The sequence below is a fragment of the Helianthus annuus genome, chromosome 12 (genome assembly GCF_002127325.2).
Source record: "Helianthus annuus cultivar XRQ/B chromosome 12, HanXRQr2.0-SUNRISE, whole genome shotgun sequence".
Taxonomy (NCBI): Eukaryota; Viridiplantae; Streptophyta; class Magnoliopsida; order Asterales; family Asteraceae; genus Helianthus; species Helianthus annuus.
Window position 1 is genome coordinate 96836730 of NC_035444.2, and position 72089 is coordinate 96908818.

The 72089-nt window shown below is 38.9% G+C and overlaps 1 protein-coding gene and 2 pseudogenes across 1 annotated transcript in view; all 3 read left to right on the forward strand.

The window, feature by feature from the left end:
- The window catches only part of LOC110895559 (laccase-17), a 2278-nt gene extending 1272 nt beyond the window's left edge, over nt 1-1006 (forward strand). Inside the window, exons 5-6 of the mRNA XM_022142884.2 lie at nt 1-605; nt 696-1006. The exon at nt 1-605 is cut by the window's left edge and continues 346 nt beyond it. Of these exons, the coding sequence (XP_021998576.1) occupies nt 1-605; nt 696-826 (736 nt within the window). The 3' untranslated portion in view covers nt 827-1006. The remainder of the gene's footprint in view (nt 606-695) is intronic.
- Nucleotides 1007-19937: 18931 nt separating this feature from the next.
- On the forward strand, nt 19938-22034 carry LOC110893262 (annotated as a pseudogene).
- Nucleotides 22035-29590: 7556 nt separating this feature from the next.
- On the forward strand, nt 29591-45601 carry LOC110895560 (annotated as a pseudogene).
- Nucleotides 45602-72089: the final 26488 nt, after the last annotated feature.

Here is a 72089-nt window from a genome sequence, read left to right on the forward strand (position 1 = left end):
TTTACCATCTTTAAACGACACTTCATTCGTGACACGGTTCTCAAATAGACTTCGAAGCTTGGCAAGTCCTCAGTTTCCGGCTAATGTCCCACAGAAGATTGACAAGCAACTTTTTTTCACTGTAGGACTTGGTACCGGTCCTTGTGAAAAAAATAAAACTTGCCAAGGTCCAAATGGAACTAGGTTCGCTGCATCTATTAGCAATGTGTCCTTTGTACAGCCAAGTGTTGCGCTTCTCCAGTCCCATTATTCCGATCAATCAAATGGTGTTTATAGTCCTTATTTCCCGATCAGCCCCTTACATTGGTTTAACTATACTGGGACTCCTCCAAATAATACCTTTGTGAGCAATGGCACAAAACTTATGGTTCTTCCATTTAATACTAGTGTTGAGTTAGTGTTGCAAGATACCAGCATTCTTGGCGTTGAAAGCCACCCTCTTCATCTCCATGGCTTCAACTTCTTTGTTGTTGGTCAAGGGTTTGGAAACTATGACCCTAACAAGGACCCAAAGAACTTCAACCTTGTGGACCCTATTGAAAGAAACACGGTTGGGGTCCCTACCGGCGGGTGGGTTGCTATACGATTTCTTGCAGATAACCCAGGTTTGTTAATTAATGCACGCCTGTTTCTTAGGGTAGGTATACACAAGATATATTATGTGTTTTCATTGATATCTTTTACGTGTTGAGCAGGGGTATGGTTCATGCATTGCCATTTAGAAGTTCATACAAGTTGGGGCTTGAAGATGGCTTGGCTAGTCTTGGATGGAGAACTTCCAAACCAAAAGCTTTTACCTCCACCGGCTGATCTTCCAAAGTGCTAAACTTTCTTTTTGGCAGCTTCACTTCAATTTCTTTTTTTATTTTAGCATTCAATTTTATCGGATACGTATTGAAATTGCTTCCCTAACAGTTGACTAGCAACGAGAAGAAGGCTTTTGCTGTTGTTAAATTGTTATAAATATATCAGGAAACATCCTTAATAAATTTGACTCTTCCTTGCACGTCTTAGTCTTAATCCGTAGAACGTAACTAGCATTTAAAAGGCACACTCTAATATATATATTCATTATGTTATTACACCAAGATCCGTTAACAGCTAATTATATTGTATCCAACATTGTTTGATGATATTAAATTTTCTTGCTAAATAACTGAAATTGAAAAGCGGGTGCGATATGTATACAGATTTATAAGTTTTAAACGGACTCTCACACCATCCATAGTTAAACAGTTTCTTTTGTTTGACATATTCAAAAACCTACCATTGCCATCTAACACATTTGCCTATATTAATGAACGGTATTGGGTTGAAAAAATGTTAATGGCCGATGATGGGCTATATTAGCCTTAACTGAAAGATATTGGTTCTAATTAATCAAAACATACCAACATTGGCCGGCCCAACTAAATGTCAATACATACTTGCCAACATTGATCATAATCAACCTTCATGGTAAAATAAAGAACAAAACTATCTATTTATGATTTTTTTTTACATTATATACATGTCAATTATCCTATTAAACTCACATAACTTGTAAATGCTACACCTAAAGTAGTTAAAGCGACTTGTCTACGTTATTCCAACAACATCTTAGAAAGTAGTATTATATTGGGATCTGTCTTTGTTAGTACACTTTATGTGGACGCGACTCGGTTAGGTTCGGCTCAAGACCGGCGTCGCGACATTCCTCCGTGGTGCGCCCCAGAGATCGACACGCGAAGCACGAATAGCCGCGAACCGTTTCCCGCCGACACATCACCATGACATCACCATGATGATGCCATGATGATGTCATGTGATATCTTATCTTTCCATGCAACAATGAAATCAAATGAATCTGACATGCATGAAAAAGTAAATCGCATAATTGTTGTTGGGCTTGGGCTTGATATCCAGTGAATAACCAGATCAATACATAGTCTACGAAGAACCATTAAAACAACATCAGACGAAGAACCATGTGTGAAGTTGACGAAGAACCAGCCAAATGAAGTCTCACGAAGAACATTATTCGTGGACCTTCTGATTGACGAAGAACCTATTCAAGTGGATTATGTTTTTCGTGGCGTCTTGCTGATGTGCAGGATATATAAACAGAACAGAACATAGAAACAAAGGGGGAGCTTGAATGAGCTTAGAGAGAGAGAGAGAGAGAGTAGTGAGAGAAAGTTCCGGTGTGCTTTGTATTTTGTCGAATCTTGTACCAAAACCTTGTCTAAATCAATATACATCTTGTTAAACGTTGAATCCTTTATTGTGCTTGCTCTCTCGCTTGGTTTGTGTCGTAACGGGGATTCCGCACTCGTTTCGCACCCGAAACAAGAAATCATCGTAGTCCGACGATCCGTATCGGGACCTACAAGTGGTATCAGAGCGTAAGGCTCGATTTCTTGTTGAAAACTGAGTTTCCGGTGATATTTTCGAGTGGGATTTTAAAGTTTTTCTTAGTTAAAAATCAAAAACCCAGTTGTTTTTCATGAAGTTCTTATTTTAAAAGCTCTAAAATATGATGTTATTTGACGTTGTTTTGCTTAAAACTTATTAAAAGGGCTGGAATTCATTGAAGGAATAATTTGTATACAGTTTAATGCACAGCGGAAGTCTTGGATGAAAATAATATTACAAAACCAAAACTTAAAGTATAATTTAAATATTATACAAACGGTTGTAAATGGATCCACATGTGGATCTTAAAACAGAAATGTAAATATTGTTCAACAAACGTTAGACGTTTAGAAATTGCAAGGATATCCAGGACACGGTCGTTAACCCCCCAATGTTATTTGTTATCAAGCAACACTGATTAAAACGGGATTATACAATTTAAACATATTCGATTAAAAGGTTTCTACACCCGATCAAGCGGTAATAATTTACCGTATCCCAAGCCCGTATAAGGGAAAATAAGTTAAAAGTATTTACCTGAGCTAAAAGTAACTTATTCTTAGTCGTATATTCTAATCAGCTAAAAGTCTACTTTTGCGACTTTCAGTTGCGAACCGAGCCTAATACTCAAAACTGTCGGGTTGAACATGCTTAAACATGTTCTTATATTATTTACCAAGTTGTTTAAGTGTTAAAATGCAATTTATAGCTTCTACATTATCACTTGTGATTTATTTTGCAAAAACTGACTCATTTGACTTTTCTGCTAAGTAGTTTGACCCGACAATTGACCAAGTATATGTGATAATTAGGAGGTGCCCTTTTAAGGGTTTAACACGTACATAATTACCAACATAAAGCCACTTTCAATTCGAATAATGGCTGGATTGTAATACCTCGAAAATTTGTGTACTATAACGTATTGACACGTTTCATAAGCTTAAATGTGTTAAAGAATACTATAGAGGGACTAAAGTTGACAAACATAGAAAGTATGTGAATTCAAGGGTTCAAAATGTCAACAAGGGATAAATATACTTTACAGTAACCCTACATGATGTCGTACCTTCAAACGAATGAATCATGGGTCATACGGAACAAAATGTGGAAGAAAGTGAGAGATTACAAGCTACAGGGGTTAAATGTGTCAACATGTTTAAGTTATACCTCTGAGTGACCCTTTAACAAACCCGAGGCTTTGTAACGGTAAAATATGCTCACTAGAATGCACGATATAAATTCCATCAAGTTCCGTTATAAAAGGAGAAAGTTATGATCGAATTCGTATGTGAGGGGTTAAAAGCGTCAACATTGAAAGTTATGACTTTTCGGGTAGTAACAAACTAACCAAGGATTAATAAGATGGGTAAAAGTTACGAGGCCCTTATTCGTAAATAAGAAAGGCCCAAAGTGCAAAGTTACCCCTTCGAAACGCCAAGAGCCAACTGCAATAATGAAAAAGATTTGAAAAATCTTACAGCAGGTCTCAGGTGGGCTGCGTAAGAGTTACCTAGAGCTTACGCGGGCCGTGTGGACAGTAAAAAGATATGGGTTCTGTCAGAGAGATTCAGGCGGGCCGCGTAAGCCTTGTTAAAGTCTTACGCGGGCCGCGTGAGACGCCCAGATACAGAAAAGTTGCACAGCAGCACTGTTTGGTGTTTTAACCGACTCTCAGCCATTATTAAAAGCATGGGCGCCCCCTAAATGACCCCTAGGACTCAGGGACACTTGTTGGTGATTTGGGATCCATTGTAGACTTAGTTATAATGATCCTAAGCATCCAAGATCACTATAAAAGGCCCTCATGTACAACCATTGTATCCACACCTTCATTCTGCATTCTTGATCAATTCTGGAGCTCAAGAATCCTCTCTAAGCACCTCTGGTCGTGTACTAGACTTCTGTAAGTGTGCTTAACCCTTCTTAGTTAGTTTTTGCTTAGTTATAGCTTAGAAGTCAAACCGTCGTAATTAACGGTTGACTTAATTAATCACTATTGGTCCAGTGATTTGTCGAACCAAAGGTAGTTATATGTTGGTAATTATGTGGGCATTAAACCCTTAAAAGGACACCCTCTGATTCCCACTCTAACTAGTCCAAATGTCGGGTCAAAGTTGCTTAGAAAAAGTCAACAGAATGCTAATTTTCGATTTAACGCATAATTAACAATGTAGATGGCATGTAACCTGTTTTATCACTCATATAACTTGATAATAAGTATTATAACTATTCAAAGCTTGTTTGATCCGACCAACTACTGTTTTGACCCGGTTCGGAACCGAAAGCCGCAAAAATTTGACTTTTGCTTTGACTTCAGTTCTGACCCGTTTTGGTATGATTTAGATATGCCTTAGGACTCTCTTAGGACCAGGTTACATGATGATATAACCCTCTGTGGCTGGTTCGTAGGTTGTCCGAGTCGTTTGCACATTTTCCGTTATATGCTTAAAGTTGACCATAATGCCCTTTTGACCTTAAAACGAGAATTTTGGATATATGAAAGGACAATAACCTTAGTTACTGAATTCTAAACATGTCCCTAAAATTTCATATCAATCCGAGGTCCAGAATAGGAGTTATGCTAAAAAGCGCAATTAAGGAAACTTTGGTAATTAAATGGCGCATTTAGCATAAAGCCTATCTAAACCCAAATGTCAACACCAAACTTTTTACACACTGATGTAAAATAATATTTTGGGATTTTTAAAGATTTTTAATTATTTTTAACCTGCTCATAACCTGCGGTTATGCCGTTGATTCGGTAAATACCGAATATCCTTTTCGGACCTAAAATGAGTTCTACATGGTATTTTGACACGAATCCAATTGCTACTGATTTGTGATACATGATATTACAATAACATTCAGTTGAAATATATCTATCGTTTGCTTCCGCTGTGCATTTAAATATTGTGTTGTTTGACTGTATTGTTGCCAACTACGTCACGGTAATCCCCCACCGGGCCCACCAGTGAAACGTGTGGAAATCGGGGTGTGACATGGATCTTTAGTGATTAATCACAAAGTCAAAGAATCATTACGATATCTTTGACTTTCGGCCATTAAACTAATAAAACCTTAACTATAGAAGCTAAGAACGCTTACAAGGGTCCTTAGCACGAATATTGAACTTGAGAAAGCTTCCTAGATAACCAGGATGCTCCAGAGAAGTGATCCAAAGCTTTAGAGATTGAGAGTATAAGAAAATTGAACTTGCAAGTGAGAATGCAGCCCCAAACATCTATTTATAGCAATTGAGGGTACCTTCTGATCCTTCCAGGTGTTAGGGTTGTTCTCTGATGATTACAGGTGTCTACAATGGTTTTTAAAACCAGCAAATAGTCCCTTGTTTCGTGTTCATGTTAGTGCATGGCTGTTTTGGAGAAGAGAGGTGTAGAACCTGCACCTGTGCATGTTTTCTGTCTAGTTCATGTCGTCGCGTCGCACGACGGCAGAGGGGTGGAGGTATGGCGCGACGCCACCCCTATGGTAACCAGCCAATCAAGTTTCAAACATGGGAGTTTCAACCCCTGGACGTTTTAAAAAGTAATAACTTTCATTTCAAGCACTTTTAACCCATAAAATTTATATTTTGATGATCCTTAGAATATAACCAAACATCGTTAGGTCCGGTTTCGTTAAACGATAACCAAAAACACAAGTTTTGCCTCGTTGATGATTTTAACCCTTTATTTACGAAAGCTAACGTATTTAACATCAAACGATATCGAAACCTCGTGAATTTTTCGTCGCTTGTTCTTGGGAGTATAATTAATCGTTACAAAGCTCTGGGTTCGTTAAAAGGTCACTCAGAGGTATTAATTTAACATGTTGACACATTTCTGGTGCTAGGCCTCCAATAAAACGCGTTATGCGTTTAGCTTAAGAGGTGACTAAGTAGGGAACCAGGCGGGACATGGTGTTGAAACTCGTCACATAAGCCTGACAATCCAAATTCTTCATGACCAGAGTCAAGAAGTCCGTCTCAATTTTCTCTACCTCATGCTGAGGACAGAAGTTTTCCTTGATCAGTGTAACAAATTGATCCCAAGACAAGTTATAAAGCAGGATCTTCCCCGTGGCTTGGATCAACGATCTCCACCATGCCAACGCCTCTCCTTTGAATGACTGTGAAACAAACTTCACAATATCCTGATCCGTACAACCACTGATATCTACCACAGTATCCATCTCATCAAGCCATGTCATACAGTCAATGGCTCCTTTTTCTCCGTAAAGTCCCTTGGCTTGCAAGAGACGAAGTATTTGTAAGAACAAGTTTTGACACGTGGCTCCTGACTAAGCACAATTCGTTTGGATGGAACACTCCTCTGATTCGAAGAATGATGAGAATCATCCTTATGAGATGCATGTGTCTTGGAAGGTGGTTTCGTATGAGGTACAGATTGGGTCCTGTTGCGAGTACCACTCGATTCTTTGAACTGTCTATCAACAGCTCGAGTGACAGCATTATCTATCATTGCTTGTAAATATGCAGCCGCTACATTCATTCTTGTATTGCCATTCCTCATATTGGGATGACTGTTAACTTCGTCTGATTCAGGAATGCTGAAGCTTGTTTTCTATAAAACAATTGACAATAATTTTGTTTAGAAGTCTATTTTGGAATCATCATGTTCGATGATTCGGTAACCATGGTATTAATAGACCATATTTGGTTAATTTGATAATCAGATTTATTTTAAACTTTTCCTTAGATAATTTAGTTATAAATTATTTAGGATATTAAAATGGCACAAAAGGCCTTGTCACAAGGACGGTTTTAAATTTATAAGTGATGCGTGTTAGGTGTAATGTATATTAGGTGTATATTTTAAGCCCTTTTACACATTTTAGCAAAGTTTTAAATTTATAAAACACTATATTTACTAACACTAAACACACATATGGGTAAGTGCACCCATCGTTGACGTAGTATAGTGTTGGTAAGATACCGAGGTCGTCCAAGGACACAAGAGCTTTTAGTACCGGTTTATCCTCAACGTCTAATCAAATCAAAAGTAAGAAAAAAGGTTTTTAACTAGAAAAATAAAACTAACTAAAATGCTGAAAAATAAAATAAAAATAAAAAACAGATAGACAAGATGAATCACTTGACTCCGACTCGTGTATAGTGTAACCTTTGATTATTTTCGCACTTTTGCACTTTTTAAGAGATTATCTTAGTTATTGTAGTAGGCCCCTCTTTTGAAGGTGACGTTACCCTCAACGTAGTAGTTTGAGTCAGCAATGATACAATCCTAAAGGGTCGGATTATTGAAAGATAATTAATTAAGTTATTAATGAATAATGTGGTAGGCCCCTCTTTTGAAGGTGACGTTACCCTCGGCTAAGTAGTCTGAGTCAGCAGGGATACAGTCCTAAGTAGCCGGGTTAAAGTTTTAATAGTAGTTTAACTTATGAAATGATCAAAGAGTTTGGACCCCCGCCATCCAATACCGGTGGGTATTGAAGGAGGTCCTACTAAATTTGACCCCGGTCCTTTGCAGGATCTATACACTGAACAACGGCAAGACTCTTACCAAACCTTTCCCTTAACCCCCGATCAGGTAGCCAACATATCTCCATATAGACCGTGGAGATATGAATGGTGAAAATCTTTTATTTTATATAGACAGTAAAATAATGCCAAGACACCACGGACAAACGATAAGGAAGAATCACCTTCAACATAAGAAACTAGTTATTAAAGTCAATAATACATAACCAAATAAAAAGTGCGAAAAGATTAAAAATAAAAAGTATTACACTAAACACTTGTCTTCACCAAGTGATGTAAGAGACTTAGGCAAACATGGCCTTTGATTGTCAAGAACTCTTACGATCAATCTTGGATCCTGAGACGACTCACACACTCTATGATGGACAATGGATGATGGTGGTGGATGATGGTGTTGTGATGGTGGTGGGTGAAGTGTGAGAGAGGTGGTGTGCCAAGGGATGAGTTGCAAGTGATCCAAGTACCCCTATTTATAGGCTGAACAGAAGCTCGGGCACGGCCCCGTGTCGGTTGGGCACGACCCCGTGTCCATCCTTCTCTCTTTCTTCATTAATTGCAGTTTGTCTGCATTAGTTCTTCGTGGGCCAACACTTAGAAAAATTTTCATGTTGTTCATTGTAGTGCTCTTTCACAGTATGTATGTATATACATGTTTACTGTTCACAGTATACATGAACATGTATGGATATATGTACTTAGCAAGTATTATGTGCTTATGACTTACAGTGGATGTTTTTGGTATACAGAATGGCTCCGAAAGAAAAGAAACGCAAACTCGCAACTAAGAAAACAGACAAAACAGAAGATCAACTTATGTCTGAACCCCGTCACAACATGGTCGCATATCTTGATCCTGAAGGAAAGATTACTGAATTGTAGGAGATCACTCTGTGGCTAAGGGAATCTCGGATCAACAAAGCCATTACCTTTTCAACACCGGTGTACAAGTCTCTTATTAAGGAATTCTGGAATTCAGCGAACGTGATTGAAGTTGATGGAAATGAGCTTATTCAAGGGCAAGTTAATCAAATGAACGTGGATGTCTCTCCGGATATTCTAAACAACATATTGGAACTTCAAGATGATCCAAACGCACCATATTCTGTTCCAATTATGTGCACGCGCGGATGTTTGCTTCAGATGAAATGTACTGGAGACATCTTTAGTGGTCAGATCAACAAGGCCTGGTTGCCGATGTGCTACAAGTTTCTATTGCATGTTCTTATTTAGTGTCTGAGCAACAGACGTGCTGGTTACGACATGGCAGACAATGATCTAGTTGGATTTATGGTAGCCTTGGTACTAAACAAGCGGTTTAGTATTTCCAAGTATATTTATGCAAACATGAAAGAGAATCTGAAGAGAACGGGTGGTCGTACGACAGGGAACAAGTTCTGGATGTATCTTAGATTCTTGCAGATGATAATGAACGTCCAACATCCGAATCTTCTGAAAGCCAATAACGATATTCTGAAGATAGATGCTATGATAGAGCATTCTCTAAAGATATTCAGGGGTGTTGCAGAAAATAGGTACAAAGAAAGCAAACCGCCAAGGAAGATGACATGCATTCTTGATAAGACAGATTACGTCGCTCCAGAAAATGATAAATTGCGTCACAATGACAGGCAATCGGACGACGAAGAGCCGAAGTTGAAAAAGATGATAGAGGATAAGTTTGGTTGCAAGAAGATTAAAATTTTCGGTGATTCTACTGAAAGTGACAGTGATGATGATGGTGATAATGAAGGTGGTGATGGTGGAGATGCTGGTGCACATGGTGCTAGTTCTGCTGGAGGTGATGAAGAAGATTCTGATTCTGACGATAATCATCCAGAACCAGGATATGAATTCTATCTCGACGATCATGGTGTGAGAAAAGTAAGAAAGATTAGACAGGAGGAGGATGCTGATTATGTTCCTTCTGATATTGAAGCTGAACGGTTAAAGAAGAAACAAACTGCTGCTCGTAGAAAGAGAAAGAGCAGGAAGTACATTGGTGCTTCATCTGTGCAGCCAACCGTTTCACAACAAGAGTCTGTTCATGAAGCAGAAATGAATCCGAACTTTGGACTCACGGCCAATGAAGCTGCTGCTATAATATCGTCTCCTCCAAGATCATCTGAACCACTTCCTGCGGTTACTTCAGCTACGGAAACTCGAATAGTCACACCACAAGAACCTGCACGCACAATGGCATCCACTATTCGAGCAACTACTTCTCAGCACAGCACAGAATGCATGCAAAGGAAATTTTCTGAAATACAGCCAGACGAAAAGGTAGATTTCATGTTTTCTCAATTACAAGCTGCTGCAGGTCAGATTGATAGGCAATCGGCGTTCATGAATGTTACAAGAGGCGATGTGATCAAGCAACAGTTGGTGATGAATACGTTGAAGTCCACTGTTGAGCATCAACAAGCTGAGATTACACGCCAACAAGCTGAGATTGAATAACTTAAGGCTGAGAATACACGTTTAAAGGCTGCTAATGAGGTACGAGAGTGGCAGTTAGTGCAGATGCGTGCAGCTGATAATTCTCGTGGGATTGAAATGAACCGATTGAAATTAACCGATTAAAAGAAAGGAGTACTGAGGTTCAACGAATTGCTGATTCTCTTAAAGCGAAGCATGATGACATGAGGCAGTGGTATAATTCCAGAAATACCACGTTGACCGAAGGGTTCAAAAACATTAAAGATAACGTCGAGCTTTGCGCCAAGCGTATTAACTTTATGTGGTCTGAAAGGTGTAAACAGATGGAGATCTTGAGCAAGTGTGACCAAGACAAAGAAGACCCTGGTAATCCCGACACTTCAGCATCATCTCAACAACAAGGGGCTTCTGAGTCCAGTCAGATCATAGTGTACAAGCGTCAGCAGACTGCAATTACACAAGGAACCTCCGGTGGCGCTCAAGAAGAACTACCACAACTAGAGAGCAGCCATTATGTTGAAAGCTCCTTGGCTGGTAAGGATCCGGTTGTTGAATCTGCTGATCTTGCTCTGAAGAGAGTACATCAAGTGACTGGTGAAGAACTGGAAGAGGGAGAATTAATAACAAGTCTAAGAAAATCTTGAAGAGATTGTCTTTGAAGGTGATAATAACAAGTCTACTTACGTGCGAGAAGACGGAACAGAGTTCATTCCTTTCAATGAAGACTGGTTGAAAGAAAATGTAGACGACATCGACGAACATTTGAAAAATTGTGATGCTACTGATAATTCACCTGATGTGTTCACAATATGGAGGAAACAGTTCCTGTCCAAGGTTGCAAAGCCTACACCAGCTGAAGTTCAAGTCGATTACTTGAAATACGAGAAAGAAAACTTGCACGGGAAGATACTTTGCTGGATGTTTGTCAAAGAAATCCATTGCATGGCCGTCAAACACGAACACGACATTCAGTATTTCAAATCGTTGCTGAGCATTCTGTCCTTACCGTTTTATGACGTTGCAGCCCTAACAAAGCAAGAGTTGATTAGTCGTTCAAATTTTGAAGGAGCAACGTTGTTTGCTCGCAAGTTGAAGATGAATCGGAGTACAGGCTGGAAAGACGAGTTGTACAAGCCTCAATTCCCAATTTATCAGCAGATAAAGTTCACCTTGGATCCGTCAACCAACACGGCAAGATACAAGCTTGTTTATTAGCCGGCGATGGTTATGGACAAGATCCCTCTGATGCCGATGAAGCAGAATTTCTTGGAAAACATGGCGTTGTGGTGTTACGACTCTGATACGCACGAGGCCGTAATTGTCTTCAAGGACGATCAAGAAAACTTCCGCATGCTCGAACCAATGTGGATAGTCAACATGTCTGCTGCTGATATCAACAAACTGTTTTGTCATGACATATTTTACGAGGACAAGGACGCGCATCAAGCGTTACGGTTTCAGCGCGTCGCTTGCTTTTGTTTTTATCGCGGGATTCATGCCGGCAGTTCATGGTCGGAGAAACACTGAAGGTTGAAGACCGAAGATCGAAGACCAAGTAACAGACAAGGGGGAGTTTGTTGGTGCATATTTTTGTGTCTGTAACTTGTTCTTTTTATCGATGTGTTAGTACGATGTTTTGTTTATCGAGTCTGTAATGTTTCCGTCTAGTCGACCAAGTCGGATATCCTCCTACCTAACTTTGGTACGACATTTGTCTCTTTGTGTTGTAAGTTTGAACTAATGCATGTTGCATTTAGTTTATCTGTTATGTTTGTGTGTGTGTATTTATGTTTTACTGCAAACTGTCTAACAGTTTGCAGCTTTACTAATTTGCAGCCTCCCCACGAAGAACCTATTCTTCGTGGGATGTCATATGTCATGAAGAACGTTCTTCATCGTTAATGGTGTGTGACGAAGAACCCCTTCTTCGTCACATAGTGTTTCGTGGCAACAGCTGACGAAGAACCAGGTTGTTCGTGGGCTTAGGTTCTTCGTCGGCCCATTTACATTCTTCGTAGTGTAGTGGGTGGGTTGCAGTATAAATAACACACCTTGTCTTCTTTGTGAAGCATGAGAGCATAACCTACTGAGAGTATTATCAAACATTGTGTGTATGTGTTTGTAATCTGTTCTTATCCCGTTAATCAATAGACAGTGAATCTTTGGGTTACTTTGTGTTTGCTATACTTTGTTTGGTTTGCATCGTCACGGGGATTCCGCACTCGTGATTGTGTTTGTGATAAACAAGGATTAGGTTTCGTAATCGATCCTCTGAGAAAAACAGACCTACAGTCTTTATAATAAACATGACTTAGCGACAGGCGTAGTGCCAGGCACTCACTCGATACGAAAGTCGATAGAATGGAACATGAACATTGGCGTACGCGCGTGGAATATTTGGTAAGATTTCTTCAAGGAGAAGTTTCTTTTGTTGAGTTGTGTGGTTGGTGGGATTTGACGTCTGACGTCTGTCACTTTTGCTCTGCCGTCTGAGGTGGCTGTCACATCAAGGAGTGATACAGTTGCTTTTTGCAGGGACACGTCAAGTGCAGCATACACTTTTTTTCTGATATAAACGTTCAGCAAGGGGCAAAGACATGGAATTTAGTAATGTCACATCACTTGGTGCAAATAATGATATATAAAACATTATATTGGAAGTTATAAAATAAAACACAAATTTAAATTTATATACATGCACCCCTTGCGCTTCAGTTATTCACACTTGCAACCCCTTTACTTTAATTAATTTTTTTTCTTAAACAAATTTACGTTTCTACCTTGGAACTTTTTGTAGAGTTATCATATACCTCCTAAAGTATAATAATTCTTTTTCTTAAACCAATTTATGTTTATATCCCTTAATTTTAATAGAGTTATCATACGGTCATTGAAGTTAAATAATGTTATTTACTTCTTCTTCTTCTTTTTTTAGCTTATTATAATTAAAACTAACTTTTGACTTTAGACATGTTTACTTAACCTTGTGACTTGAATATTTTTATCAATGTTTCAACGATAAATTTTTTAAATGATAATGCACAAGTTGTTAAAACCAACCCTTAGATTCTTTCCGCTGTATCTACACCTACGACGTAATGCGTTACTGAATTCGTTTTCAAACTTTTATGGTTTCAGTTGACTTAAAATATGTGTCCAAATCCTTTGGAGTGACTTTATTTTTTGGGTTTTCATATTCAGTTGCTATACCGAGTGTTAGTACCGTATTGATACCAGATTAAACCAAACGGATCCCGACCGAATTCTGTTCATTAAATTTATCTTAACTATCGTGTATAGGTTTCCGTTTAAACTTTTTAAAACGCCGCAAAACGCGAATGTAACCCATTAGCTTTACTTACATTATGTTTATTTAGTAGTTAAATAAAAGGTAGCACACTTACTTTGATTTTAGGAAAAAGAAAAAACAAGATGATTGTTATTTGTTGTTGAATGTTCAAGGCTTTAATTGGACGTTTGCTGGTCTTCAAGAGATGCTCTGATTTAGGTGTTTAAGATTCACTATCTTTGGGAAGAATTGAATCTGGCTCAAATTTCTATTTGATTTCTCGATCACTTGATCATGTTTTGGCTTTTGAATATCATTTGTTCTATTATAGGTCCAACAAAATGTAATCCAAGATAGATCAAGACTTAAAATCCCAGATTTCTAGCTATGTCCAATAGGAGACTGTTAGTGTACTTTTGTATGTCCATAGTTATAAATCTAAAGGTACATAACGTGTAACTGTCTTAAGTCTGTATGTGTTCCAGACAGAGTTTCCACTAGGGTTTGGCCCAGAGGTTTCGGTAGGTTTCGTTAAGTTGTAGATGTATCACACATCATTTTGATTGATGTATGATATGATGATTTCATGTAGCTTTTCACAACCTACAAGGCATGGCAATGCTGACATTATATAGATGGATGCATGTATGGAGTAACGCCCATGGAAGTGGAAATGTAGAAGTCCTACGTAAAAGTAAAAAGCACATAACTCATGCGCATCGGACACTCCTACGTGGATTCTTAAACTCTATATATATGGTCATACGCTAAGAACTTCTTATAATTTCCGAAACCGAGCACAAGAGAGCTTATTAGAAAGGCGTTGTTTTGTGTCAAAACTCGATCCAGATCATGTTTGAATCGTAATAAAACTTCAACGGTTTATATTTGCTTATGTGTGCACGATTATGGTTCGGTTTAACAGATTCCGCACGTTAAACCGGATGAAACGCGAATCTTGTGTTCTTCGGTGAACTGCTCCTGAACTTACAATTTTTAGGGTTTAAAGTGTATGCAAGCATGTATATGATATCAATACTTATGATTCAACATTTCAAAGAAAATATAATCTCAATGTATGGCTTTGTTTTAAATTATATAAACGTGTATTCGTGATTGTTTACGTATCATGCAAGAATAATTAGGCAAAGTATTGAATGTAGAAAAAAAAATATGAGTTACATTACAATGAAGAAAAATTGAAAAATACGAAACGTTACATTAATCGCTAAAACAGATATTCAAACCATATGGTTGAATCATTTAATCTCAAAGTCTCAATCGCAAAAACAAACTTCCAAACTATTTAACTTGATCGTTTGGCCAACAACTTTAACGAAAAGGCTGATTCGCTAAAAGAATTCGAACGATCTAATATAATGGTTTACAAAATCGCTAAAAAACTACTCTAATCGTTAAGACCTGATTGTTAAATTCCCTTACTTAATCACTAAGACATACAAACGATAAGGCTCAATTTTTTCTAGAATCTTAAACCCTGACATTCAGTCACCCACTAAATTCGAACGTGATCTCTCTGTTGCTAAAGAAATGTAAACATGAAGGCTCAACCGCTAAAGATTTTGCGCTTAAGCTTGACTGGATAACAACAGTTCAAACGACTAGGATCCGAATTAAATGTAGAACACAGTCAACTGTTTCGACGAATAACATTGACCGAAAGTTGATTGGAAATACGCGAAACTAACCAACTATCAACCAAAATGGATAACAAATGAATCTATACACTTGAAATCACAAATCTAACAAACCTATACAATCAATTTCAATAAACAAACACATTTTTGGATACAACCAAAACCACAGATAAGGGCACTATAATTGTTAAAATGTTATATATTTTTAATATATAATTTATTATAAAAGAAAAGCCTACAAAATGAAAATTTGGTGCAATGGAAAGAGTCTTTGTCTATGAAATCAAAGATTTTAGGTGTCCTATCCCTAGGTGCGATTTTTTTTTTAAATTTCCTTTGATGTTCGATATGATCCGTTCTCATAACTTGCTTATTTAATTTTTTTAACAACAAAATAACTTTGAACATCACATCATGGGAACCAGCAGCTTGTTTATTATTAGACAAATTGGATTTTAGTAATCCAAATTTTACCTAATGGCCGAGATTAATCCTAACTAACTTTGAACATATTTTCTTTTAGCAATACCATACTAACTAAGTTAACCCAATTAGTTTTTACCGACGTTGACTATATTTATCTCTATGGTGTGCTAATGAGCTTAGATGCTTATGATGTGAAAGGAGTAATACGATAAGATTTCATTTTTTTTTTTTTTTGCCTAGCTTATCTATACCGAGAGAAACTAGCTAGTTGATTTCTAAATCCTCTCAATTATGACATGCTCAGCTTGGCTGGGGTGCATACTTGTTTGAGTCACCTATATGTTTGTTATTATGACCTGTCAAAATTATGGCATCTTTATTATAAATATGAACGATTTACACAAATGAATCTGATGGAAAGAAACTGAAACTCTCGACACAACACATAACTCACACATAGAACATCAACATGATGATCTACTCTCAAATAACGGTCGATCTAACAGGTAACGGATCCAATATGATTAAACCCTAGAACGATATGAGAGAGACTGCAAAATAACACATGAGAGAAACCGTATTGAAAGATCCATCTGCAACTTCTATCCACAACCCATGTACAGAGTTTGTCCATAAAGCCCATAAGCACCCCAACAGTAGCTCCTGGCCCATCTACAAGCTTAAGCCCAGCCAGCAACACCTCCATTTGATGAGCCAGATACCTCATTTATATCAAATAAAATATTAATGACATTTAACACAATGCTAAAGATATTAAAATCTAATACTAATAAAAAAGTATGATTAATGCCATATGGCATTCTTATACTAAAACAAGAGCAACTTAATGCCACATGGCATTCTTTCATTCAATTTACTACTACTATTATTATTAATTAATTAATTAATATAAAACAATAAAAAAAAATCCTTAACAACTTAATACTAACAAATACTTAGATAATGATTATTTACTTTTGATTTATCTAAAATATATAGTTAATTATTACTAACTCTACTTATAATAAACAATTTCAAATAATGTCAATGTGATAACATCTTCTTATTCTTTAAAATGATTTTTTTACTATATGTTTAAAACATCTATTAAATAAATTATAATTTTATATTATAATAATAAAATGATAAAGAATGGGTTAATCCGATATTTGAAAACCAGTTTACTTCCGTGCTTTGAAAACACTTTTAATGTTATTAGACTCGTGTAATAAACGGGTTTAAGGATAGAATATCTTCATAATAATTTTGAAACAAGTCTATACTCACCGGATGTCCTAAATGGAGTTATATTTTTAGGCTTGCCAAAGCATTGATAATTATCAAAGTTCAGTGTTCCAGTGACGTTATCAAGAAATATTGATCGAAAGAATGGTTTATGTAATGGAACTCGACTACAGGTTCTATCACTGGGTGACCAGGTTATTGAGACACTCATATTATCCGGAACTAATACTTGCACTTGAACGTTTATCCCTAGATTTCGTTTACTACCGTGAAATAGAAGGATTCCATTTAAATTGAAAAGAAGACAATTTTCTCTTGCTTTGTGTTTTGTCATGATGATAAATAAAAGTATAGAACAATTTCTAAGTAAAGTTGGTGTGTTTCTCAAAGAATCGGTTTTTACACATGACCAATTATTGCGTTATTTATGGTAAAAAAATTCATAATATAAATTTTTTAAAGAGAATATAAATTTAAATAATTTATAAATTTATATCCTTAAATCCGTGTAGTACACGGGTCTAATAATCTAGTTGCAGTATAAAAGTATCATTTTTAACATCCCCCCTCAGTTTTAATATCAAAGAGATTAATTAAAATCTAAACACTTACACATGTTCGAATGATCTTTAGGTAAAACACCCTTTGTGCACGCACGTGCCAACAGAAAACATGAATTTGCACACTGATAACCATTCGGCTGCAAACTCTTAATATCCAAACATCTTTGGCAATCGAAATACTTTTCCGAAGAAGCCAAGAGTTTCCCAATACCCAGAAAAGAAAACATGATCCAATCTTGCACTGCTTGACCAAATAACTTTCAGCAAAGCTTCAAAAATTGGAAGTGACACATATATGGGGGAGCCGTGTATGCAAGAGGAGGCTCAATACTTCAGCCGTCTTGACTAAACTAGTAAACCAGAAAGACCTTCAATCTCAGATGCAAAGATTACGGCTGAACCCCAGACCAATCAGCAACAAGGTACTTAAAATGTTAGGATTTCAATAACACTTAAATGACAACCACTCTTGAATCAGCGGAAGACAATAAAATCTATAAACAGGTAATCCATCATAGCACTTTATCACTTGAAGTTTGACTTTAAAGTAAAATCATATAAGAACTCCATAACCTGAAACATGAGAAGCATGCCAATGCAAACAAATATATAACCATATTCCAATTTCCAAGAAAATATGGAGTACTTCTCCAACTGTGAACACTAGATGTATTGAAAAATGAGTTAAAATATTTCAAAAAACATGTTTTGAGTCTGATTTTTTTCCTGGCCAACAATAAAAGATTTAGAGTAGTTTTTTTTTTTTTTTTTTTTTTTGAATCAAATCTGTTTTTTTTTCAAACACTTGCATTTAAAAAACAGAAGCAATACTTTGTAACAACAGGAAACTAATAGCAATTTGCCTTCTTTTTAATAGTCGATATTGATTCACAACCAATAAATGAGCTGTCAACAAAAACCATGTAAGTAATTTCTACCCAAGAAAACAAACAAAATTAGAAACCTTACTGTGAGAAAAAATGAATCCCTCAATTCAACAACCACATTAGAAAATATATCATAAAACCAAACAGCTACCGGACTATAAAACCTCATAACATCTTCTGAAAACTTTGAATCACATGATTCAATAAAGATATCGGAAAACAATTACACAATATATTCTAATTATCAAAGAAACATATGACTGTATTACAATTATGAGATTAAAAAAAAGTTAAAGTTTGATACAGATCGACACTACGATTAGATTGGATTAATACAAGAATAGAATGACAGCTCTAAGCCAGTGCAATAACAGAACAAGTCCGTATAAAATCAGATTAACAGCACAAAGAACTGTTAGAAACCAACACTACGATCTAACAAGACTAGACTCAACAACATGAAGAATCTACAAACGACCCTAGACCAGTGTGGAAGAAAAACAAGCATCACCTAGATCAATGAACTAACAACACTACGATCGGCGATGAAGTCTCAAAGAGACAAATAAGATCACCAAATTTTAAATTTCTTTGATGTTTGATATGATCCCTTCTCATAACATGCTTATTTAATTTTTTTAACAACAAACTAACTTTGAACATCACATCATGGGAACTAGCAACTTGTTTATTATTAGACAAATTGGATTTTAGTAATCCAAATTTTACCTAATGGCCGAGATTAATCCTAACTAACTTTGAACATATTTTCTTTTAGCAATACCATACTAAGTTAACCCAATTAGTTTTTGCCGACGTTGACTATATTTATCTCTATGGTGTGCTAATGAGCTTAGATGCTTATGATGTGAAAGGAATAATACGATTAGATTTCATTTTTTTTTTGCCTAGCTTATATATACCGAGAGAAACTAGCTAGTTGATTTCTAAATCCTCTCAATTATGACATGCTCAACTTGGCTGGGGTGCATACTTGTTTGAGTCACCTATATGTTTGTTATTATGGTATAAATATAATAATCAGACCAGGTGATATTAAAGATTGAAAACCTAAAGTTCATGTACACAACATTAGGCCGGATTTCATCTTTCATGATTAATACATATTCATCAAGTTATGTAACATTAATTCGTAGTAATGGATGGAAGTGACAATTGGAATATAGTATCCAGTAAGCATTCACAGGTTTTCTTATATATTAGCTTGGTTTGTAAGTGAGACATTAAAAAATAAGAAAAAAATAAAATGGATATAATAAAAAATTTGGTGGTATTACATAAAAGGAACAAGTCCTTACGACAAAGGAAAGGTTTTGAATAATAGATGAAAATTATCTCTTTCTTGGCACTCTAAAGTTGCACACCAACAACAGTAGCTAGGTGGTCAACTTTAAAATATCTATTATCATCCTTTGACTCAACCTGGCCAGCCTATATATATCTATCCAAGTTTCAGTGCATGCAGTAACAAAAGCATTCAGCTTCTTGCAAGTGAGATCGAGATGGGTGGTTTTCTGAGAATACTAGTTGCGACAACTTTACTTCTTCTTTCGGTGTATTCTGTTGCTGGCACCACCAGGAGCTACGAGTTTAATGTATGTTGCATGCCATATCTAAAATGTTAGCTCTTTTAATTTTCTTTAACATCTGGATATAAAATACGGACACTTGTGCAGATCCAGCTGCAAAATGTGACAAGACTTTGCCACACGAGGAGCATGGTGACAGTGAACGGGAAATTTCCAGGTCCACGTATTGTAGCTAGGGAGGGTGACCGCTTGCTTATCAAAGTTAACAACTAGGTCTCCAATAATATTACAATCCATTGGTACAAGAGCTGCATGTTTCATTATATATATTTTGTATTTCTATTAGATGCATGTGACAAAATATTAATGTCCCATGCAGGCATGGTATTCGTCAGCTACGGAGTGGATGGGCAGACGGGCCCGCTTACATAACACAATGCCCCATTCAAACGGGACAGAGTTATGTGTACAACTATACGGTGGTTGGACAAAGAGGAACTTTGTTTTGGCATGCACATATATCATGGCTACGAGCGAGTCTCTATGGCCCTCTTATCATTCTCCCAAAGCTTAATGTCCCATACCCTTTTTCAAAGCCCTATAAAGAAGTTCCCATCATCTTTGGTAAAATTACTTCTCTGTGATTGATATCTCATGTTTGTAAAGTTGTATAGGCTGAGAACCTTTATGTCTGCAGGGGAGTGGTTTAATACTGATCCAGAAGCCATAATTGCCTAAGCAACACAAACTGGTGGAGGTCCAAATGTGTCTAATGCCTATACCTTTAAACGGACATTTGCTGGTCTTCAAGAGATGCTCTGATTTAGGTGTTCAAGATTCACTATCTTTGGGACGAATTGAATCTGGTTCAAACTTCTATTTATTTCTTGATCTCACTTGATCATGTTTTGGCTTTTGAATATCATTTATTTGTTCTATTGTAGGTCCAACAAGATGTTATCCAAGACAGATCAAGACTTAAAATCCCAGATTTCGCTATGTCCAACAGGAGACTGTTAGTGTACTTTTGTATGTCCATAGTTATAAATCTAAATGTACATAACGTGTAACAGACTTAAGTCAGTAAGTGTTCCAGACAGAGTTTTCACTAGGGTTTGGCCCAGAGGTTTCGGTAGGTTTCGTGAAGTTGTAGATGTATCACACATCATTATGATTGATGTATGATATGATGATTTCTTGAAGCTTTTCACAACCTACAGAGGGCATGGCAATGATGACATTATATAGATGGACGCATGTATGGAGTAATGCGCATGGAAGTGGAAACGTAGGAGTCCTACGTAAGAGTAAAAAGCACAGAACTCATGCACATCGGACACTCCTATGTGGATTCTTAAACTCTATATATATGGTCATACGCTAAGAACTTCTTATAATTTCCGAAACCGATCAATCAAATGGTGTTTATAGTCCTTATTTCCCGATCAGCCCCTTACATTGGTTTAACTATACTGGGACTCCTCCAAATAATACCTTTGTGAGCAATGACACAAAACTTATGGTTCTTCCATTTAATACTAGTGTTGAGTTAGTGTTGCAAGATACCAGCATTCTTGGCGTTGAAAGCCACCCTCTTCATCTCCATGGCTTCAACTTCTTTGTTGTTGGTCAAGGGTTTGGAAACTATGACCCTAACAAGGACCCAAAGAACTTCAACCTTGTGGACCCTATCGAAAGAAACACGGTTGGGGTCCCTACCGGCGGGTGGGTTGCTTTACGATTTCTTGCTGATAACCCAGGTTTGTTAATTAATGCACGCCTGGTTCTTACACAAGATATATTATGAGTTTTCATTGATATCTTTTACGTGTTGAGCAGGGGTATGGTTCATGCATTGCCATTTAGAAGTTCATACAAGTTGGGGTTTGAAGATGGCTTGGCTAGTCTTGCATGGAAAACTTCCAAACCAAAAGCTTTTACCTCCACCGGCTGATCTTCCAAAGTGCTAAACTTTCTTTTCGGCGGCTTCACTTCAATTCTTTTTTTATTTTTTTTTTATTTTAGCATTCAATTTTATCGGATACGTATTGACTAGCAACGAGAAGAAGGCTTTTGCTGTTGTTAAATTGTTATAAATATATCCGGAAACATCCTTAATAAAATTTGACTCTTCCTTGTCTTAATCCGTAGAACGCAACTAGCATTTAAGGGTGGGGTTCGGCTACAAAGTCCACTTTTCCTTGCAAAGTATACAAAGTCATAAAACACCACAATTTTAGCCATAAAACACACTTAAAACCTACAAATAACAGAGTGAAAATCACTAAAACACAATATCCAAACATAACAGTCCATAAAAACATCAAACACACAATCGTAGAACTATGAATATAAAACACAACATGATAATCAACATAAAACACACTAGTGTTAGTCATTCAATAATCAAATCCTTATCATCCAAAACACGATACAAAACCCACATATATGACATTTTATTAATCTTCACTTTGTTATTTGTAGGTTTTGAGTGTGTTTTATGTTGACTTTATGGTGTTTTATCACTTTTTACACGTTGTAGGAAAAATGGACTTTGTAGCTAACTCTCACCCAGCATTTAAAAGGCACACTCTAATAAATATTTTTTCTTATTCATTATGTTATTACACCAAAACCCACTAACAACAAATTATACTGTATCCAACATTGTTTGATGATACCAATGTTGCAGAAATCGGCCTAGGCGACCGATTAATCGGCGCCTAGGCGCTAATTGGTGACTTATCGCCTAAATTTATCCAAGTTGGTCAAAAAAATCGGTCAAAGTCGGTAAAAGTCGGACAAAATCGGTAAAAGTCAGTCAAAATCGGACTAATCGGGCCCATGTTTTTGACCCAATAAACCAAAGTTTTGAAACCTGACCCCAAGTTTAGACTTTCAAACAGTTGAGGGTATTTGACTTTCATTTCTTCTTCTACCTCCCAAGTTTTCTCGGGTCCTTTCTGACATTCCCACTGGACCAACATTTGGGGAATTATCTTCTTTCTTAGTTTTCTTTCTTGAAAGTCAAGAATCTTTATTGGTGTTTCCGTGAAGTTCAGTTTGTTATCTACGTCTTCTAATGGCCTTGATTAAGTTGGATCTGCCAAACACTTCCTTAAGTTGTATACATGAAATACATCATGTATACCAGCCATTTCTTCTAGCAACTTTAGCTGATTAGCTACTTGTCCAATTTATTTAACGCTTTTTAATTAGTCCAGCAAACGTTAGATTTGATTTTCCTTTCTTGTGTTTATTTTCGATCCACTTGTGGATCTTTATACATTTCCGCCTGTATAATATTTCAGACATTATAATTTGTAATAGTGTTTTAATTCTAACGACTTCCGCTGTGTTATTTATTTATCTGTACCAATCTCGTCATGTACCCCAAGTCAGGGCCTACCGTGGAATACAGGGTGTGATAATCATATACGAATATGAAGACAAAAGAGAAGTCATGAGAAAGAACGGTTGAGAAGAAAGTTGTTTATCAAACAGCTGCGACACTAAATCCGTTTTGGAAGGCTAAGGTTTTAAATGACCTAGTTGAAATTTCAGAATTGTTTGACGATAAGCGGGACTAGGAATGGACTGGTGTTTCCTATGTCAATGAATTTGGTCAACTCATATCCAATATAGATTTGGTTCCAATTCGAAACTAAATAAGTTCATTTACGTGTGTAGGGTAACCAAGCTGTGAACAAATGTATATTCAAATGTAGTGGTTGATTGTGCAAAGGTTAAAGAAGTGAAATTCGTTTTTGGGTTAATATGGAAGATTCTTATTTTCGACTTTGAAAAGAAGTTTTAGATTTTAGGGGGGTATAAATTTAAGTTCAAAATTTCTGTAAAATTTAAAAACATCGTTTCAAAATCATTTCAGATTGATAAATTTCAAAAAGCCAAATACATTAGAAAATTATCAAAATGTTAAAAACATTGAAAACTTATAAAACGAGATTATAGTCGCGAAAAGAGAAAATGATAGTAAATCAGTAGACTATCAGTGCATGCTAAAGACTTTTATGTTTAAAAGTTTTAAACGGTGTTACTAAAGATGTGTCGGTAGGCTTAGCTAAACTCATAGTTTTGCAAAAACGATACAAACTAAAAAAAAGCCTAGTTCTAGTGGGAAACACAATTGGGAGCATAATATTAGGTTTGTCCTTCGTGACTGTGTACCTACTCGGTAATCGCTGAATGCTGCAAAGCATAAAAACCGGCCAGTTTGAGAACTTTCACAGTTAACTAAAAAATCAATGTGATTATGTTTTCATTTTCAAAAGATGTATACTTGTTTTATTTCATTATTTTTTTTAAGCATTGGGCATCCTCTATGTATACGAAAGTATTGAACTAGATTTTAGTGTCTAAACGTTTCTCAAAACTTTTATACGTTATTTTACTTGGTGTTTCATTTAAATCTTGGATCATCTCAGCGTATATGAGAATATCGAACTGGTGGTTACGATTTAAACGATTTCAACTAGTTTTTATTTCTTCTTTGGTTTAAACATTGGACTTTTTGCGTATTGAAAGATTGAGCTAATTGTTAATGTTTAAACATTCTGCATTATTATTGCACATACCATAGTTGAAGATGTTTAAAGGCATTATTTTGGTCTGTGTATTATTACATGATGAGCGGATATGCTAACATTGTGGGGTCCATCAGAACATAGTGAAAAATTAATGTACCTTAACGTATCGGTGAACACTACGATAGTTTTAGATTGAGTCTAAGTGGATAATCCATATCCACAATCCACGTGAATTATTTAAACTGAATGTTTCTTAGACCAATGGTGCAAATAATATGTCCCATAAACAGATATGATCCTCTGACACATTTTCTCATAAAAATATGAACTGTAAATATTACATTTAGTATTTTTTACATTTCTACATGCAATATTCAAAATCTAAAAAGATTTTCTTTCAAAATACAAAAAGATTTTCTTTCAAAATCCAATTTTTTTTTCAAAATCTTCCATGGAAACCTGGTAATGTTAGATGTGAGCTGAGAGTTCAGGATCTGGCAGGTTGCGATAGAAGTTTGGGTAGAAAAGAACGAATTCAGTTGAATATGATAAAGAACGGAGTAGAAGCAGAAGAATTAGCCATAAGTTGAAAGCATCATTCATACCAAAAGAGTATACATCTTTTACAAGCTTGAGAAAAAATTTCCCCAGCATCTCCCCTCTGGGAACTCCAAAGCTTAACAAATTTTAACACATGAATCTATTTATAGGCATGATTCATCCGTGCAGATGAGTCTCGTCTGTACGGACCACTTCTAAGCACCAAATCTCATGTGTTCGTATCTAACTCTCATCTATACAATATTCAATACATGCTCTATCTAGCCTATTCGCACAGTGACGGACACACAGAATATGCACTAACAAGAGCATCATTCAAGGGGAAGATTGAGGTTTCACTTGAAGATGGGTTAAGTCAGAGTTTACAAGGCTTGTGATTAATCAACAAATAAGATCAAACCAATTTTATATTGTATGTAAAGATAAACAATCACAAACAAGAAATCATCATCAACATCTATTTTTCATTAAAGATTCAATTGATTATAAAATGTTTTACAGAAGATTTATTTTACAGACTCCCTCTTAGAATGATTACTAAACAATTATGTTCATACAAAAGAAAAGGCGATGTGTAGTGATGAATAGATCTCTAATAGGTAACATATTTATACTAAGTACGAAAGTTATATTTGTGATTGGCTGACATCACCCTAATAGTGACATCTAACATTCCTAACAGAAAAGATTCCACAGATATTGCAGACATCTGTGTAAATCAAACAACTGATCTAACTGTGCTAAACATTGTTAAAAAGAAAATACTGTTACATTGGAAAGCAACTGTTAAGCTATCCTTTGTTGCTTTTTCTAAACATCTTTTTTGCCAGACAGATGTTTGGTCTTCTTCATTAGACCTTTGCTTCAACAGACTTTAGGACTTGAACAAACCTTGTTTCTTCATGAACAACGGTTCTAAGGCTTTAAACGGACATTTGCTGGTCTTCAAGAGATGCTCTGATTTAGGTGTTCAAGATTCACTATCTTTGGGACGAATTGAATCTGGTTCAAACTTCTATTTATTATTTCTTGATCACTTGATCATGTTTTGGCTTTTGAATATCATTTATTTGTTCTATTGTAGGTCCAACAAGATGTTATCCAAGACAGATCAAGACTTAAAATCCCAGATTTCGCTATGTCCAACAGGAGACTGTTAGTGTACTTTTGTATGTCCATAGTTATAAATCTAAATGTACATAACGTGTAACCGACTTAAGTCAGTAAGTCTTCCAGACAGAGTTTTCACTAGGGTTTGGCCCAGAGGTTTCGGTAGGTTTCGTTAAGTTGTAGGTGTATCACACATCATTATGATTGATGTATGATATGATGATTTCACCAAGCTTTTCACAACCTACAAGGCATGGCAATGATGACATTATTTAGATGGACGCATGTATGGAGTAACGCGCATGGAAGTGGAAACGTAGGAGTCCTACGTAAGAGTAAAAAGCACAGAACTCATGCACATCGGACACTCCTACGTGGATTCTTAAACTCTATATATATGGTCATACGCTAAGAACTTCTTATAATTTCCGAAACCGAGCACAAGAGAGCTTATTAGAAAGACGTTGTTTTGTGTCGAAACTCGATCCAGATCTTGTTTGAATCGTAATAAAACTTCAACTGTTTATATTTGCTTACGTGTGCATGATTACGGTTCTGTTTAACGGATTCCGCATGTTAAACCGGATGAAACGCGGATCTTGTGTTCTTCGGTGAACTGCTCCTGAACTTACAGTTTTTAGGGTTTAAGGTGTATGCATGCTTGTATATGATATCAATACTTTTGATTCAACATTTCAAAGAAAATATAATCTCAATGTATGGCTTTGTTTTGAATTATATAAACGTGTATTCGTGATTGTTTACGTATCATGCAAGAATAATTAGTTAAAGAATTATATGTGGAAAAAAAATATGAGTTACATTACAATGGAAAACAATTGAACAATACGAAACGTTACATTAATCGCTAAAACAAATATTCAAACGATGTGGTTGAATCGTTTAATCTCAATCGCAAAAACAAACTTCCAAACTATTTAATTTGATCGTTAGGACAACAACTATAACGAAAAGGTTGATTCGCTAAAAGAATTCGAAGGATCTAATAAAATGGTTTATAAAATCACTAAAATACTACTCTAATCTATAAGACCTGATTGTTTAAATTCCCTTACTTAATCACTAAGACATACAAACGATAACGCTCAATTGTTTCTAAAATCTTAAACCATGACATTCAGTCACTCACTAAATTTGAACGTGATCTCTCCGTCGCTAAAGATTTTTTGGGATTAAGCTTGACTGGATAACAACAGTTCAAACGATTAGGATCCAAAATTAACGTAGAACACAGTCAACTGTTTCGAAGAATAACATTGACTGAAAGTTGATCGGAAATACGCAAAACTGACCAACTATCAACCAAAACCAACCGATAACTAATGAATCTATACACTTGAAATCACAAATCTAACAAACCTATACAATCAATTTCAATAAACAAACACATTTTTGGATACAACCAAAACCACAGATAAGGGCACTATAATTGTTAAAAGAGTAAATTACAGGTTTTGTCCTTTATGTTTACGTCAAATTGCAGGCGCTGTCCTTTAGCGTAAAAGTTGACAAGTTATGTACTTAATGTTTCAAAATCTTGCACGTTACATCCTTTAGCCCTAACTCAGTTAGATTTTTTAGTTAAATATGGTCATGTGCCTTATACACAAGGGTATTCTTGTCATTTTATATTCATATGGACTATTGAGTAAATAAATTATAACAACGGACTATTTGTGTAAAATTTAAAAAGTAAAAACCTTTAATCTAATCGCTCTCTCTCTCTAAACTCATCTCTCTCTGTTCTTGATAGATCGCCTGATCTTGCTCTGCCCTGTGCCAGTTGGCCGTGTCTCTCCCTCTCCCCATTTTTTTGAATGATAACTGCCTTTTTAGTCTATTTTATGTATGTCGGCTTCTCTCTTTCTCTTTCTAAACTCTCCATCACTCCGACGGCCACCTGAAACCTCTCTCCGACGTCCACCATCGCAAACCTACATACACAATCTCATTAGTTTTCGTTTTCAACAAAATCCCCTAATAACTGCCTTTCGTTTTCATTAGTCTCTATCTGATTCACAAGTGGCCCTCATGTTTATAAACCCCTGTTTGTGTAAAACAAACCCAACGGCCACCTGAAATACGGCAGTGGAAGAAGAAGTTGCGGTGGATGTCAGTACAAATCAGATAGAGACCAGTCAAATCCCAAAGGGGCAAAGACATAAATTGCTCAAACACCTCAAGCAAACAAAATTTTGGACAAGATTACAGGGAAACTGCATATAAGTAAGCAAATAAAATTAATCTTTTCAACCCAATAAAAAGTGCAGAGAGTGATTCAGCCATGTGGATTCACCTATTAACATTTTCCAATATGGAAAGTAAGTAAAAGTGGAACACGCTTTTGTTAAAGAATCTATATTCGTACGGTCAAACAAAATAGATTAGGTCATTACAATTACAATTAAAGAATCTAATCCCCACCATCCACTTAAATACTTCATCTTTTCTTTGCAAATTCAAGTAATTATATTGTGGAGTCTCAGAAACTGTTATGGACGCGGTGTAGAGGGGAAGAGTGGTGGTGGTGTGAGGAGGTTCTGGTGGTGGTGATGGAATCTGTAAAGAAAGAGAGAGATGGAATAGAAAGAGAAAGAGGGTTTATTAGAGAGAGAAAGAGATGGAATATATACTATTTTCATTTTCTTAAAGGATATTTTTTAAAGAATAAGTTAAAAGGACAATTATACCGTTATGTGCATCTGATTTAACAGCAAAAGTAAGTTAATTGAGTTAGGGTTAAAGGACATACCGTGTAAGATTTTGAAACAATAAGTACAAAATTCATCAATTTTAAAGACAAAGGACACCGCCTGAAATTTGTTATATAAATAAAGGACAAACTTGTAATTCACTCTTGTTAAAATGTTATATATTTTTTATATATAATTTATTATAAAAGAAAAGCCAACAAAATGAATATTTGGTGCAATGGAAAGAGTCCTTGTCTATGAAATCAAAGATTTTCTTTCATGATTAATACATATTCATCAAGTACAAATATGTAACATTAATTTGTAGTAATAGATCGAAGTGACAACTGGAATATAGTATATCCACAGGTTTTCTTATATATTAGCTTGGTTTGTAAGTGAGACATTCAAAATAAAAAATAAAAAAATGATACAATAAAAAATTTCATGGTATTACAGAAAAGGAACAAGTCCTTACGACAAAGGAAAGGTTTTGAATAATAGATGAAAATTATCTCTTTCTTGGCACTCTAAAGTTGCACACCAACAACAGTAGCTAGATGGTCAACTTTAAAATATCTTTTATCATCCTTTGACTCAACCTGGCCAGCCTATATATAATATATATCTATCCAAGTTTCAGTGCATGCAGTAACAAAAGCATTCAGCTTCTTGCAAGTGAGATCGAGATGGGTGGTTTTCTGAGAATACTAGTTGCGACAACTTTACTTCTTCTTTCGGTGTATTCTGTTGCTGGCACCACCAGGAGCTACGAGTTTAACGTATGTTGCATGCCATATCTAAAATGTTAGCTCTTTTAATTTTCTTTAACATCTGGATATAAAATACGTACACTTGTGCAGATCCAGCTGCAAAATGTGACAAGACTTTGCCACACGAGGAACATGGTGACAGTGAACGGGAAATTTCCAGGTCCACGTATTGTAGCTACGGAGGGTGACCGCTTGCTTATCAAAGTTAACAACCACGTCTCCAATAATATTAGAATCCATTGGTACAAGAGCTGCATGTTTCATTATATATATATTTTGTATTTCTATTAGATGCATGTGATAAATATTAATGTCCCATGCAGGCATGGTATTCGTCAGCTACGGAGTGGATGGGCAGACGGGCCGCTTACATAACACAATGCCCCATTCAAACGGGACAGAGTTATGTGTACAACTATACGGTGGTTGGACAAAGAGGAACTTTGTTTTGGCATGCACATATATCATGGCTACGAGCGAGTCTCTATGGCCCTCTTATCATTCTCCCAAAGCTTAATGTCCCATACCCTTTTTCAAAGCCCTATAAAGAAGTTCCCATCATCTTTGGTAAAATTACTTCTCTGTGATTGATATCTCATGTTTGTAAAGTTGCATAGGCTGAGAACCTTTATGTCTGCAGGGGAGTGGTTTAATACTAATCCAGAAGCCATAATTGCCCAAGCAACTGTGACAACCCTCACAAAACCAGGTATCCGTACGATTTAACTAATAATTAATTGCTGCTTAATTACTGTGCTTACTTGAAATTACTGATGAACTGCTACTTGATTCCTGATACTTGTACATATCTGCATCATACTTTGATTTCCGTTACTACATTATTTACATACTGAACTCTAGTGACAAACATGATGCACAAAAGCACAGTAGCACTATGAACGGATAACCTATTGAACATGCTGATAAAGCCAGCATCAGGCAGATACTACCTCTAAGGCCTGTATGAGCCAGAAATATTTTACTACACCCATAGTGAGTGTAGGGATGCAAGGGTTGTAGAACTGCGTCTCTAGGAATAAGATACAGTGATCGGATGTGCCTAAAACATACACTGAGCACAAAACACAGCACTTTAATTTACAATTCAGCTTCTAGCTAGCTAATAAAGTGCCAAAGCATGAGAAAAATATTACTAGACACTTTCCAAAGTGTCGGGAATAAGTTGTGTCACAAAAAAATGGTATTAACGACACTTTAAAGCTTTATTAAGCGCTTTAACGGATTACTATCCAACCGAACAACCGGACTATGCCCGGAACATGAAAATATTGACATTAACATTATTGATCTTTTTCTGAGCCAGTTAGGGTCCCTGAACACCCTAACACCCGCTTTAAAACACAACACGCAACTAACCGAGTTAACTACTTAACTAACCTATTTATCTTAACTAGTATCTAACCAATTCAGTTGCAAACGAACTAGAACCCCCCCCCCCTTGGGCCGATCGGTCACCATGTGACTAGACATGTACCACTTTTGATTATTATAATAGCTAGTGTCTAATATCTAGATGACAAGGGATCCATTGGTTATTAAACCACACTTTTGTCTATAAGAACATGTAAATGCACATTAAGCTCATTCACAACTCATCACCACAAAACTACTCTCCCTCTTGCTCTCTAAGTCTCGGCCGAACACACCCCTCCCCCTACATCCATTTTTCGGTTGCCATCTCCTCATTCCAAGATCATACAAACATCAAGGGTCACGTATTAGGAAGCTTGGTGCACTCGGAGCTCGAAGGACCTCTTTCCCTAGCTTTTATCCACCTCATTTGCGCGTAGATTCTTCCCTAGCCTCGAGCTAGAGGTATGATGCTTATAACACTATCTTGAACTAATCTAAAGCGGTTAATATGTGGTGTGACGGTTAAAACTCGGAATCTTACAAAATGAAGCATTAAAGTCTACTAAAAACATGAAAAATGATGGTTAAAAGCTCACTAGTTGTGTAAATGTTGTAGTAATTGAAATTTGTGATTATTTAGACCCGATCTATGTTGTGGTAACTCGGATCATCGTTTAACCCGGTTTGGTCATGATCACGAATCATGACATAAGGTTGTTATGAATAGAACAAGGGTTAGAAGGTGAAACTCTACCACACGGGAATCATGAACTTGTGTAAAAGTGTTTTACTTGTGGAATAGTGTTTAAAACTAGCAGATCTACGTATCTGCAAGTGGTATTTTCAAAAGACCGACTGTCAAAGAAATCATGTTTTCTAAAAATGGATCTTATACTAACAAGCATGATTTTTATAAACCACAAGTGTGTAAACACTTGCGAAATGAAAAGTTTCGACAAAATAACAATCTTTGTAAAAGATGACGAGAAGTTGTAAAGATGGATTTACTCTAAAAACGAGGTTTTTACGAGATCAAATTACTTTATATAAAGATCCACAAAATATTATGGGATTTACACTATAGTTTCGGAAAAACTACAAGTTCATGTGATTTATGCGATTTACATACTTGTCGACTAGTTTGATGTGTCGGAAATTGTTTGATTGAATAAAGAAGTTGTTGAAATTGATCTAGTAAAAGAAAATGATACGCTTGAAAGCGTGGCCACCTCCAGTTACAGAGGAAACTCTGGCGAAATTTTTCTAAAAACCTAACACTTAAAATTATTTACACTACAAGTGTTAGAATTATTTTTTTGACATGTTTTCGAAATATAAATTTCGCCATGACTTTATTTACAAAATATCGGAGGTGGGATTTTCACAAAACTAAACGTGTTAAATATATGTTTAGTAAATATATTTTCACCACACTGTTTATGATTATTTTGTGAAAATACATAAATATTATTTTTAGAGTAAAAATAATATTTTCGAACGTTAACAGATCCAAAATAATACGAACGCCTCTACAATAACTATATAAGTTACACTGGTAATATTTATTACCACTCGAATGATAAAACGTAACTTACGCATTATACGGAAATATTTATGAACGCGTATTTTATCAACGTATTATTTTTGGGGAAAATTATGTGAAATGAAAATATAATATTTTTGAGAAAAATATTTATATTTTGGATTTGGAAATAAATATATATATATATTAAGTGAGACTTAATGATATAATTCAAACGCACATGTATTAAATCCCCCATCCTTGGGAAGGAGATTAACTACCAAGTATATACGAAAAGTAAACCCGAAATAGTTGTCTAACTATTTCCCAAAAACTTAAACTATAAAGCTAAGGCACGGCCGTCCGTCTAATAGAGTTAGCACATGTAGGTCGTTGCACAGCTGCCCGATTGGAGTATACTTGGTAGAGACGCACCGACAGTGAGTTCATGTCCCCCTTTTTCTCTTAACTGTTTTCAGTTTTCTAAACTACGGGGGTGAAATACATGTTACATACAGCTACGGACAATTATGAATGGTATGGTCAGCTAAGGAAGGAACTGTTAGGTTATGTGATTGGGTAGGCGAAATCTTAAGAACATTAGTCCTTGTAGTACGATCGAGGGATAGAAGTGATAGGCCTATTTGAGCATAACAAACCCCACCCATGAGCCCTAAGGTTGGACCATGCGGTGACCTTGACTTAACACCACCCATGCGCCCTAAGGTTGGACCATGTGGTGACCTTGTCTTAACACCACCCATGCGCCCTAAGGTTGGACCATGTGGTGACCTTGTCCTATCCCCTCCCATGCGCCGGCAGGTTGGACCATGTGGTTACACATTAACTGATATGTTTCCTTGTTTGCTTTCATACCAGAGTTCACAAAACATTCATACTCACAATGATTATAAAGGTTTATCCGCGCGCACATACTAAACACATGAACTCGCTCAACATTTTTGTTGATTTTTCAACTTACATGTATTTCAGGGAATAAAAGGATCTGGCGCGGTATGACACGTTTTCCCGCTGCACTAGTTACGAGGTCATCCGGGTTTGGGGAATGTGACTCTTTCCTGGACAAGTCACAGCCCTTAAACTGTGTTTATGTCATGTTGATGTTTGTGTTTGTTAAGACGATGTTGTTGTATTTGGTTTTTTTTAAAAACTTAATTAAATGGATGATCTTGCATGGTTTTATTTCATATAGCTTTGTTATGATTAAGCTATGGTATTTAGAAGTCACACCAAATTAACCACGCTTCCGCAAAGCCAGGGTGTGACAGCTTGGTATCAGAGCTCTGATCATAGCGAACTAGGATTCCTTCTCGAGTCTAGACTATGATCACTAGGGCTCTCACGAAAACATTTTTACTGCATACCACTTAAGTCCAGATCCAAAACCTTTTTATAAACAAATGTTGAGCACATTTTATTTATTATTTTTAGGCTCAGTCTTGGAGGCCGAGGCTCGATCTTAGAGATCGAGGTAGATGGCTAGTGAGACTAGGAAGAGTAGGCTCAGTCATGGAGGCTGAGGCTCGGTCTTGGGGGCCGAGGCTCGATCTGAGAGGTCGAGGTAGATGATAGAGCAGCCTGGGAGGCTGGGAGGAATTTGGCTAGTGGGACTAGGAATATCAGTCTGGGAGGCTGGGAGGCTAGTGGGACTAGGAGAATTATTTGATTGCTTATTGCTGACTAACATGTTTATATGTTGATGTGATTGTTATACGTATATGTGTTTATGTTACAAACGTCATGCTTTCATCATGTACAAGAAAGATGGACACTACGAATCCCATGGCCATAGCATTAGACGACATAGTTCATCGGAGCACGAGGTGCACATTTCCGATACTACCGGCACAGACAATGACGACATTCGGCCCTTTGCGCTGCCTGAAGTCGTATCAGAGCCTACTGATGGCCATCTTGTTGGGAATTTGCCACTCGCGGTGATCCCTGCTCCTGTGCCCCTTGCCGCTTATCCCATTGTTGATATGCCCCTGACATGGCCTCTGTCGACGATAACGATCTACTAGAGGAGGACCCATTCGAGGGCGAGGCCCTATTGCTGCTGGTATTAGCCTACTGCTTGCGGACGCTTCTGCGGGGGAAACTCATGCCCATTCCCCTGTCCCAGACTCATTGAGTTTCCGACATCCGCATTTTCGCATATACAGGGAGTGCAGCACCATTCACACGATGCCGACCCTGATACGGCATCATTAGCTGCACCGTTTCCTGCACACAGCTTTGAGCTTGATCACAGTATTGAGGGTGATCCTGTTCTTCAACATGGTTTTGATCCAGACCATGACCTTGAGTTCATACACTTAGACCAGCCCTTGGAGGATCCTGCAACCCCCCTGTGATGGTTGATCCAGCTGATTTTTGAGATGGAGTTTGTTGATCCGGAGCCAGCCATGGCCCTGAGCCAGGCGTTGCTCTTGACCCCGCATTGGAGCATGACCCTGTTCATGCCAATGCACCTGCTGTTGCTCCTTGGTTGATCATCTGCTTGGACGAGAGACAATGTGGGGTAACTGTGCAAGATAATTTATTATTATGGGGGCCCACGTAATAACGAATTGTAGTGCACATAAATTCTGGTGGACTCTGCGAGTCAAGCTAATGAAAACCAATGTAGCAGGAAATAACTAATGACCAAGGTGATGTAGCCTCGAGTTCATTCTATTACAAGCATCAAACCAAATTGGCAAGCCTATGTAAAGGCTCAGAAATTTATTTTCCCCACCCATACATTGAGTACATTTACGTGTAAAATTGGGTGATTACATGATGGCTTATGGTGCCATGTATCTCATAGACAATTGGAATGTTGTCTAACCCGCTTCATGCCATTTCGGCAGAAGAGAATGCCACTCAGGCGTGACACAAACACCAATACGTTGCCAAGGATAGAAGCCGAGCTGCGAAAACGCAACTCATAGGCAATTACACGACATGAATCTCTCCGCTTTAGGCACAGCGATGGCACTACTGGAAATAACCCCCCCAACTGACCACACCTATAAGCAGTTCCTGAACTGCAAGCCTTTGAACTTCGAAGAAACAGTAAACGCCATTGCATTTGTTCGTTGGTCCGAAAAGATTGACTCCATTCTAAGAATGACTAACTGTTCACCCCAACAGAGTGTTACCTTTACCTCGGGGTCATTTCTAGATGGCACACTCTCATGATAGGATCTTCAGATTCAGACCCTTGGTACAGATGCTGCTTATGCACTGAGCTGGGACGAGACTCAAGGAAATGATTAAGGAGAAATATGGTTCTAAGACTGGAATAACAGAAGCTTGAGATGGAGTCCTGGAATTTGAAAATGGACGAACCAGAGATTCCTGAACATGTCCAGCAATCGCACGACTTGCCTAGGGTCGTCACCTTTTAAGTCATTGATGTTGTATGATACAGTTGGGTACCTGTAAACCTTACATTCTGGTCTTGATTTGTGGCAATGCAATCGCAGTGATCTATTGTTTATGTTCTATGACATGAGATGTTATATGATTGATTTATTTATAACATGAGATGTTATGTGTTGATATTGTTATATACTTACGTACACTTTACTTACTATGACCTGACCCATACGATCATCATTTAGAAGATGCCTCCAAGACGGGATGTACGCATACCCACCAACGAGGCGGAACTTCAGGGAATCATTGCTGCAGTCATCGCACAATACGAGGCCATCACTCCGAGCGCAACGGAGGTACCTCAGGAAATAACCCACCCAACGGCTGCACCTACAAGCAGTTCATAGGCTGCCAGCCTCTACATTTCGACGGCACTGGGGGTGCCGTAGCCTTCGTACGCTGGATTGAGAAGACGGAAACTGTTTTGCGTGCGAGCAAATGCGCCCCAAGAGATCAGGTCACGTACATTTCCGGGATGTTCCGAGATGGGGCTCTGTCATGGTGGAAACTTCAGGTTCAGACAATGGGCGAGGCTGCTGCGTATGCTCTATCATGGGACGAGCTGAAAAAGCTAATGCATAAAAAGTACTGTTCAAGAACAGAAAGCCAGAAGGTAGAAACTGAGTTCTGGAACTTGAAGATGGAAGGTCCAAAAATAGCTGAGTATGTGGAGAAGTTCCAAGTTCTATCGCGTATCGTTCTTTACATGGTAGATCCGGAGTTTAAAAGGATTGAGCGTTTCATTTGGGGATTGGCACCCCAAATCATGAGCATGGTAACGGCATCAAAGCCTGCAACAATCTCTGAGGCCATCAATCTAAGTGTAGCCCTGACGGAAGAGGCAATCAGGATGAACAAATTTTCAGCCTCTGAGGAGAAGAAGGAGACTCATGTAGAGTCATCTGGGGACAACAAGAGGAAGTTGGCGAATTTCAAACAGGGTACCCAGTCGAGTAGCGACGACAAGACCAAAAAGAGAAAAGAGTACACGGGTATCCTACCAAAGTGCGACAACTGTCGACGTCACCATAACGGGCGGTGTAGATATGGAAAATGTGGTAACTGTGGCAAGGTGGGACATGTCAAGGAAACGTGTCGGCAAGGTACTGAACATGGAAATAGAGGTCAAGATGGTAACGAAAATCGCGGAGGAAATAACGACGACGACAACTATCAAGGCAGGGATGGTGACGATCAAGGCTGTGGCCAAGCATGTTTTAATTGCGGTGATGTGGGGCATTTCAGGAAGTATTGCCCTAAGAACACTCAGGCACGTGGATGAAAGTTCAACAGCGGGGATAGAATCCAAGCGTGGATATCGGTACGTCTCATAATAGTCAATGTTACGCTCTATTTGACAGTATTGTCAAATTTTAGCTTCAGAAAATATAGTTGTTTTAGTAGTAAGTAACCTAGATACCCAGTTCTCGATAGAACAAGCCTAACGGAAGCTTCGATGTGATAATTGGGATGGACTGGTTGTCGAACAACCCAGCGGAGATTGTCATCCGCACCCCGACGACGAACGGAGAAATGATTGTGATTCATGGAGCAGGATACGCTCCTACGGATCATCAGGCAAAGAAGACACAAAAATTTTCGCACAAAGGATGTGTTGCATTCTTGGCTCATGTCGTGGAAAAAGAAGCCGAAGAACCAAAACCCGAAGATATCCCTGTGATTGGAGAATACCCCGAAGTCTTCCTCGAAGACTTGCCGGAATCGTCTCCTCAACGATTAGTCGAATCCCGCGTCAATTTAATTCCAGGCACTGCACCCGTAGTCAATGCATCGTAGCGACTTACATTTTCGGAGATGCAAGGATTGACAGAGAAGTTTTAGCAATGGATAGAGAAGGAAGATAACAGACCAAAATTCCCTTTTGGGGTAACCCCATTACTACTCGTCAAAAAGAAGGATGATGATTTTCAAATAAACATCATCTACCGGGAGCTGAACAAGCTGACGATCAAGAATAGATACCCTCTGCCAAGAATTGATGATCTGTTTGATCAACTGCAAGGTTCAAGCTTTTACTCAAAGATCGACTTGCGATCTGGATACCATCAGTTAAGGATACAAGAGGAGAGTATCCCAAAGACAGCTTTCAGAACTCGTTATGGGCACTACGAGTTTCTGGTTATGCCGTTTGGGTTGACAAACGCACCTGCAGTATTCATGGATCTAATGAATTGAGTTTGTAAGCCGTACTTGGATAAGTTCGTGATTGTATTCATCTATGATATTTTGATTTATTCAAAGACGAAGGCTGAGCATGAGCAGCATTTGAGAGCCATTCTGGAGCTGCTAAAGAAGGAATAGTTGTATGCCAAGTTCTCTAAGTGTGAGTTTTGGCTACGAGGGGTGCAATTCCTTGGGCACATGGTAAATGGAGATGGAATCCACGTGAATCCAACCAAGATCGAGGCGATCAAGGATTGTGAAACGCCAAAGATACCAACCGAGATTCGGCAATTCTTGGGTTTGGCTGGCTATTACCGAAGATTCATTGAGAGATTTTCAAAGATCGCTTAACCATTAACGCTACTCACACAGAAGGACAAGAAGTTTGATTGGGGAATCAAACAGGAAGAAGCGTTTCAAATATTGAAAGATAAGCTTTGCAACGCGCCAATCTTAGCACTACCGGAAGGTACAGATGATTTTGTGGTATATTGCGACACTTCGCGTCAAGGATTGGGTTGCGTGTTGATGCAACGCCAAAAAGTTATTGCTTACGCGTCACGTCAGCTGAAGGTACATGAAAAGAACTATACCACACATGAATTGGAGCTTGGCGCAATAATTTTTGCTTTAAAGATCTGGAGACACTACCTTTATGGTACGAAGTGTACAATTTTCACAGATCACAAGAGCCTACAACATATATTCAACCAGAAGGAGTTGAATATGAGGCAAAGACGATGCGTCGAGTTGTTGAACGACTACGACTGCGAGATAAAGTATCATCCAGGGAAGGCGAACGTGGTCGCCGATGCCCTAAGTCGAAAGGAAAGGATCAAGCCCATAAGGGTTAGGGCTTTGGAGATGGTTATTCGAACCGATTTTCCTCTACGCATTCGTGCCGCGCAGAAAGAAGCTCTCAAGGAAAGAAACCTTGAAGAAGAGTATCTCCGTGGGATGGAGAAGTTATTGGTACCAAACAAGGAAGGAACGTTGTGTTTTGAGAAAAGGATTTGGGTTCCTTTGTTTGGAGGTTTAAGGAAGGTTATCTTCGATGAAGCCCACAAATCACGGTACTCTATCCATCCTGGAGCGGATAAGATGTACCATGATCTTAAGGATTATTATTGGTGGCCTAGGATGAAAGGCTATGTGGCGGTCTATGTGAGCAAATGTTTAACATGCGCTAAGGTTAAAGAGGAATACCAAAAGCCTTCAGGACTTCTGCAACAACTAGAGATTCCCAAGTGGAAGTGGGAACAAATCTCCATGGATTTTGTTACAGAATTGCCAAGAACGCCAAGAGGCCATGACACTATTTGGGTAATAGTGGATCGATTAACAAAGTCAGCACACTTTTTACATATCCGAGAAAAGGATGATACGAGCAAGCTGACTGAAATATACATAAGAGAGATTGTTATGCGCCATGGAGTACCCCTCTCAATCATCTCCGATAGAGATGGTAGGTTTGTCTCAAGGACATGGCAATCCTTCCAAGAAGCTTTTGGCTTAAAGCTGAATATGAGCACCGCGTTTCACCCGCAGACCGACGGTCAAAGCGAGCGGACGATTCAGACGTGGGAGGACATGCCGAGAGCGTGTGTATGGATTTGGGCGGTAGCTGGGATAAGCATTTACCCTTGGTTGAGTTTTCATACAACAACAGCTACCATACGAGTATTGGTGCCGCGCCATTCGAAGCTTTATATGGGCGCAAGTGCAGATCACCGCTTTGTTGGTCTGACGCAGGTGATAGACAGTTGGTTGGTCCTGATGTAGTCCAGGAAACCACAGATAAGATTGCACAGATCCGAGATCGCATCAGTGCGGCTCGTGACCGTCAGAAAGCCTACGCGGATCGAAGCAGGAAACCTCTAGAGTTTAATGTAGGTGATATGGTTTTATTGAAGGTATCACCCTGGAAGGGTGTGGCACGCTTTGGGAAGCGTGGGAAGTTAAATCCGCGGTATATTGGCCCGTTCAGGATTCTGGAAAGAATTGGGTCCGTAGCATACAAGTTGGATCTACCTGCTGAACTAAATGGAATTCACGATACATTTCACGTATCCAACCTAAAGAGAAGTCCAACGCAAGATACCGTTGTCATTCCTACCGACGAAATTCATGTTGATGACACGCTCCACTTCGTTGAAAAACCCGTTGAGGTCACGGATTGGAAAGTGAACAAGACCCGCCGGAGCAGTGTCAAGCTCGTCAAAGTTCGTTGGAATGCCAGACATGGTCCTGAATTCACCTGGAGCGTGAGGACCGAATGAAAGAGAGATACCCCCACTTATTTAAGAACCCTGCTTCTACAAGCAGAACTTAAAATTTCGGGACGAAATTTTTCTAACGGGGGGAGAATGTGACAACCCTCACAAAACCAGGTATCCGTACGATTTAACTAATAATTAATTGCTGCTTGATTACTGTGCTTACTTGAAATTACTGATGAACTGCTACTTGATTCCTGATACATGTACATATCTGCATCATACTTTGATTTCCGTCACTACATTATTTACATACTGAACTCTAGTGACAAACATGATGCACAAAAGCACAGTAGCACTATGAACGGATAACCTATTGAACATGCTGATAAAGCCAGCATCAGGCAGATACTGCCTCTAAGGCCTGTATGAGCCAGAAATATTTTACTACACCCATAGTGAGTGTAGGGATGCAAGGGTTGTAGAACTGCGTCTCTAGGAATAAGATACAGTGATCGGATGTGCCTAAAACATACACTGAGCACAAAACACAGCACTTTAATTTACAATTCAGCTTCTAGCTAGCTAATAAAGTGCCAAAGCATGAGAAAAATATTACTAGACACTTTCCAAAGTGTCGGGAATAAGTTGTGTCACAAAAAAAATGGTATTAACGACACTTTAAAGCTTTATTAAGCGCTTTAACGGATTACTATCCAACCGAACAACCGGACTATGCCCGGAACATGAAAATATTGACATTAACATTATTGATCTTTTTCTGAGCCAGTTAGGGTCCCTGAACACCCTAACACCCGCTTTAAAACACAACACGCAACTAACCGAGTTAACTACTTAACTAACCTATTTATCTTAACTAGTATCTAATCAATTCAGTTGCAAACGAACTAGAACCCCCCCCCCCTTGGGCCGATTGGTAACCATGTGACTAGACATGTACCACTTTTGATTATTATAATAGCTTGTGTCTAATATCTAGATGACAAGGGATTCATTGGTTATTAAACCACACTTTTGTCTATAAGAACATGTAAATGCACATTAAGCTCATTCACAACTCATCACCACAAAACTACTCTCCCTCTTGCTCTCTAAGTCTCGGCCGAACACACCCCTCCCCCTACATCCATTTTTCGGTTTCCATCTCCTCATTCCAAGATCATACAAACATCAAGGGTCACGTATTAGGAAGCTTGGTGCACTCGGAGCTCGAAGGACCTCTTTCCCTAGCTTTTATCCACCTCATTTGCGCGTAGATTCTTCCCTAGCCTCGAGCTAGAGGTATGATGCTTAAAACACTATCTTGAACTAATCTAAAGCGGTTAATATGTGGTGTGACGGTTAAAACTCGGAATCTTACAAAATGAAGCATTAAAGTCTACTAAAAACATGAAAAATGATGGTTAAAAGCTCACTAGTTGTGTAAATGTTGTAGTAATTGAAATTTGTGATTATTTAGACCCGATCTATGTTGTGGTAACTCGGATCATCGTTTAACCCGGTTTGGTCATGATCACGAATCATGACATAAGGTTGTTATGAATAGAACAAGGGTTAGAAGGTGAAACTCTACCACACGCGAATCATGAACTTGTGTAAAAGTGTTTTACTTGTGGAATAGTGTTTAAAACTAGCAGATCTACGTATCTGCAAGTGGTATTTTCAAAAGACCGACTGTCAAAGAAATCATGTTTTCTAAAAATGGATCTTATACTAACAAGCATGATTTTTATAAACCACAAGTGTGTAAACACTTGTGAAATGAAAAGTTTCGACAAAATAACAATCTTTGTAAAAGATGACGAGAAGTTGTAAAGATGGATTTACTCTAAAAACGAGGTTTTTACGAGATCAAATTACTTTATATAAAGATCCACAAAATATAATGGGATTTACACTATAGTTTCGGAAAAACTACAAGTTGATGTGATTTATGCGATTTACATACTTGTCGACTAGTTTCATGTGTCGGAAATTGTTTGATTGAATAAAGAAGTTGTTGAAATTGATCTAGTAAAAGAAAATGATACGCTTGAAAGCGTGGCCACCTCCAGTTACAGAGGAAACTCTGGCGAAATTTTTCTAAAAACCTAACACTTAAAATTATTTAAACTACAAGTGTTAGAATTATTTTTTTGACATGTTTTCGAAATATAAATTTCGCCATGACTTTATTTACAAAATATCGGAGGTGGGATTTTCACAAAACTAATCGTGATAAATATATGTTTAGTAAATATATTTTCACCACACTGTTTATGATTATTTTGTGAAAATACATAAATATTATTTTTAGAGTAAAAATAATATTTTCGAACGTTAACAGATCCAAAATAATACGAACGCCTCTACGATAACTATATAAGTTACACTGGTAATATTTATTACCACTTGAATGATAAAACGTAACTTACGCATTATACGGAAATATTTATGAACACGTATTTTATCAACGTGTTACTTTTGGGGAAAATTATGTGAAATGAAAATATAATATTTTTGAGAAAAATATTTATATTTTGGAATTGGAAATAAATATATATATTAAGTGAGACTTAATGATATAATTCAAACGCACATGTATTAAATCCCCCATCATTGGGAAGGAGATTAACTACCAAGTATATATGAAAAGTAAACCCGAAATAGTTGTCTAACTATTTCCAAAAAACTTAAACTATAAAGCTAAGGCACGGCCGTCCGTCTAATAGAGTTAGCACATGTAGGTCGTTGCACAGCTGCCTGATTGGAGTATACTTGGTAGAGACGCACCGACAGTGAGTTCATGTCCCCCTTTTTCTCTTAACTGTTTTCAGTTTTCTAGACTACGGGGGTGAAATACATGTTACATACAGCTACGGACAATTATGAATGGTATGGTCAGCTAAGGAAGGAACTGTTAGGTTATGTGATTGGGTAGGCGAAATCTTAAGAACATTAGTCCTCGTAGTACGATCGAGGGATAGAAGTGATAGGCCTATTTGAGCATAACAAACCCCACCCATGAGCCCTAAGGTTGGACCATGCGGTGACCTTGACTTAACACCACCCATGCGCCCTAAGGTTGGACCATGTGGCGACCTTGTCTTAACACCACCCATGCGCCCTAAGGTTGGACCATGTGGTGACCTTGTCCTATCCCCTCCCATGCGCCCGCAGGTTGGACCATGTGGTTACACATTAACTGATATGTTTCCTTGTTTGCTTTCATACCAGAGTTCACAAAACATTCATACTTACAATGATTATAAAGGTTTATCCGCGCGCACATACTAAACACATGAACTCGCTCAACATTTTTGTTGATTTTTCAGCTTACATGTATTTCAGGGAATTAAAGGATCTGGCGCGGTTTGACACGTTTTCCCGCTGCACTAGTTACGAGGTCATCCGGGTTTGGGGAATGTGACTCTTTCCTGGACAAGTCACAGCCCTTAAACTGTGTTTATGTCATGTTGATGTTTGTGTTTGTTAAGACGATGTTGTTGTATTTGTTTTTTTTTAAAAACTTAATTAAATGGATGATCTTGCATGGTTTTATTTCATATAGCTTTGTTATGGTTAAGCTATGGTATTAAGAAGTCACACCAAATTAACCACGCTTCCACAAAGCCAGGGTGTGACAGCAACACAAACTGGTGGAGGTCCAAATGTGTCTGATGCCCTATACCTTCAACGGGCTACCAGGTCCTTTGTACAACTGCTCTTCTAAAGGTATTGCATAGCTAGCATTTCATATTTATAGTACATGTCACCATATATATATATATATATATAGGTTAAAGATATATTTTTTCCCTAAAATTGGCAGATACGTTCAAACTGAAGGTTAAGCTCGGGAAGACATACCTACTTCGACTCATCAATGCAGCACTCAATGATGAACTCTTTTTTAGTATAGCAAACCACACCCTCACAGTTGTTGAAGCTGATGCCATTTACACAAAACCTTTCGACACTGAAACACTTATACTAGCTCCTGGTCAAACCACCAATGTCCTCCTTAAGAGCGAACCGAAATTTCCTGGGGCCAACTTTGTTATGTCTGCTAGACCATATGTAACTGGACAAGGAACCTTTGACAATTCCACAGTTGCTGGTATTCTTGAATATGAGTCCTCCATTCACATGAAAAATCTGCCACTCTTTAAACCAACTTTACCATCTTTAAACGACACTTCATTCGTGACACGGTTCTCAAATAGACTTCGAAGCTTGGCAAGTCCTCAGTTTCCGGCTAATATCCCACAGAAGATTGACAAGCATCTTTTTTTCACTGTAGGACTTGGTACCAGTCCTTGTGAAAAAAATAAAACTTGCCAAGGTCCAAATGGAAGTAGGTTCGCTACATCTATTAACAATGTGTCCTTTGTACAGCCAAGTGTTGCGCTTCTCCAGTCCCATTATTCCGATCAATCAAATGGTGTTTATAGTCCTTATTTCCCGATCAGCCCCTTACATTGGTTTAACTATACTGGGACTCCTCCAAATAATACCTTTGTGAGCAATGGCACAAAACTTTTGGTTCTTCCATTTAATACTACTGTTGAGTTAGTGTTGCAAGATACCAGCATTCTTGGCATTGAAAGCCACCCTCTTCATCTCCATGGCTTCAACTTCTTTGTTGTTAGTCAAGGGTTTGGAAACTATGACCCTAACAAGGACCTAAAGAACTTCAACCTTGTGGACCCTATTGAAAGAAACACGGTTGGGGTCCCTACCGGCGGGTGGGTTGCTATACGATTTCTTGCAGATAACCCAGGTTTGTTAATTAATGCACGCCTGTTTCTTAGCGTAGGTATACACAAGATATATTATGTGTTTTCATTGATATCTTTTACGTGTTGAGCAGGGGTATGGTTCATGCATTGCCATTTAGAAGTTCATACAAGTTGGGGCTTGAAGATGGCTTGGCTAGTCTTGGACGGAGAACTTCCAAACCAAAAGCTTTTACCTCCACCGGCTGATCTTCCAAAGTGCTAAACTTTCTTTTTGGCAGCTTCACTTCAATTTCTTTTTTTATTTTCGCATTCAATTTTATCGGATACGTATTGAAATTGCTTCCCTAACAGTTGACTAGCAACGAGAAGAAGGCTTTTGCTGTTGTTAAATTGTTATAAATATATCAGGAAACATCCTTAATAAATTTGACTCTTCCTTGCACGTCTTAGTCTTAATCCGTAGAACGTAACTAGCATTTAAAAGGCACACTCTAATATATATATATTCATTATGTTATTACACCAAGACCCGTTAACAGCTAATTATACTGTATCCAACATTGTTTGATGATATTAAATTTTCTTGCTAAATAACTGAAATTGAAAAGCGGGTGCGATATGTATACAGATTTATAAGTTTTAAACGGACTCTCACACCATCCATAGTTAAATAGTTTCCTTTGTTTGACATATTCAAAAACCTACGATTGCCATCTAACACATTTGCCTATATTAATGAACGGTATTGGGTTGAAAAAATGTTAATGGCCGATGATGGGCTATATTAGCCTTAACCGAAAGATATTGGTTCTAATTAATCTAAACATACCAACGTTGGCCGGCCCAACTAAATGTCAATACATACTTGCCGACATTGATCATAATCGACCTTCATGGTAAAATAAAGAAAAAAAACTATCTATTTATGATTTTTTTTTACATTATATACATGTCAATTATCCTATTAAACTCACATAACTTGTAAATGCTACACCTAAAGTAGTTAAGGCGACTTGTCTACGTTATTCCAACAACATCTTAGAAAGTAGTATTATATTGGGATCTGTCTTTGTTAGTACACTTTATGTGGACGCGACTCGGTTAGGTTCGGCTCAAGACCGACGTCGCCACATTCCTCCGTGGTGCGCCCCAGAGATCGACACGCGAAGCACGAATAGCCGCGAACCGTTTCCCGCCGACACATCACCATGACATCACCATGATGATGCCATGATGATGTCATGTGATATCTTATCTTTCCATGCAACAATGAAATCAAATGAATCTGACATGCATGAAAAAGTAAATCGCATAATTGTTGTTGGGCTTGGGCTTGATATCCAGTGAATAACCAGATCAATACATAGTCTACGAAGAACCATTAAAACAACATCAGACGAAGAACCATGTGTGAAGTTGACGAAGAACCAGCCAAATGAAGTCTCACGAAGAACATTATTCGTGGACCTTCTGATTGACGAAGAACCTATTCAAGTGGATTATGTTTTTCGTGGCGTCTTGCTGATGTGCAGGCTATATAAACAGAACAGAACACAGAAACAAAGGGGGAGCTTGAATGAGCTTAGAGAGAGAGAGAGAGTAGTGAGAGAAAGTTCCGGTGTGCTTTGTATTTTGTCGAATCTTGTACCAAAACCTTGTCTAAATCAATATACATCTTGTTAAACGTTGAATCCTTTATTGTGCTTGCTCTCTCGCTTGGTTTTTGTCGTAACGGGGATTCCGCACTCGTTTCGGCACCCGAAACAAGAAATCATCATAGTCCGACGATCCGTATCGGGACCTAAAAGTGCTATCAGAGCGTAAGGCTCGATTTCTTGTTGAAAATTGTGTTTCCGGTGATATTTTCGAGTGGGATTTTAAAGTTTTTCTTAGTTAAAAATCAAAAACCCAGTTGTTTTTCATGAAGTTCTTATTTTAAAAGCTCTAAAATATGATGTTATTTGACGTTATTTTGCTTAAAACTTATTAAAAGGGCTGGAATTCATTGAAGGAATAATTTGTATACAGTTTAATGCACAGCGGAAGTCTTGGATGAAAATAACATTACAAAACCAAAATTTAAAGTATAATTTAAATATTATACAAACGGTTGTAAATGGATCCACATGTGGATCTTAAAACAGAAATGTAAATATTGTTCAATAGACGTTAGACGTTTAGAACTTGCAAAATTCCTTATTAACGCCCCGAGCTCCCAGCCAATTACGTACGGTACCTGTCACTTAACCTTTTTGGAAAAATACGTCAGTTTACGCTGGTAAATACAATTAACCGACTCTTTTAAAAACATTTATGAAAATTGGTTTAAATGCACAAGGCACAAACATTTTATAACTTGGGACAAATATATTAATAATAATAATCTTGTATCAGATTTACATGTTTGTCCAACATTTAGGGCCGGTATAAAAGCCGAACAAGATTAATCGACACACCACAAATATAAACTCACAAGAAGTTTCCTCACGAGTGAGTATATCTTTTACATACGCATCAGACAGATGTATGCCTACACCCCGTGCTTAAGTCGTGGTCATTCACGCTTTTTGAATGAGCCAAGGATATCCAGGACACGGTCGTTAACCCCCAATATTATTTGTTATCAAGCAACACTGATTAAAACGGGATTATACAATTTAAACATATTCGATTAAAAGGTTTCTACACCCGACCAAGCGGTAATAATTTACCGTATCGCAAACCCGTATAAGGGAAAATAAGTTAAAAGCATTTACCTGAGCTAAAAGTAACTTATTCTTAGTCATATATTCTAATAAGCAAGTGCAAGAACTTCTACCGGGGCTCTCAATCTGGAACGAAGGTTTTATTAACCTATTAGATTCCTAACGGGTCTTATTTAAGTTGTAACTTAGACCGGTTAGTTTTCAATGAAGGTTTACAGTTCAAAACAAAAGATTAAGCGAGGACCGGATTAGAATGTGATTTAGACCCAACAAGTATGAAAACTTGTATAAAATAGGTAAACTAAATACATTCTGGATTTTGAAGTAAAATTGATAAGGTTTGAGCCGTTTCGGCTAATTTATGCAAACTAGTTACATAAACCGTACCGAACACGTATATGCATAACGAGTAACCGGATGAGTCATGTACAAGTTCCACAAGCTAACATGCTTTAAATATGACATGATATCAGTAGGATATCTTCCATTATGCCAAAACGAATTTAAAACCAATTTAAGCCCCGTAAGGGTATTTTGGTCATTTTAAAGTTTATAAAAGAGGTTAAATAGCAATCTGAGGTTCTAGTCTAAAATATACAGTAAAAATATTAATTTTATCAAGTTACATCAGTAAGATATCATACATATGTGTGGTTATCATTTATGGCCAAACTATGCATCGAAGGGGCATTCTAGTCATTTCACATATGCTTTTAAGGTTAAATTTGGAAATCTGAGTTCAAGACTTATACTTACTGTTAAATTATAAAAATTTATTTATAAAATCAGTAGGTAACAAGTCGTAGGCGTTAAATATGGTTTTAAACCATACTATGCGCTTAATTAGCGTAAAAGTCGGTAATTGACGGTATTCAATGTGTTTATAAAATTCTGAAGTTTTGATCAGTCTCTAAAGCTTAAAATATTTTATTTAACATATGATATCAGTAGGAAAAAGGTTTGGTATGCAAATCATATGTTAAACTCATTTTATTAAAAAAAAGGGCATTACCGTCATTTACCGAATTTTATGCTAGTACCCTATGTTATGGTCAGTATAAAATTTGACAAAAATTTACAAAAATCCCTAAATATTATATCGTAATAGTGGGTAGCAAGTTTGGTGCCAAAAATTGGGTTTAAATATGATTTATGCTCAAAATGCCATTTAATTAACAAAAAGCTTTTGTTTTACGATATCTTGCATAACTTTCATTTGAGACCAGAAACGGATGTCAAATTTTTATGACACACTAATAAATCAGTAATAAAGATTTTTGTCTTTTCACATTTTCAAAAATCTCGTTTTTATAACATAAGGGCAAAATGGTCAACTTTTAAGCATTTAACGGAAACATGTAAATGATTCAGATTTCTATGGGACCATGTAGTATAACCTCAGAGGGTTATACTAACATATAATATGGTCACAAAGGAACCCTAAGGCATAACTAAACTAAGCTAATTCGGGTCAGAACTGAAATTCAAAGCAAAAGTCTACTTTTGCGACTTTCGGTTGCGAACCGAGCCTAATACTCAAAATTGTCGGGTTGAACATGCTTAAACATGTTCTTATATTATTTACCAAGTTGTTTAAGTGTTAAAATGCAATTTATAGCTTCTACACTATCACTTGTGATTTATTTTGCAAAAACTGACTCGTTTGACTTTTCTGCTAAGTAGTTTGACCCGACAATTGACCAAATAAATGTGATAATTAGGAGGTGCCCTTTTAAGGGTTTAACACGTACATAATTACCAACATAAAGCCACTTTCAATTCGAATAATGGCTGGATTGTAACACCTCGAAAATTTGCGTCCTATAATGTATTGACACGTGTCATAAGCTTGAATGTGTTAAAGAATACTATAGAGGGACTAAAGTTGACAAACATAGAAAGTATGTGAATTCAAGGGTTCAAAATGTCAACAAGGGATAAATATACTTTATAGTAACCCTACATGATGCCGTACCTTCAAACGAATGAATCATGGGTCATACGGAACGAAATGTGGAAGAAAGTGAGAGATTACAAGCTACAGGGGTTAAATGTGTCAACATGTTTAAGTTATACCTCTGAGTGACCCTTTAACAAACCCGAGGCTTTGTAACGGTAAAATATGCTCACTAGAATGCACGATATAAATTCCATCAAGTTCCGTTATAAAAGGAGAAAGTTATGATCGAATTCGTATGTGAGGGGTTAAAAGCGTCAACATTGAAAGTTATGACTTTTCGGGTAGTAACAAACTAACCAAGGATTAATAAGATGGGTAAAAGTTACGAGGCCCTTATTCGTAAATAAGAAAGGCCCAAAGTGCAAAGTTACCCCTTCGAAACGCCAAGAGCCAGCTGCAATAATGAAAAAGATTTGAAAAATCTTACAGCAGGTCTCAGGTGGGCCGCGTAACAGCTACCTAGAGCTTACGCGGGCCGTGTGGACAGTAAAAAGATATGGGTTCTGTCAGAGAGATTCAGGCGGGCCGCGTAAGCCTTGTTAAAGTCTTACGCGGGCCGCGTGAGACGCCCAGATACAGAAAAGTTGCACAGCAGCACTGTTTGGTGTTTTAACCGACTCTCAGCCATTATTAACAGCATGGGCGCCCCCTAAACGACCCCTAGGACTCAGGGACACTTGTTGGTGATCTGGGATCCATTGTAGACTTAGTTGTAATGATCCTAAGCATTCAAGATCACTATAAAAGGCCCTCATGTACAACCATTGTATCCACACCTTCATTCTGCATTCTTGATCAATTCTGGAGCTCAAGAATCCTCTCTAAGCACCTCTGGTCGTTTACTAGACTTCTTTAAGTGTGCTTAACCCTTCTTAGTTAAGTTTTTGCTTAGTTATAGCTTAGAAGTCAAACCGTCGTAATTAACGGTTGACTTAACAATTAATCACTATTGGTCCAGTGATTTGTCGAACCAAAGGTAGTTATATGTTGGTAATTATGTGGGCATTAAACCCTTAAAAGGGCACCCTCTGATTCCCACTCTAACTAGTCCAAATGTCGGGTCAAAGTTGCTTAGAAAAAGTCAACAGAATGCTAATTTTCGATTTAACGCATAATTAACAATGTAGATGGCATGTAACCTATTTTATCACTCATATAACTTGATAATAAGTATTATAACTAGTCTAAGCTTGTTTGATCCGACCAACTACTGTTTTGACCCGGTTCGGAACCGAAAGTCGCAAAAATTTGACTTTTGCTTTGACTTCAGTTCTGACCCGTTTTGGTATGATTTAGATATGCCTTAGGACTCTCTTAGGATCAGGTTACATGATGGTATAACCCTCTGTTGCTGGTTCATAGGTTGTCCGAGTCGTTTGCACATTTTCCGTATATGCTGAAAGTTGACCATAATGCCCTTTTGACCTTAAAACGAGAATTTTGGATATGTGAAAGGACAATAACCTTAGTTACTGAATTCTAAACATGTCCCTAAAATTTCATATCAATCCAAGGTCCAGAATAGGAGTTATGCTAAAAAGCGCAATTAAGGAAACTTTAGTAATTAAACGGCGCATTTAGCATTAAGCCTATCTAATCCCAAATTTCGACACCAAACCTTTTACACACTGATGTAAAATAATATTTTGGGATTTTTAAATATTTTTAATTATTTTTAACCTGCTCATAACCTGCGGTTATGGCGTTGATTCGGTAAATACCGAATATACCCTATTCGGACCTAAAATGAGTTCTACATGGTATTTTGACCCGAATCCAATTGCTACTGATTTCATATAATAAATAAAGTATTTTGAACTTTATAACCTGGTCAGAAAACTCTGATTTCCTGTATAACCCGGAAATCTCTTTTATAATCTTTAAAATGACCAAAATACCCCTACGGGGCGTATATTGGGATTAAACTCGTTATGGGCATAATGGTAGGTATCCTACTGATACCACAACCTCTTTAGAGCATATTAACTTAGGAAACCTGTGTAGGACTCTTACGGTTACCCATCACGCTATTTATGCGTTCGGTTCGGTTTATGTAACTAGTTTACATAAATTAGTCGTAACGGGTCAAACCTTGTCGTTTTTATCTCAAAATCCAGAATGTGATTGGATTACCCATATTAAACAAGTCTTCAAACTTGTCGGGTCTAAATCTCATTTTATTCCGGTCTTCGCTTAATCGTGCGTTCGAACCGTATCTTTCGTTAAAACTAACCGGTCTAAGTTTAAGCTTAATCAAAGACCCGTTAGGATTCTAATAGGTTATTATAAACCTTTGTTCCAGAATAGGAGACCCGGTAAAAGCTACTTGCATTAGCTGTTTGTGAATTATACTTGCAAAGGTAAATACTTTTAACTTATTTCCCTATACGGGCTTGGGGTACGGTATATAGAATACCGCTTGGTCGGGCATTTGACCTTAATCGATTAGTGGTTAAGGATCGTCAAGATGACCCGTTAAAAATTTGATTTGTTTGCTTAAAGCCTTTGGGGGGTTAATGACCATGTCCCGGATATCCCTGGCATCATCTTACGAGATGGCCACGACCTAAGCACGGGGTGTAGGCGTACACCTGACAGCTGCATATTAAAAATGGTATCTCACTTAAGGATTAACCTTGTGGGTATTATACCTGTGGTGTGTCTATTAGTCTTTAACCCGGTCTACGGAACGGACTACTGAACGCAAAGAAACATGTAATTCGTTTACAAGTATTATATTAAAATAATTATCCCAAGTTATAAAAGTTTGTGCCACGTGCATTCAAATCAATTTTATTAAACCTTTTACAAAAGTGTCGGTTGAATGTATTTACCAGTGTAAACTGACGTATTTTCCCAAAAAGGTTAACTGCAGGTACTAAACGAACTAGGCTGGCTTTCTCCTAGCGTCCACAATAAGTCTCGTAAGCTTGGACATCAAGCTGTTGAACAATGTTCCTATTTATTTTGATCCCCTGTGGATTATTTTCAACTATTTGTGATACATGATATTACAATAACATTCAGTTGAAATATATCTATCTTTTGCTACCGCTGTGCATTTAAATATTGTGTTGTTTTACTGTATTGTTTCCAACTACGTCACAGTAATCCCCCACCGGGCCCACCGGTGAAACGTGTGGAAATCGGGGTGTGACAGGTTGGTATCAGGCTAACGTTGAGTGAATTAAACACTATTTTTATGTGTTTAATCTCAATGACACAATTGCACATACTCGAGTCTAGACAAGAACATACTCGAGGAAATATGCCTCCAGCAATTAGAAGAGGAGATGTAACACCTCGAAATTTTGTGTCCAATAATGTGTTAACACATGTCATTAGTTTACACGTGGCATTAGATATTAAATATAGGACTAAAGTTGACAAACCTTGAAAGTATGTAAATTCGAGGGTTATAAATGTCAACAAAGGGTAAATATACTGTATAGTAACCCTAATCGATGCTCGTACCTTCAAACGAATAAATCATGGATCGTACGGAAGCGAAACACGGAAGAAATTGAGAGATTACAAGCTGTAGGGGTTAATTGTGTCAACATGTTTAATTATACCTCTGATTGACCCTTTGACAAACCCCAGGCTTTGTAACAGTAAAATACGCTCACTAGAATATACTATATAAATTTCGCGAAGTTCCGTTTTAAAACGAGAAAGTTATGATCAAATTCGTACGAGAAGGGTTAAAAGCGTCAACAATGAAAGTTAAGGCTTTCCGGATAGTAATTAAACTAACCGGGGACTTAACAGTGCGGGTAAATGGTACGAGGCCCTTAATTGTAATTAACCGAGGGCCAAATCGCAAAGTTACCCCTTCGAACCCAAAAGGTCAGGTTATTAATTACAAAGATTCGGTTAATCATTACAAAAGATTTAAAAATCTTTGAAAACATGCCTCAGGCGCCCCCCCTGAGTGAAACAAGCAAGTTGAAGCGGGCCGCGAGCCACCTGTGGATACGCGTCTGACGTGAGGATTCATGCGGCCCGCGTACAAGCTGCATGAAATCTAATGCGGGTCGCGTGAACCACCCAGATGCAGAAACTTTGGACAGACTTGTTGTTTGAAGTTGTGAACGATCAAAAGTGCAATAAATGAAGCATGGGCGCCCTCTACTTGCCTCCTAGCACCAAGGGCCACCTGTTGAACATCCATGCTCCATTGTAGGTTGATGTGTAATGATCTTAGGTCCATTCTTTCACTATAAAAGGCCATGCATTGTGCATAAGTGAAACACACCTCAAAACTTACCTTCTGATCATTCTTGGAGCTCTCAAGCATTCCTCTATCATTCTTAGTCGTGCACCAAGCTTCTGTAAGTTGCCTAACCCTTTGTGGTTTCGTTTTTCCATAGTTTTAGCCTAAAAGTCAATCCGTCGTAATTAACGATTGACTTTGCGATAAATCACGAATGGTCCAGTGGTTTGTCGAATCAAAGATAGTTATATGATGGTAATCATGTGGGCATTAAACCCCAAAAAGGGCACCCTCTGATTCCCACTCTAACTAGATCAAATATCAAGTCAAACGTGCTTAGAAAAAGTCAACAGAAATGTCATTTTGCGATTTCTTGCATAATCTGTAATATAGATGATATGTAACCTGTTTGAACACTCATAAAACTTGATAATAAGTATATAAACTAGTCTAAGCTTGTTTGATCCGACCATTTCCTGTTTAGACCCGGTTCGGAGCCGAATGTCGCAAAAGTTTGACTTTTGCATTGACTTCAGTTCTGACCCGTTAAAGTTTGATTTAGATATGCCTTAGGACTCTCTTAGGACCAGGTTACATGATGGTATAACCCTCTGTGACCGGTTCGTTGTTTGTCCGAGTCTTTTACACATTTCCGTTAAATGCTTAAAAGTTGACCGTAACGCCCTTTTTAAATTAAAACGAGAATTTTGGACATGTGAAAGGATCATAACCTTGGTTACTGATTTCTAAGCATGTCCCTAAAATTTCACGTCAATCCGAGGTCCAGAATATGAGTTATGCTAAATAGCACAAATTGCGAAACTTTAGTAATTAAATAGCGCAATTAGCATAACGCCTATCTAAACCCGGATTTCGACACCAAACCTTTTGCTCACTGATGTAAAATAATATTTTGGGATTTTTAAAGATTTTTAATTATTTTTAACTTGCTCATAACCTGCGGTTATGGCAACGGTTCGGTAAATACCGAATATGCCCTTTTCGGCCATAACGTGAGTTCTACAAGGTCTTTTGACCCGATTCCAGTTGCTACCGATTTTAAATAATAAATAAAGTATTTTAGACATTATAAACTGTTCGGGAAACTCGGATTTCCTGTAGAACTCTAAAACCTCTTTTATAATCTTTAAAAAGACCAAAATACCCCTACGGGGCATAATATGAACTTAAACTCATTACGGGCATTATGGAAGGTATCCTACTGATACCACAACCTCTTTAAGGCATGTTGACTTAGGAAAACAGTGTAGGACTCCTACGGTTACCCGTTGCGCCTTTTGCGAGCACGGTTCGGCTTATGTAACTAGTTTACATAAATTAGCCGAAACGGGTCAAACCATATTGTTTGGACCCCAAAATCCAGAGTATGATTATTGTACCCATATAAAACAAGTCTTCAAACTTGTTGGGTCAAAATCACACTCCATTCACGGTTTTCGCCTTTCACGCGATTAAACCGTAACTATCCTTTGAAACTGACCGGTCTAAGCTACGGCAATTATAAAGACCCGTTAGGATTCTAATAGGTTATTTTAAAACCTTCGTTCCAGAATAGGAGACCAGTAAAAGCTATATGTGATTTATTCAATTAAGGATTATACTTGCAAAGGTAAATACTTTTAACTTATTTTCCGTTATACGGGCTTGGGTTACGGTATCTAAAATACCGCTTGGTCGGGCAATTGACCCCAACTCATTTGTAGTTGGGTATTATCAATGTGACCCGTTTGAAAACTTGTTTTGTTGGCTTGACGCCTTTGGGGGCTTAATGACCATGTCCCGGATATCCTTGGCAGCATTTACGAATGGCCACGACCTTGACATCCCGGTGTAGGCGTACACCCGGCATTATGTCTATAATTATAAAAGTGTAGCCGTTGGTTACCCGCCACGGTTTTATACTATGTGGTGTGTCTATTAAACCTTAACCCGATACGAATCGGGCGACCGAACGCATAGTAACATGTAATTCTTTACAAGATTTAATTATAAATTATCCAAGTTATAAAGAGTTTGTGCCTTGAGCATTTAAACCAATTTTATTAAACATTTTTACAAAAGTGTCAGTTGAATGTATTTACCAGTGTAAACTGACGTATTTTCCCCAAAAAGACTAAATGCAGGTACTAGGCGTAATTGGCTGGGATTTCTCCTTAGCATCATTAGAAGTCTCGCAAGCTTAAGATGCCTGAAGTCTGTTGAACAATACTTTTGTTATTTCTATTTGATCCCCTGTGGATTATTATTTCAACAATGGTGATACATTGATATTACACTTAAGGTTGAAATATATTATCTTTATGCTTCCGCTGTGCATTCATATAATTGTGTGGTTTGACTATATTGTTGCCAACTACGTCACGGTAATCCCCCACCGGGCCCACCGGTGATACACGTGGAAATCGGGGTGTGACAGGTTGGTATCAGAGCCTACACTGAGTGAATTAAACACTAACCTTTGTGTTTAATCTCAGTTACACAATTGCACATACTTGAGTCTAGACAAGAACATAGGACAAATTCGAATTGTTATTCCAGTTGTCTTTTTATTGTTATTGTTATTTAAAGTTTTAAAAGCAGGAATTATGCCACCTGCAATCAGACGAGGAAGAGGAGGAAGAGGCAGAGGAACGATCATTACTCACCATGATCACGAAGCTGGACCTTCGAACACGCGAGCTCCTTCCAGTACAAGGAGTGAAGAACCGTAGAGACGAAGAAACCTTTTTGAACCTGCTAGACATTCTACCTCGCATAGCTCAACACCCTCATACCGCCATTCATTTGGCCCAGACTCGGAAAATAATCCCGATAACCCTCAACCATCCTTTTTACCTCTACAGCGATCTGCATCGCACCGTACTTTTGATGATCCCACTCCTTACTTCAGAGGTCAGTTTAACCCAGCAGATTATATTCAGGAACCTGCAGGCTTTGTTCCGTTAGGACCACAGGATCACTTCTCAGAAGACCATATGGATGAGGACACAGATCCCATAGAACCTGCTCGTGGTACGCCCACACATCCTATCGAGATCTCTGATGGATCTTCTTTTCATGGCACACCTTATCAAGGGCCAGATAGTTTTCAAGCGCTGTTCAACCAGCACGAGTGGTACTTCACACCCTCCAATCAGACATCGCAACACGAGCAGCAGCAACAACAGGATCCTTCTGAGGATTTGCGGTTTGTGGCCGTTACGCCACCACCACCGCCACCGGTTCAACCAGTAATTGCAGATCCGCCAAGGCGTAGAAGATCAGGCGCACGGATGTCTACCCGAGGAGGGGAATTCCATTTCAGCACCCCTCGCCACTCGAGTGCTAGTCACTATCCATCAGTACCTGAAGAAGGACCTTCAAGTCCAGTACAGGAGGCGAACTCCGCACCAGTTGCACCATCTTCGCCACCATTTGGGTATGACCACCCAATACCTGCATACACGGGTCCAACGGCATACAACCCGTTCGAACAGCCGTCGCACACGCATTACAATTACAACTATGAGCGCGACCCATATGTGATAGCGGCTAGGTATAATGCCCGCTATCCCGACGGAGCTTTTGGAAACCTAGGGATACCGGATTACTCAGCTCATGGGTATCCAGCACCTCCTAGACCTCCAGTTCCGCAACCGGCGCCACAACCACGTTTCTCTCCTCCTGAACAAGAAGAAATCCTCCATCGGTTAAGTCGTGTGGAACGAGATTTCGAGGAAGAACGAAAGAACAACAGGGGATTCCTTAAGGGTCTAGCGAACCTGTTGAAGGGCAAGAAGAAGAAACGTGACCATTAGTCTATATGTATGCTCTAATGTAATGTCTATTTTAAATAAGTCCCTGCGTGGACATTTATCGTATTTCAGTCCCTACGTGGACTTATCCTTTAGTCCCTGCGTGGACACCTATCTTGTATTGGTCCCTGCGTGGACTTGTCTCTTTATTAACCTCTATATAGGTATGTACTTGTTTAAAAGTCCCGTTTAGGGCAGCGTGTAATCGTATTTGAAGTTATGGAATGTTATGTTATATATTTCATTTTGTTATTACTATATATATATATGAAATAAATCAAAATCATTCCTTTTAAATTTAAACCTGCCTAAATAAAGAATCTTAAGAGTGAAACCTAGCCAGGTGTCTTTTAGACCCGGCCAAGATGGTAAGACCTGATTAAAAGATTCAGAATTTCCAGTTAACCTCTGTAATCATGTTAACGTCCATGGCAGATGTGATTCGTTAAAATCGCACGCGTCATTCTTATATAGGAATCCTTCTAAGGATTCCAAAGCCCAAATTAATGATATAATAAATCATAGGTTAAATCGTCAATAAATATGATCAATTATTAAACATCCATTAGCGATGTAATGCCTACGGGCCAAACTTGTTAAACATCCATTAGCGATGTAGAGCCTACGGGCCGAATTATTAAGCATCCATTAGTGATGTAGTGCCTATGGGCCATAATTGTTGTCATAATAAGACAAAAGACAGTGGTGGTCTATGACTCCCCGTCAGAAAGGGTAAAAGGACTACGGTTCAAACCTTCATACCTTGATTCTCTGTAATCTAGGCTAATTTTATAATAACGTCCTCGTGACTAGGCATTATGCCGATAGCAATATTATTTGTAATTAGGATAAGTATGTTCAAATCCTAAATAAAAGTGAGTAACAAATTAACCAGATATGGTCTCTGTTACCATGGTTAATGAATTGCCATAAAAGACAATTCCAAAATAAACTCCTAAATAAAATTTTCGTTATCTTCTGTAACAGATTCAAGTTACCATGGCTGACCCTAGAGGAGAAAATAGCCACTCGAAGGAAGACGAATATGATAACGCCCAAGTTCATCTGACGGGCGCAGAGTTGAAAGCTCTTATCGATAACGCTGTCAAGGCAGCTCTGGATCGACAATATGAGGAATATACTGAATCTCGGAGCCGAACTATATCCAAACCACACTCCAAGCCAAAGACCCACACAAAATCTCACAGTAAACCGCTGTCCAAGCCTAAAAAGGACGATGATAATCATTCGTCCAATGAAAACAGTGTCCGTCAAGAAAGAGTATATACTGACGCATCTCGCGCCAGAGGCTGTACCTACAAATACTTTGTATCATGCAAGCCCCGAGACTTCAACGGGGAGAAAGGAGCGGTCGATTGTATGACATGGCTTGAAGAGATGGACACCGTGGTGGACATCAGCGGCTATGCGGAAAGAGACGTGGTAAAGTTTGTGTCTCAATCATTCAAGGGCGAGGCCCTGGCATGGTGGAGGTCGTTGGTTCAGGCCTCGGGAAAGGCTGTTCTATACAGCATGACATGGGAGGAATTCGTTTCTCTCATTAAGGAGAATTACTGCCCTCAACATGAGGTGGAAAAGATAGAATCTGATTTTCTATCATTGGTGATGACAAACCTTGACTGCCAAGCTTACCTAACCAGCTTTAACACGATGTCTCGGTTGGTTCCATATCTGGTAACCCCGGAGCCAAAGAGAATTGCTCGTTTCATAGGTGGGTTAGCCCTCGAAATAAAGGCAAGCGTGAAGGCCTCTCGGCCAGCGACCTTTCGATCTGTAGCCGATATATCTTTGTCCCTTACTCTGGATGCGGTCCGACAAAGATCGCTAAGGAACAAAGAAGCTGAAAAGAGAAAACGTGAAGATGAAACTTCACGGAGGTCGAGCAAGAAACACCGTGGAAACGGTGATAACAAGAGAGGGTCGGAGTCAAGGAAGGATGGGCAACAGTCTGGTGAAAAGCCCAAATGCAAGACTTGCAAGAGACATCACTTCGGAAAGTGTAGGCTCGACTCAAACTCGCAGACTCAGTCGAAGTCGTATACATGCGGGTTGTGCAAGTCCAAGGACCACAAGACTGTGGACTGCAAGAAGATAAAGGATGCAACCTGCTACAACTGCAGCGAGAAGGGGCACATTAAAAGCAACTGCCCTAAATATGCCAAGAAGCCTGAAGAAGGCAAGAAGAACAATGCTAGAGTCTTCAGGATGGAGGCGAAAGAAGCAGTGCTGGATGACAACGTAATCACAGGTACTTTTCTCGTAAATGATATCTTTGCAAGAGTACTTTTTGATTCAGGCGCTGATAAGTCTTTTGTAGATCATAAATTTTGTAAATTGCTGAATATGCCTGTCAAAACCTTAAATGTGAACTACGAGGCAGTGTTGCAAAAGTCGGATTCCTCGGCCGAGTACTCGGCGAGTACTCGGTCCTCGGACCTCCACCTTGGCGACTTCCTCCTAGGCGGTCTCAACTAGTCGGCCTCGGGAGTACTCGGTCCTAGTCGGCGCCTAGTCGGCCTAGTCGGAGCCTAGTCGGCCTAGTCGGTCTAGGCGGTCAACGTGGTTTGTTGACTTTTAATCGGTCAAACTCGGTCAAAATCGGCCTACTCGGCCTTGTACTCGGACTACTCGGCCTTGTACTCAGACTAGTCGGACTTGTATTCAGAATATTTGAACTTTAAACATGTTTCATTTTAAATTATACCCAGTTGACATGAATTATGCTTATTTTAACACATAAATAATATATAACAATTAATTTTATTTATATTTACCATGTCCGCGTACTCCCCGAGTACTCTCCGAGTACTCCGATTACTCCCAACTCCCCAGTCGGCCGACTAGGGACCGCCTAGCGACTTTTACAACACTGCTACGAGGTAGAGCTAGCAGATGGAACCATAGAAACCGTCTCCACTGTGTTAGATGGATGTGTGATATCCATTAAGAACCACTCTTTTCCTCTATCTCTACTTCCCTTTAAATTGGCCGGTTTTGACCTAGTATTAGGTATGGACTGGTTATCTCACAACCAGGCCCAAATCGTCTGCAACAGAAAGCAGATTGTGATAAAGACTCCGGCTGGTGAATCGCTTACCATTCGGGGAGATACCCAGTACGGATTGCCTAAGCAAGTGACTATGCTCAAGGCTTCAAAATGTCTAAAGAAGGGTTGTGTCATCTACATGGCACAAGTGATTATTGAAGAACCTAAACCGAAGATAGAAGACATTCCCGTCATTTCGGAGTATCCAGAAGTTTTCCCTGAAGATCTACCTGGGTTGCCACCAGATAGACAAGTGGAATTCAGGATTGATATCATCCCTGGAGCAGCACCTATTGCTAGAGCGCCTTACAGGCTAGCACCGACCGAGATGAAGGAGTTGAGGACCCAGCTGGATGAACTGCTAGCTAAAGGTTTCATCAAACCTAGTTCATCTCCCTGGGGAGCACCTGTCCTGTTTGTGAAGAAGAAGGACGGATCGATGAGCCTGTGCATCGACTATCACGAACTTAATAAGGTCACGATAAAGAATAGATATCCCTTGCCGAGGATCGACGATTTGTTCGATCAGTTACAAGGGGCAAGTTATTTTTCAAAGATTGACTTGAGGTCAGGCTACCATCAACTGAAAGTCAGAGATGAGGACGTACATAAAACCGCATTTAGGACTCGCTACGGTCACTACGAGTTCCTAGGGATGCCTTTTGGGCTCACAAATGCACCGGCTGCGTTCATGGATCTCATGAATCGCGTCTGCAAGCCGTACTTAGATAAATTCGTCATCGTTTTCGTCGACGACATTCTTATATACTCGAAGAACCAAGCTGACCATGAGAAACACCTTCGCTGTATTCTCAAACGGCTACATCATGAGAAACTCTATGCCAAATTCTCCAAGTGCGAATTCTGGCTACGAGCAGTCCAATTTCTAGGACACGTTGTCAGCGAGCGTGGTATCCAGGTGGATCCCGCTAAAGTAGAGGCTGTCATGAATTGGCAAGAGCCAAAGACGCCTACTGAGATTCGTAGTTTCCTGGGGTTAGCAGGATACTACTGGCGATTCATTGAAAATTTTTCAAGGATTACTGCGCCCTTAACTTCCTTGACCAAGAAGAAGGAAAAGTTTGTTTAGGGTCCTAAGCAGCAAGAGTCCTTTGATATTTTAAAGCAAAAGCTGAGCAACGCCCCTGTGTTGACATTACCGGATGGTACCGAGGAGTTCGTAGTTTACTGCGACGCATCACACACTGGCATGGGGTGTGTGCTCATGCAAAAAGGCAAAGTTATTGCCTATGCTTCAAGACAGTTAAAGGTGCACAAGAAGAATTACACCACCCATGACTTGGAGCTGGGTGCCGTTGTGTTCGCACTAAAACTGTGGAGGCATTACCTGTATGGTATCAAGTTTGTGATCTATTCAGATCACAAGAGCCTTCAACATCTGTTTAATCAGAAGGAGTTAAACATGAGGCAACGCCGTTGGATGGAAACTTTAAATGATTATGATTGTGAAATTAAATATCATCCCGGCAAGGCGAATGTAGTCGCTGATGCCCTGAGTAGAAAGGAAAGGGTGAAACCCATCCGAATCAATGCCAAGAGCATTGAAGTGAAGAATAATTTGATTGAAAGGATATTAGCTGCACAGTGAGAGGCTGTTTTGGAAGCTAATTATCCTAAAGAAAAGTTAGGAGTAACTGAGGAGCAGTTAACTCTTAGCAAGGATGGAATTTTACGATTAAATGGACGAATATGGGTTCCGATTCATGGAGGACTTAGAGATGTCATTCTCCAGGAACCCCATAGTTCCAAATATTCTGTCCATCCTGGAGCTGATAAGATGTATCAGGATCTAAAGGCAAATTATTGGTGGATAGGCTTGAAAAAGTCTGTAGCCGCTTGTGTAGCCAAATGCTTAACTTGTGCGCAAGTCAAGGCTGAGCATCAAAAGCCATCTGGCTTGCTACAACAGCCTGAACTTCCTGAATGGAAGTGGGAATGTGTAACTATGGATTTCATTACCAAGTTACCCAAGACGAGGAAAGGAAATGACACAATATGGGTTATCGTTGATAGGCTGACTAAATCATCGCATTTCTTACCCATCAAGGAGACTTATAGCTCCGATATGTTATCCCAGTTATACGTTGATAAGATTGTAGCCTTGCATGCATACCTGTGTCTATTATCTCCGACAGAGATACTAGATACACGTCACATTTTTGGAAAAGTTTCCAGCAATCTTTGGGCACACGTTTGAATTTTAGTACGGCTTACCATCCTCAGACAGACGGTCAGAGTGAGCGTACTATTCAAACGTTGGAAGACATGCTACGTGCATGTGCTATCGATTTAGGTGGTAGTTGGGATAAGAACCTACCACTAATCGAATTCTCCTACAACAATAGCTACCATACCAGCATTAAGGCTGCGCCTTTCGAGGCATTATACGGTAGAAAGTGTAGATCGCCTGTTTGTTGGGCGGAAGTTGGAGATGTCCAATTATCAGGACCAGAGATAGTTTTCGAGACGACGGACAAGATTGTCCAGATTCGAGACCGTCTCAAAGCTGCCCGTGATAGGCAGAAGAGTTACGCAGATCCAAAGCGTAAGGATTTTCACTTCGAAGTGGGTGAAAAAGTGCTACTTAAGGTATCACCCTGGAAGGGGGTGATGCGTTTCGGTAAGAAAGGCAAACTAAGCCCGAGATACATAGGACCTTTCGAGGTTATCGAACGGGTCGGGTCAGTTGCCTATAAGTTAAACTTACCTGAAGAGCTCAATGGAATTCACAATGTGTTCCACATCTACAATCTAAAGAAGTGCTTCGCTGATGAATCATTAATGATCCCACACACAGATGTGCATATAGATGAGAGCTTGAAATTTGTGGAAAAACCTTTGTCGATTGAAGATCGACAGGTGAAGAAGCTTCGAAGGAAGCATGTACCTATAGTAAAGGTCAAGTGGGATGCCCGAAGAGGTCCCGAATTCACGTGGGAAGTTGAAGCCACAATGAAAGAAAAATACCCTTATTTGTTTGAGTAAATCTCGGGTAGAGATTTATTTTAAGGGGGTGAGGATGTAACACCTCGAAATTTTGTGTCCAATAATGTGTTAACACGTGTCATTAGTTTACACGTGGCATTAGATATTAAATAAAGGACTAAAGTTGACAATCCTTGAAAGTATGTAAATTCGAGGGTTATAAATGTCAACAAAGGGTAAATATACTGTATAGTAACCCTAATCGATGCTCGTACCTTCAAACGAATAAATCATGGATCGTACGGAAGCGAAACGCGGAAGAAAGTGAGAGATTACAAGCTGCAGGGGTTAACTGTGTCAACATGTTTAATTATACCTCTGAGTGACCCTTTGACAAACCCGAGGCTTTGTAACAGTATAATACGCTCACTAGAATATACTATATAAATTTCGCGAAGTTCCGTTTTAAAACGAGAAAGTTATGATCAAATTCGTACGAGAAGGGTTAAAAGCGTCAACAATGAAAGTTAAGGCTTTCCGGATAGTAATTAAACTAACCGGGGACTTAACAGTGCGGGTAAATGGCACGAGGCCCTTAATTGTAATTAACCAAATCGCAAAGTTACCCCTTCGAACCCGAAAGGTCAGGTTATTAATTACAAAGATTCGGTTAATCATTACAAAAGATTTAAAAATCTTTGAAAACAGGCCTCAGGCGGCCCGCCTGAGTGAAACAAGCAAGTTGAAGCGGGCCGCGAGCCACCTGTGGATACGCGTCTGACATGAAGATTCATGCGGCCCGCGTACAAGCTGCATGAAATCTAATGCGGGCCGCGTGAACCACCCAGGTGCAGAAACTTTGGACAGACTTGTTGTTTGAAGTTGTGAACGATCAAAAGTGCAATAAATGAAGCATGGGCGCCCTCTACTTGCCTCCTAGCACCAAGGGCCACCTGCTGAACATCCATGCTCCATTGTAGGTTGATGTGTAATGATCTTAGATCCATTCTTTCACTATAAAAGGCCATGCATTGTGCATAAGTGAAACACACCTCAAAACTTACTTTCTGATCATTCTTGGAGCTCTCAAGCATTCCTCTATCATTCTTAGTCGTGCACCAAGCTTCTGTAAGTTGCCTAACCCTTTGTGGTTTCGTTTTCCCATCGTTTTAGCCTAAAAGTCAATCCGTCGTAATTAACGATTGACTTTGCGATAAATCACGAATGGTCCAGTGGTTTGTCGAATCAAAGATAGTTATATGATGGTAATCATGTGGGCATTAAACCCCAAAAAGGGCACCCTCTGATTCCCACTCTAACTAGATCAAATATCAAGTCAAACGTGCTTAGAAAAAGTCAACAGAAATGTCATTTTGCGATTTCTTGCATAATCTGTAATATAGATGATATGTAACCTGTTTGAACACTCATAAAACATGATAATAAGTATATAAACTAGTCTAAGCTTGTTTGATCCGACCATTTCCTATTTAGACCCGGTTCGGAGCCGAAAGTCGCAAAAGTTTGACTTTTGCATTGACTTCAGTTCTGACCCGTTAAAGTTTGATTTAGATATGCCTTAGGACTCTCTTAGGACCAGGTTACATGATGGTATAACCCTCTGTGACCGGTTCGTTGTTTGTACGAGTCTTTTACACATTTCCGTTAAATGCTTAAAAGTTGACCGTAACGCCCTTTTTAAATTAAAACGAGAATTTTGGACATGTGAAAGGATCATAACCTTGGTTACTGATTTCTAAGCATGTCCCTAAAATTTCACGTCAGTCCGAGGTCCAGAATATGAGTTATGCTAAATAGCGCAAATTGCGAAACTTTAGTAATTAAATAGCGCAATTAGCATAACGCCTATCTAAACCCGGATTTCGACACCAAACCTTTTGCTCACTGATGTAAGATAATATTTTGGGATTTTTAAAGATTTTTAATTATTTTTAACCTGCTCATAACCCGCGGTTATGGCAACGGTTCGGTAAATACCGAATATGCCCTTTTCGGCCATAACGTGAGTTCTACAAGGTCTTTTGACCCGATTCCAGTTGCTACCGATTTTAAATAATAAATAAAGTATTTTAGATGTTATAAACTGTTCGGGAAACTCGGATTTCCTGTAGAACTCTAAAACCTCTTTTATAATCTTTAAAAAGACCAAAATACCCCTACGGGGCATAATATGAACTTAAACTCGTTACGGGCATTATGGAAGGTATCCTACTGATACCACAACCTCTTTAAGGCATGTTGACTTAGGAAAACAGTGTAGGACTCCTACGGTTACCCGTTGCGCCTTTTGCGCGCACGGTTCGGCTTATGTAACTAGTTTACATAAATTAGCCGAAACGGGTCAAACCATATTTTTTGGACCCCAAAATCCAGAGTATGATTATTGTACCCATATAAAACAAGTCTTCAAAGTGTAGCCGTTGGTTACCCGCCACGGTTTTATACTATGTGGTGTGTCTATTAAACCTTAACCCGATACGACTCGGGCGACCGAACGCATAGTAACATGTAATTCTTTACAAGATTTAATTATAAATTATCCCAAGTTATAAAGAGTTTGTGCCTTGAGCATTTAAACCAATTTTATTAAACATTTTTACAAAAGTGTCAGTTGAATGTATTTACCAGTGTAAACTGACGTATTTTCCCCAAAAAGACTAAATGCAGGTACTAGGCGTAATTGGCTGGGATTTCTCCTTAGCATCATTTGAAATCTCGCAAGCTTAAGATGCCTGAAGTCTGTTGAACAATACTTTTGTTATTTCTATTTGATCCCCTGTGGATTATTATTTCAACAATGGTGATACATTGATATTACACTTAAGGTTGAAATATATTATCTTTATGCTTCCGCTGTGCATTCATATAATTGTGTGGTTTGACTATATTGTTGCCAACTACGTCACGGTAATCCCCCACCAGGCCCACCGGTGATACACGTGGAAATCGGGGTGTGACAGGAGGAAGAGGCAAAGGGCCAATCATTACCCACCATGATCACGAGGCCAGACCTTCACACATGCGAGCTCCTTCCAGCCCAAGGAGTGACGGACCTCGGAGGAACAGGAGGAACCTCTTTGAGCCCGCTAGACGGTCTACCTCACACAGTTCAACACCTTCCTACCGTCACTCTTTTGGGCCAAACTCGGAAAACGAGCCCGATAACCCTCAACCTTCATTCATACCTCTCCAGCGTTCCGTTTCGCACCGTTCTTTTGGCGACCCTTCTCCTGTCTTTCAGGGCCGGTTCAACCTGGCAAACTTTATCCAAGAACCAGTAGGTTTTAACCCTCTAGGACCAGAGGACCATTTCTCCGAAGACAATGCGATGGACATGGACGAGGACACGGATCCCGTCGAACCTGCAAGAGGTACCCCCAACCATCCAATCGAGATCTATGATGGGTCATCCTTCCACGAAACACCCTATCAGGGTCCAGACAGTTATCAGGCGAGGTTCAACCAGTACGAGTGGTACTTTACACCCTCTCGCCATTTATCGCCTCATGAGCAGCAGCAGGATCCCTCCGAGGATTCGCGTTTCGTGGCAGTTACGCCACCGCATCCACCGCCACCAGGAGGAAGGGATTTTCACTTTAGCACCCCTCGCCACTCAAGTGGAAGTCATTTTTCCCACTGCCTGAAGACCCACAAATGGGTGGACCTTCTAATCCACCTGCAGAGGTGAATTCTACACCAGTTGCACCACCTCCGCCACCATTTGGTTATGTTAACCCGATACCTACATACGCCGGTTCCGCAGCGTACAACCCGTTTGAGCAGCCAACTCACACTCACTACAACTATATAGGTGTCGACCCTTACGTAGAAGCGGCGGCAAACTACCACGCCCTTCACCCTGAAGTACCTTATGAAACACCTTGGGGAATGGGATACTCAACTCATGGGTATCCAATACCTGCTAGACCTCCGGCACAGCACCTATCGCAGCAGCCACGTTTTTCCCCACCGGAACAGGAAGAAATCCTCCACCGTTTGAACAGAGTAGAACGAGACTTTAAGCAAGAGCGTAAGAACAATCGTGGATTCCTCAAAGGCCTAGCAAACCTGTTAAAAGGGAAGAAGAAGCGAGATCATTAGTCTCTATATGTACTATTGTATTTCCTATTTTAATCAAGTCCCTGTGTGGACATTTATTTGTTTTAGTCCCTGCGTGGACATTTATTGTGTGTTTAGTCCCTGCGTGGACTTGCCTTTCAGTCCCTGCGTGGACTTATCTTTCAGTCCCTGTGTGGACATCTATCCTAGTATTTGGTCCCTGCGAGGACTTGTTTCCTGTATAACCTCTGCGTAGGTATTTCGTCTTTTAAAAGTCCCGTTTAGGGCAGTGTGTAACCTTTTTATAAGTATTGGAATGTTAAGTTTATAAATTTCATCTTTGTCATTATATGCATAACTATATGAAATAAATAAATCAAAAATCATTCCTTTTAAATTAATCTGCCTACCAGTTATTAAATAAAGAATCTTAAGGTGTAACCTAGCCTTCGTGTCATTATAAGACCCGGCCAAGATGGTAAGACCTGATTAAAAGATTCAGATTCCAGTTAACCTCTGTAAACATGTTAACACTCCTGGCAGACGTGATTCGTTAAAATCACACGTGTCATTTTACACAAGGATCCTTCTAAGGATTCCAAAACCTAAATTAATGATTTATAAATCATGGGTTTAAGTCATCAAGTAAGATGATCACTTAACAATCATCCATTAGTGACGTAGTGCCTACGGGCCATATTCATTATCATATAAGACAAAAGACAGTTGTAGTCTATGACTCCCTGTCAGAAAAGGTAAAGAACTATGTTCAAACCTACACGCATGGATTCTCTGAAATCATGGCTTATAATTTAAAACGTCCTTGTGACTAGGCTTTTTGTGCCACTAACAGTATTCTTATAATTAGGATAAGCTATATTAAAATCCTAAATAAATGTGAGTAACATATTAACCAAATATGGCCCATGTTTACCATGGTTAATGAATTGCCATAAAACTTTTGTCATTATCTTATGTAGCAGCTCAAGATTTCAATGGCTGACTCAGACGAGACTAATAGTCATCCAAAGGAGAATGAGAATGAAGTTCGTATTAATATAGCGGGTGCGGAACTGCAAGCGTTGATTGACAATGTTGTCACGAAAGCCTTGGATAGGCAACACAGTGAGTCGAGTGGGACTCGGAGTAGGACCCAATCCGCACTGCATTCAAAGCCCAAGACTCATTCAAAGGCTCATAGCAAGCCTCCCTCCAAGAAGGAAGAACCAAAGAAAGATGATGATGATCGTCACTCGTCGAACCATCATAGTGCTCCGTCTCAAAAAGTTATGCTGAACCAAGGGCCCCGTGATAAGGGTTGCTCCTACAAGTACTTCGTTTCATGCAAGCCCTGGGATTATACAGGGGAGAAAGGAGCGATAGACTGCATGACGTGGTTAGATGAGATGGACACGGTGGTTGATATCAGCGGGTGCGCTGAAAAGGATATAGTGAAGTTTGTATCTCAATCATTAAAGGGTGAGGCCTTGGCCTGGTGGAGATCATTGATTCAGGCCACTGGGAAGATTCCACTATATGGTATATCATGGGAACAATTTGTTGCCCTCATCCGGGAGAACTACTGCCCTCAGCATGAGGTAGAAAAGATTGAGTCAGATTTTCTGTCATTAGTAATGAAGAATCTGGATTGCCAAGCTTACCTTACGAGCTTTAACACAATGTCAAGATTGATTCCATATCTGGTGACCCCGGAACCCAAATGAATAGCTCATTTCATAGGGGGCTTAGCTCCAGAGATCAAGGCTAGTGTGAAAGCCTCTCGGCCAGCTACATTCAGGTCAGTAGCTGATATATCCTTATCCCTCACTCTGGATGCGGTCAGGCTGAGATCGCTGAGGAACAAGGATGCCAAGAAGAGAAAGCATGATGATGAAGACAACTCGCGTCGATCGAATAAGAAGCACCGTGGAAGCAATGACCACAAGAAAGGATCTGGTTCAAGGAAAGATAGGCATCAGTCTGGGGATAAGCCCAAGTGTAAGACTTGCCAGAAATACCATTATGGGAAATGCAGACTTGACTCCAAATCCCAATCTCAGTCGATATGTTGTGGGATTTGTAAGTCCACGGAACATAAGACCCTCGAGTGCAAAAAGCTGAAGGAGGCAACGTGCTACAGTTGCAACGAAAAGGGGCACATTAAGAAAAATTGCCCAAAGAATGCAAAGAAAGCTGACGAAGGGAAGAAGACCAATGCTAGGGTCTTCAGGATGGACGCAAAGAAGCAATGCAAGATGATAATGTGATCACAGGTACCTTCCTTATAAATGATGTCTATGCAAGAGTACTATTTGATTCAGGAGTTGATAAATCTTTTGTAGACAATAAGTTTTGCAATTTGCTGAATTTACCTGTTAAGACTTTAAGTGTGAAGTATGAGGTGGAACTAGCTGATGGCACCTTAGAAACCGCCTCAACCATTTTAGAGGGATGTTTCATATCCATTAAGGACCACTCTTTTTCGTTGACCCTACTTCCGTTGATGCTAGCCGGTTTCGATATAGTTTTGGGTGTGGACTGGTTATCTCATAACCAGGCCCAGATTGTTTGTAATAGGAAGCAAGTGGTGATCAAGACTCCATCTGGTGAACCACTTAACATTCAAGGAGATACCCAGTATGGACTGCCTGAGCAAGTGACTATGCTCAAGGCTTCAAGATGTTTGAAGAAGGGTTGTGTCATCTACATGGCACAAGTAACTATCGATGAGCCGAAACCCAAGATTGAAGATATCCCTGTTATTTCGGAATACCCTGAAGTCTTTCCGGAGGAACTACCTGGTTTACCACCAGATAGGCAAGTGGAGTTCAGGATTGACATTATTCTAGGGGCAGCACCTGTTGCTAGAGCACCCTACAGATTGGCACCAACGGAGATGAAGGAATTAAGAACACAACTGGATGAGTTGCTAGCCAAAGGTTTCATTAGACCTAGTTCGTCTCCTTGGGGAGCACCAATCTTATTTGTCAAGAAGAAGGATGGATCGATGCGTCTGTGCATCGATTACCGCGAGCTGAACAAGGTTACCATCAAGAATAGGTATCCATTACCCAGGATCGATGATCTGTTCGATCAACTTCAAGGAGCAAGCTACTACTCTGAGATTGATCTGAGATCAGGCTATCACCAACTGAAGGTTAGAGATGAAGACGTACAAAAGACTGCATTTAGGACTCGTTATGGTCATTACGAGTTCCTAGTGATGCCTTTTGGGCTCACTAATGCACCAGCGGCATTCATGGATCTCATGAATCGTGTCTGCAAGCCAAACTTGGACAAATTTGTCATCGTCTTCATAGACGACATTCTCATCTACTCGAAGAACCAAGCTGATCATGAAGAGCATCTTCGATATATTCTTTCACTACTTCAACAGGAGAAGCTTTACGCCAAATTCTCTAAGTGTGAATTCTGGCTTCGAGAAGTCCAATTTCTTGACATATGGTTAGTGAGCGTGGTATTCAAGTGGATCCCGCCAAGGTGGAAGCTGTCATGAATTGGCAAGAGCCGAAGACGCCTACAGAAATTCGCAGTTTCTTAGGATTGGCAGGTTATTACAGACGCTTTATTGAGAATTTTTCAAGGATTGTTGCACCCCTAACTTCTTTGACTAGAAAGAATCTTAAGTTTAACTGGGGTCCTAAGCAGCAAGAGTCCTTCGATATCCTTAAGCAGAAGCTAAGCAATGCACCTGTGTTGACATTGCCGGACGGAATAGAAGAGTTTGTGGTATACTGTGATGCATCACACACCGGGATGGGTTGTGTGCTTATGCAGAAAGGCAAGGTTATTGCCTATGCTTCACGTCAGTTAAAGGTGCATGAAAAGAATTACACCACCCATGACTTGGAGTTGGGTGCCGTTGTATTTGCACTGAAGCTCTGGAGGCACTATTTATATGGCATCAAGTGTGTGATCTATTCTGATCACAAGATCCTCCAGCACCTGTTCAACCAGAAGGATTTGAATATGAGGCAATGACGATGGATGGAGACTTTGAATGATTATGACTGTGAGATAAGATACCATCCTGGCAAGGCGGATGTAGTCGCCGATGCCTTGAGTCGGAAGGAAAGGGTAAAGCCTATTAGAATCAATGCCAAGAGCATTGAGATAAAGA